This window comes from Canis aureus, chromosome 28 (assembly GCF_053574225.1).
Source record: "Canis aureus isolate CA01 chromosome 28, VMU_Caureus_v.1.0, whole genome shotgun sequence".
Taxonomy (NCBI): domain Eukaryota; kingdom Metazoa; phylum Chordata; class Mammalia; order Carnivora; family Canidae; genus Canis; species Canis aureus.
Genome location: NC_135638.1, coordinates 45,349,919 through 45,421,606, shown reverse-complemented (window position 1 = coordinate 45,421,606; position 71,688 = coordinate 45,349,919).

Genomic DNA, 71,688 nt, shown 5'->3' with positions numbered 1-71,688 from the left:
GAGAGCTGAGGACAGGGCAGAACCCTCCCGCATGCTGCCTGACTGTAGGAGTAGCTGCTAACATCCTTATGTTAGTGGCTGGGAGAGGTTGCGGGAAAAGCATGTGTGAGCACTGTGCCTGAACTCCCGTGTATCTGAGTTGAATACAGCGATTTCCAACGGCTTTCCTCAACCAGAGTGTACCTAGGTTCCAAATCCCATGTACGAGCGGGTAGCAGACATCTGCGTCCCATGCATACACACTTCTGAGAGTTGAGCTTATGGCCTGTACCTCCACATCCAGCTTGCTGGTACCCTTGGCTTCTAAAAGGCCTAGGCTCGCTGTTTGACGGAAGTGCTGGGAGAGGTAATTGGAATCTCCCCGCACACAAGACGAGTGCCTCCAAGCTCAATTCACGATTTCCCAGTAATTCTTGTGGTAGACAGGTGCTACATACTAAGTTCCATATGTGAGAAGGTAGCTGAACGCCTTGTCCAAAAGCATCTTACTTCTGAGAGTTGAGCCCACCCTCAGTCCCTCACAGTTCCACACTGCCTGCAGAGTGAGTTTCACACGTCTTCACCAGAGACGATTGCCAGAGGCTTCTGAGTACAAGTTAACACTGCAGACCTGGAGGGTATCTCCAGGTGCAGTAGAGTGGTAATCTTGGAACCTCCTGACTCAGAGTACTGCTACCTTCTCACTGCCATAGGAATGCAGCTAGTTGACAGCTGGCTTCAAGACATGCTTCCCTGTGAGAGCTGAGGACAGGGCAGAACCCTCCCGCATCCTGCCTGACTGTAGGAGTAGCTGCTAACATCCTAATGTTAGTGGCTGGGAGAGGTTGCGGGAAAAGCATGTGTGAGCACTGGGCCTGAACTCCCGTGTATCTGAGTTGAATACAGCGATTTCCAATGGCCTTCTTCAATCACAGTGTAGCTAGGTTCCAACTCCCATGTCCGAGTGGGTAGCAGACATCTGCCTCCCATGCATACACACTTCTGAGAGTTGAGCTTATGGCCTGTACCTCCACATCCAGCCTGCTGGTACCCTTGGCTTCTAAAAGGCCTAGGCTCGCTGTTTGACGGAAGTGCTGGGAGAGGTAATTGGAATCACCCGGCACACAAGACTAGTGCCTCCAAGCTCAGTTCAGCGATTTCCTAGTAATTCCTGTGGTAGACTGGTGCTACATACTAAGTTCCATACGTGAGAGGGTAGCTGAACGCCTTGTCCAAAACCATCTTACTTCTGAGAGTTGAGCTCCGCCTCAGTCCCTCACAGTTCCACACTGCCTGCAGAGTGAGTTTCGGAGGTCTTCAGCAGAGACGTTTGCCAGAGGCTTCTGAGACGCAGGGTAACAATGCAGACCTGGAGGGTATCCCCAGGTGCCGTCGACTGGTAATCTTGGAACCTCCTGACTCAGAATACTGCTACCTTCTCACTGCCATAGAAATGCAGCTAGTTGACAGCTGGCTTCAAGACATGCTTCCCTGTGAGAGCTGAGGACAGGGCAGAACCCTCCCGCATGCTGCCTGACTTTAGGAGTAGCTGCTAACATCCTTATGTTAGTGGCTGCGAGAGGTTGCGGGAAAAGCATGTGTGAGCACTGGGCCTGAACTCCCGTGTATCTGAGTTGAATACAGCGATTTCCAACGGCTTTCCTCAACCAGAGTGTAGCTAGGGTCCAAATCCCATGTACGAGGGGGTAGCAGACATCTGCCTCCCATGCATACACACTTCTGAGAGTTGAGCTTATGGCCTGTACCTCCACATCCAGCCTGCTGGTACCCTTGGCTTCTAAAAGGCCTAGGATCGCTGTTTGACGGAAGTGCTGGGAGAGGTAATTGGAATCACCCGGCACAAAAGACTAGTGCCTCCAAGCTCAGTTCAGCGATTTCCTAGTAATTCCTGTGGTAGACTGGTGCTACATACTAAGTTCCATACGTGAGAGGGTAGCTGAACGCCTTGTCCAAAACCATCTTACTTCTGAGAGTTGAGCTCAGCCTCAGTCCCTCACAGTTCCACACTGCCTGCAGAGTGAGTTTCGCAGGTCTTCAGCAGAGACGTTTGCCAGAGGCTTCTGAGACGCAGGGTAACAATGCAGACCTGGAGGGTATCCCCAGGTGCAGTCGACTGGTAATCTTGGAACCTCCTGACTCAGAATACTGCTACCTTCTCACTGCCATAGGAATGCAGCCAGTTGACAGCTGGCTTCAAGACATGCTTCCCTGTGAGAGCTGAGGACAGGGCAGAACCCTCCCGCATGCTGCCTGACTGTAGGAGTAGCTGCTAACATCCTTATGTTAGTGGCTGGGAGAGGTTTCGGGAAAAGCATGTGTGAGCACTGGGCCTGAACTCCCGTGTACCTGAGTTAAATACAGCGATTTCCAACGGCTTTCCTCAACCAGAGTGTAGCTAGGTTCCAAATCCCATGTCCGAGTGGGTAGCAGACATCTGCCTCCATGCATACACACTTCTGAGAGTTGAGCTTATGGCCTGTACCTCCACATCCAGCCTGCTGTTACCCTTGGCTTCTAAAAGGCCTAGGCTCGCTGTTAGGCGCAAGTGCTGGGAGAGGTATTGGAATCACCCGGCACACAAGACTAGTTCCTCCAAGCTCAGTTCAGCGATTTCCTAGTAATTCCTGTGGTAGACTGGTGCTACATACTACGTTCCATACGTGAGAATGTAGCTGAACGCCTTGTCCAAAAGCATCTTACTTCTGAGAGTTGAGCCCACCCTCAGTCCCTCACACTTCCACACTGCCTGCAGAGTGAGTTTCACAGGTCTTCACCAGAGACGATTGCCAGAGGTTTCTGAGTACAAGTTAACAATGCAGACCTGGAGGGTATCTCCAGGTGCAGTAGAGTGGTAATCTTGGAACCTCCTGACTCAGAGTACTGCTACCTTCTCACTGCCATAGGAATGCAGGTAGTTGACAGCTGGCTTCAAGACATGCTTCCCTGTGAGAGCTGAGGACAGGGCAGAACCCTCCCGAATCCTGCCTGACTGTAGGAGTATCTGCTAACATCCTAATGTTAGTGGCTGGGAGAGGTTGCGGGAAAAGCATGTGTGAGCACTGGGCCTGAACTCCCGTGTATCTGAGTTGAATAGAGCGATTTCCAATGGCCTTCTTCAATCACAGTGTAGCTAGGTTCCAACTCCCATGTCCGAGTGGGTAGCAGACATCTGCCTCCCATGCATACACACTTCTGAGAGTTTAGCTTATGGCCTTTACGTCCACATCCAGCCTGCTGGTACCCTTGGCTTCTAAAAGGCCTAGGCTCGCTGTTTGTCGGAAGTGCTGGGAGAGGTAATTGGAATCACCCGGCACACAAGACTAGTGCCTCCAAGCTCAGTTCAGCGATTTCGTAGTAATTCCTGTGGTAGACTGGTGCTACATACTAAGTTCCATACGTGAGAGGGTAGCTGAACGCCTTGTCCAATACCATCTTACTTCTGAGAGTTGAGCTCAGGCTCAGTCCCTCACAGTTCCACACGGCCTGCAGAGTGAGTTTCGCAGTTCTTCAGCAGAGACGTTTGCCAGAGGCTTCTGAGACGCAGGGTAACAATGCAGACCTGGAGGGTATCCCCAGGTGCAGTCGACTGGTAATCTTGGATCCTCCTGACTCAGAATACTGCTACCTTCTCACTGCCATAGGAATGCAGCTAGTTGACAGCTGGCTTCAAGACATGCTTCCCTGTGAGAGCTGAGGACAGGGCAGAACCCTCCCGCATGCTGCCTGACTGTAGGAGTAGCTGCTAACATCCTTATGTTAGTGGCTGGGAGAGGTTGCGGGAAAAGCATGTGTGAGCACTGGGCCTGAACTCCCGTGTATCTGAGTTGAATACAGCGATTTCCAACGGCTTTCCTCAACCAGAGTGTAGCTAGGTTCCAAATCCCATGTACGAGCGGGTAGCAGACATCTGCCTCCCATGCATACACACTTCTGAGAGTTGAGCTTATGGCCTGTACCTCCACAGCCAGCCTGCTGGTACCCTTGGCTTCTAAAAGGCCTAGGCTCGCTGTTTGACGGAAGTGCTGGGAGAGGTAATTGGAATCTCCCGGCACACAAGACGAGTGCCTCCAAGCTCAATTCACGATTTCCCAGTAATTCTTGTGGTAGACATGTGCTACATACTAAGTTCCATATGTGAGAAGGTAGCTGAACGCCTTGTCCAAAACCATCTTACTTCTGAGAGTTGAGCACACCCTCAGTCCCTCACACTTCCACACTGCCTGCAGAGTGAGTTTCACACGTCTTCACCAGAGACGATTGCCAGAGGCTTCTGAGTACAAGTTAACAATGCAGACCTGGAGGGTACTCCAGGTGCAGTAGAGTGGTAATCTTGGAACCTCCTGACTCAGAGTACTGCTACCTTCTCACTGCCATAGGAATGCAGCTAGTTGACAGCTGGCTTCAAGACATGCTTCCCTGTGAGAGCTGAGGACAGGGCAGAACCCTCCCGCATCCTGCCTGACTGTAGGAGTAGCTGCTAACATCCTAATGTTAGTGGCTGGGAGATGTTGCGGGAAAAGCATGTGTGAGCACTGGGCCTGAACTCCCGTGTATCTGAGTTGAATACAGCGATTTCCAATGGCCTTCTTCAATCACAGTGTAGCTAGGTTCCAACTCCCATGTCCGAGTGGGTAGCAGACATCTGCCTCCCATGCATACACACTTCTGAGAGTTGAGCTTATGGCCTGTACCTCCACATCCAGCCTGCTGGTACCCTTGGCTTCTAAAAGGCCTAGGCTCGCTGTTTGACGGAAGTGCTGGGAGAGGTAATTGGAATCACGCGGCACACAAGACGAGTGCCTTCAAGCTCAGTTCAGCGATTTCCTAGTAATTCCTGTGGTAGACTGGTGCTACATACTAAGTTCCATACGTGAGAGGATAGGTGAACGCCTTGTCCAAAACCATCTTACTTCTGAGAGTTGAGCTCAGCCTCAGTCCCTCACAGTTCGACACTGCCTGCAGAGTGAATTTCGCAGGTTTTCAGCAGAGACGTTTGCCAGAGGCTTCTGAGACGCAGGGTAACAATGCAGACCTGGAGGGTATCCCCAGGTGCAGTCGACTGGTAATCTTGGAACCTCCTGACTCAGAATACTGCTACCTTCTCACTGCCATAGGAATGCAGCTAGTTGACTGCAAGCTGGCTTCAAGACATGCTTCCCTGAGAGAGCTGAGGACAGGGCAGAACCCTCCCGCATGCTGCCTGACTGTAGGAATAGCTGCTAACATCCTTATGTTAGTGGCTGGGAGAGGTTGCGGGAAAAGCATGTGTGAGCACTGGGCCTGAACTCCCGTGTATCTGAGTTGAATACAGCGATTTCCAACGGCTTTCCTCAACCAGAGTGTAGCTAGGTTCCAAATCCCATGTACGAGCGGGTAGCAGACATCTGCCTCCCATGCATACACACTTCTGAGAGTTGAGCTTATGGCCTGTACCTCCACAGCCAGCCTGCTGGTACCCTTGGCTTCTAAAAGGCCTAGGCTCGCTGTTTGACGGAAGTGCTGGGAGAGGTAATTGGAATCTCCCGGCACACAAGACGAGTGCCTCCAAGCTCAATTCACGATTTCCCAGTAATTCTTGTGGTAGACAGGTGCTACATACTAAGTTCCATATGTGAGAAGGTAGCTGAACACCTTGTCCAAAAGCACCTTACTTCTGAGAGTTGAGCACACCCTCAGTCCCTCACACTTCCACACTGCCTGCAGAGTGAGTTTCACACGTCTTCACCAGGACGATTGCCAGAGGCTTCTGAGTACAAGTTAACAATGCAGACCTGGAGGGTATCTCCAGGTGCAGTAGAGTGGTAATCTTGGAACCTCCTGACTCAGAGTACCGCGACCTTCTCACTGCCATAGGAATGCAGCTAGTTGACAGCTGGCTTCAAGACATGCTTCCCTGTGAGAGCTGAGGACAGGGCAGAACCCTCCCGCATGCTGCCTGACTGTAGGAGTAGCTGCTAACATCCTTATGTTAGTGGCTGGGAGAGGTTGCGGGAAAAGCATGTGTGAGCACTGGGCCTGAACTCCCGTGTATCTGAGTTGAATACAGCGATTTCCAACGGCTTTCCTCAACCAGAGTGTAGCTAGGTTCCAAATCCCATGTACGAGCGGGTAGCAGACATCTGCCTCCCATGCATACACACTTCTGAGAGTTGAGCTTATGGCCTGTACCTCCACAGCCAGCCTGCTGGTACCCTTGGCTTCTAAAAGGCCTAGGCTCGCTGTTTGACGCAAGTGCTGGGAGAGGTAATTGGAATCTCCCGGCACACAAGACGAGTGCCTCCAAGCTCAATTCACGATTTCCCAGTAATTCTTGTGGTAGACAGGTGCTACATACTAAGTTCCATATGTGAGAAGGTAGCTGAACGCCTTGTCCAAAAGCATCTTACTTCTGAGAGTTGAGCACACCCTCAGTCCCTCACACTTCCACACTGCCTGCAGAGTGAGTTTCACACGTCTTCACCAGAGACGATTGCCAGAGGCTTCTGAGTACAAGTTAACAATGCAGACCTGGAGGGTACTCCAGGTGCAGTAGAGTGGTAATCTTGGAACCTCCTGACTCAGAGTACTGCTACCTTCTCACTGCCATAGGAATGCAGCTAGTTGACAGCTGGCTTCAAGACATGCTTCCCTGTGAGAGCTGAGGACAGGGCAGAACCCTCCCGCATCCTGCCTGACTGTAGGAGTAGCTGCTAACATCCTAAAGTTAGTGGCTGGGAGAGGTTGCGGGAAAAGCATGTGTGAGCACTGGGCCTGAACTCCCGTGTATCTGAGTTGAATACAGCGATTTCCAATGGCCTTCTTCAATCACAGTGTAGCTAGGTTCCAACTCCCATGTCCGAGTGGGTAGCAGACATCTGCCTCCCATGCATACACACTTCTGAGAGTTGAGCTTATGGCCTGTACCTCCACATCCAGCCTGCTGGTACCCTTGGCTTCTAAAAGGCCTAGGCTCGCTGTTTGACAGAAGTGCTGGGAGAGGTAATTGGAATCACCCGGCACACAAGACGAGTGCCCTCAAGCTCAGTTCAGCGATTTCCCAGTAATTCTTGTGGTAGACAGGTGCTACATACTAAGTTCCATATGTGAGAGGGTAGGTGAACGCCTTGTCCAAAAGCACCTTACTTCTGAGAGTTGAGCACACCCTCAGTCCCTCACACTTCCACACTGCCTGCAGAGTGAGTTTCACACGTCTTCACCAGGACGATTGCCAGAGGCTTCTGAGTACAAGTTAACAATGCAGACCTGGAGGGTACTCCAGGTGCAGTAGAGTGGTAATCTTGGAACCTCCTGACTCAGAGTACCGCTACCTTCTCACTGCCATAGGAATGCAGCTAGTTGACAGCTGGCTTCAAGACATGCTTCCCTGTGAGAGCTGAGGACAGGGCAGAACCCTCCCGCATCCTGCCTGACTGTAGGAGTAGCTGCTAACATCCTAAAGTTAGTGGCTGGGAGAGGTTGCGGGAAAAGCATGTGTGAGCACTGGGCCTGAACTCCCGTGTATCTGAGTTGAATACAGCGATTTCCAATGGCCTTCTTCAATCACAGTGTAGCTAGGTTCCAACTCCCATGTCCGAGTGGGTAGCAGACATCTGCCTCCCATGCATACACACTTCTGAGAGTTGAGCTTATGGCCTGTACCTCCACAGCCAGCCTGCTGGTACCCTTGGCTTCTAAAAGGCCTAGGCTCGCTGTTTGACGGAAGTGCTGGGAGAGGTAATTGGAATCACCCGGCACACAAGACGAGTGCCTTCAAGCTCAGTTCAGCGATTTCCTAGTAATTCCTGTGGTAGACTGGTGCTACATACTAAGTTCCATACGTGAGAGGGTAGGTGAACGCCTTGTCCAAAACCATCTTACTTCTGAGAGTTGAGCTCAGCCTCAGTCCCTCACAGTTCCACACTGCCTGCAGAGTGAATTTCGCAGGTCTTCAGCAGAGACGTTTGCCAGAGGCTTCTGAGACGCAGGGTAACAATGCAGACCTGGAGGGTATCCCTAGGTGCAGTCGACTGGTAATCTTGGAACCTCCTGACTCAGAGTACTGCTACCTTCTCACTGCCATAGGAATGCAGCTAGTTGACAGCTAGCTGGCTTCAAGACATGCTTCCCTGAGAGAGCTGAGGACAGGGCAGAACCCTCCCGCATGCTGCCTGACTGTAGGAGTAGCTGCTAACATCCTTATGTTAGTGGCTGGGAGAGGTTGCGGGAAAAGCATGTGTGAGCACTGGGCCTGAACTCCCGTGTATCTGAGTTGAATACAGCGATTTCCAACGGCTTTCCTCAACCAGAGTGTAGCTAGGTTCCAAATCCCATGTACGAGCGGGTAGCAGACATCTGCCTCCCATGCATACACACTTCTGAGAGTTGAGCTTATGGCCTGTACCTCCACAGCCAGCCTGCTGGTACCCTTGGCTTCTAAAAGGCCTAGGCTCGCTGTTTGACGGAAGTGCTGGGAGAGGTAATTGGAATCTCCCGGCACACAAGACAAGTCCCTCCAAGCTCAATTCACGATTTCCCAGTAATTCTTGTGGTAGACAGGTGATACATACTAAGTTCCATATGTGAGAAGGTAGCTGAACGCCTTGTCCAAAAGCACCTTACTTCTGAGAGTTGAGCACACCCTCAGTCCCTCACACTTCCACACTGCCTGCAGAGTGAGTTTCACACGTCTTCACCAGGACGATTGCCAGAGGCTTCTGAGTACAAGTTAACAATGCAGACCTGGAGGGTATCTCCAGGTGCAGTAGAGTGGTAATCTTGGAACCTCCTGACTCAGAGTACCGCTACCTTCTCACTGCCATAGGAATGCAGCTAGTTGACAGCTGGCTTCAAGACATGCTTCCCTGTGAGAGCTGAGGACAGGGCAGAACCCTCCCGCATCCTGCCTGACTGTAGGAGTAGCTGCTAACATCCTAATGTTAGTGGCTGGGAGAGGTTGCGGGAAAAGCATGTGTGAGCACTGGGCCTGAACTCCCGTGTATCTGAGTTGAATACAGCGATTTCCAATGGCCTTCTTCAATCACAGTGTAGCTAGGTTCCAACTCCCATGTCCGACTGGGTAGCAGACATCTGCCTCCCATGCATACACACTTCTGAGAGTTGAGCTTATGGCCTGTACCTCCACATCCAGCCTGCTGGTACCCTTGGCTTCTAAAAGGCCTAGGATCGCTGTTTGACGGAAGTGCTGGGAGAGGTAATTGGAATCACCCGGCACACAAGACTAGTGCCTCCAAGCTCAGTTCAGCGATTTCCTAGTAATTCCTGTGGTAGACTGGTGCTACATACTAAGTTCCATACGTGAGAGGGTAGCTGAACGCCTTGTCCAAAACCATCTTACTTCTGAGAGTTGAGCTCCGCCTCAGTCCCTCACAGTTCCACACTGCCTGCAGAGTGAGTTTCGGAGGTCTTCAGCAGAGACGTTTGCCAGAGGCTTCTGAGACGCAGGGTAACAATGCAGACCTGGAGGGTATCCCCAGGTGCAGTCGACTGGTAATCTTGGAACCTCCTGACTCAGAATACTGCTACCTTCTCACTGCCATAGGAATGCAGCTAGTTGACAGCTGGCTTCAAGACATGCTTCCCTGTGAGAGCTGAGGACAGGGCAGAAACCTCCCGCATGCTGCCTGACTGTAGGAGTAGCTGCTAACATCCTTATGTTAGTGGCTGGGAGAGGTTGCGGGAAAAGCATGTGTGAGCACTGGGCCTGAACTCCGGTGTATCTGAGTTGAATACAGCGATTTCCAACGGCTTTCCTCAACCAGAGTGTAGCTAGGTCCCAAATCCCATGTTGGAGCGGGTAGCAGACATCTGCCTCCCATGCATACACACTTCTGAGAGTTGAGCTTATGGCCTGTACCTCCACAGCCAGCCTGCTGGTACCCTTGGCTTCTAAAAGGCCTAGGCTCGCTGTTTGACGGAAGTGCTGGGAGAGGTAATTGGAATCTCCCGGCACACAAGACGAGTGCCTCCAAGCTCAATTCACGATTTCCCAAAAATTCTTGTGGTAGACAGGTGCTACATACTAAGTTCCATATGTGAGAAGGTAGCTGAACGCCTTGTCCAAAAGCATCTTACTTCTGAGAGTTGAGCACACCCTCAGTCCCTCACACTTCCACACTGCCTGCAGAGTGAGTTTCACACGTCTTCACCAGAGACGATTGCCAGAGGCTTCTGAGTACAAGTTAACAATGCAGACCTGGAGGGGACTCCAGGTGCAGTAGAGTGGTAATCTTGGAACCTCCGGACTCAGAGTACTGCTACCTTCTCACTGCCATAGGAATGCAGCTAGTTGACAGCTGGCTTCAAGACATGCTTCCCTGTGAGAGCTGAGGACAGGGCAGAACCCTCCCGCATGCTGCCTGACTGTAGGAGTAGCTGCTAACATCCTTATGTTAGTGGCTGCGAGAGGTTGCGGGAAAAGCATGTGTGAGCACTGGGCCTGAACTCCCGTGTATCTGAGTTGAATACAGCGATTTCCAACGGCTTTCCTCAACCAGAGTGTAGCTAGGTTCCAAATCCCATGTACGAGCGGGTAGCAGACATCTGCCTCCCATGCATACACACTTCTGAGAGTTGAGCTTATGGCCTGTACCTCCACAGCCAGCCTGCTGGTACCCTTGGCTTCTAAAAGGCCTAGGTTCGCTGTTTGACGGAAGTGCTGGGAGAGGTAATTGGAATCACCCGGCACACAAGACTAGTGCCTCCAAGCTCAGTTCAGCGATTTCCTAGTAATTCCTGTGGTAGACTGGTGCTACATACTAAGTTCCATACGTGAGAGGGTAGCTGAACCCCTTGTCCAAAACCATCTTACTTCTGAGAGTTGAGCTCAGCCTCAGTCCCTCACAGTTCCACACTGCCTGCAGAGTGAGTTTCGCAGGTCTTCAGCAGAGACGTTTGCCAGAGGCTTCTGAGACGCAGGGTAACAATGCAGACCTGGAGGGTATCCCCAGGTGCAGTCGACTGGTAATCTTGGAACCTCCTGACTCAGAATACTGCTACCTTCTCACTGCCATAGGAATGCAGCTAGTTGACAGCTGGCTTCAAGACATGCTTCCCTGTGAGAGCTGAGGACAGGGCAGAACCCTCCCGCATGCTGCCTGACTGTAGGAGTAGCTGCTAACATCCTTATGTTAGTGGCTGCGAGAGGTTGCGGGAAAAGCATGTGTGAGCACTGGGCCTGAACTCCCGTGTACCTGAGTTGAATACAGCGATTTCCAACGGCTTTCCTCAACCAGAGTGTAGCTAGTTTCCAAATCCCATGTACGAGCGGGTAGCAGACATCTGCCTCCCATGCATACACACTTCTGAGAGTTGAGCTTATGGCCTGTACCTCCACAGCCAGCCTGCTGGTACCCTTGGCTTCTAAAAGGCCTAGGCTCGCTGTTTGGCGGAAGTGCTGGGAGAGGTTATTGGAATCACCCGGCACACAAACTAGTGCCTCCAAGCTCAGTTCAGCGATTTCCTAGTAATTCCTGTGGTAGACTGGTGCTACATACTAAGTTCCATACGTGAGAGGGTAGCTGAACGCCTTGTCCAAAACCATCTTACTTCTGAGAGTTGAGCTAGCCTCAGTCCCTCACAGTTCCACACTGCCTGCAGAGTGAGTTTCGCAGGTCTTCAGCAGAGACGTTTGCCAGAGGCTTCTGAGACGCAGGGTAACAATGCAGACCTGGAGGGTATCCCCAGGTGCAGTCGACTGGTAATCTTGGAACCTCCTGACTCAGAATACTGCTACCTTCTCACTGCCAAAGGAATGAAGCTAGTTGACAGCTGGCTTCAAGACATGCTTCCCTGTGAGAGCTGAGGACAGGGCAGAACCCTCCCGCATCCTGCCTGACTGTAGGAGTAGCTGCTAACATCCTAATGTTAGTGGCTGGGAGAGGTTGCGGGAAAAGCATGTGTGAGCACTGGGCCTGAACTCCGGTGTATCTGAGTTGAATACAGCGATTTCCAACGGCTTTCCTCAACCAGAGTGTAGCTAGGATTCAAATCCCATGTACCAGCGGGTAGCAGACATCTGCGTCCCATGCATACACACTTCTGAGAGTTGAGCTTATGGCCTGTACCTCCACAGCCAGCCTGCTGGTACCCTTGGCTTCTAAAAGGCCTAGGCTCGCTGTTTGACGGAAGTGCTGCGAGAGGTAATTGGAATCTCCCAGCACACAAGACGAGTGCCTCCAAGCTCAATTCACGATTTCCCAGTAATTCTTGTGGGAGACATGTGCTACATACTAAGTTACATATGTGAGAAGGTAGCTGAACGCCTTGTCCAAAAGCATCTTACTTCTGAGAGTTGAGCACACCCTCAGTCCCTCACACTTCCACACTGCCTGCAGAGTGAGTTTCACACGTCTTCACCAGAGACGATTGCCAGAGGCTTCTGAGTACAAGTTAACAATGCAGACCTGGAGGGTATCTCCAGGTGCAGTAGAGTGGGAATCTTGGAACCTCCTGACTCAGAGTAATGCTACCTTCTCACTGCCATAGGAATGCAGCTAGTTGACAGCTGGCTTCAAGACATGCTTCCCTGTGAGAGCTGAGGACAGGGCAGAACCCTCCCGCATCCTGCCTGACTGTAGGAGTAGCTGCTAACATCCTAATGTTAGTGGCTGGGAGAGGTTGCGGGAAAAGCATGTGTGAGCACTGGGCCTGAACTCCCGTGTATCTGAGTTGAATACAGCGATTTCCAACGGCTTTCCTCAACCAGAGTGTAGCTAGGTTCCAAATCCCATGTACGAGCGGGTAGCAGACATCTGCCTCCCATGCATACACACTTCTGAGTGTTGAGCTTATGGCCTGTACCTCCACATCCAGCCTGCTGGTACCCTTGGCTTCTAAAAGGCCTAGGCTCGCTGTTTGACGGAAGTGCTGGGAGAGGTAATTGGAATCACCCGGCACACAAGACTAGTGCCTCCAAGCTCAGTTCAGCGATTTCCTAGTAATTCCTGTGGTAGACTGGTGCTACATACTAAGTTCCATACGTGAGAGGGTAGCTGAACGCCTTGTCCAAAACCATCTTACTTCTGAGAGTTGAGCTCCGCCTCAGTCCCTCACAGTTCCACACTGCCTGCAGAGTGAGTTTCGGAGGTCTTCAGCAGAGACGTTTGCCAGAGGCTTCTGAGACGCAGGGTAACAATGCACACCTGCAGGGTATCCCCAGGTGCCGTCGACTGGTAATCTTGGAACCTCCTGACTCAGAATACTGCTACCTTCTCACTGCCATAGGAATGCAGCTAGTTGACAGCTGGCTTCAAGACATGCTTCCCTGTGAGAGCTGAGGACAGGGCAGAACCCTCCCGCATGCTGCCTGACTGTAGGAGTAGCTGCTAACATCCTTATGTTAGTGGCTGCGAGAGGTTGCGGGAAAAGCATGTGTGAGCACTGGGCCTGAACTCCCGTGTATCTGAGTTGAATACAGCGATTTCCAACGGCTTTCCTCAACCAGAGTGTAGCTAGGGTCCAAATCCCATGTACGAGGGGGTAGCAGACATCTGCCTCCCATGCATACACACTTCTGAGAGTTGAGCTTATGGCCTGTACCTCCACATCCAGCCTGCTGGTACCCTTGGCTTCTAAAAGGCCTAGGCTCGCTGTTTGACGGAAGTGCTGGGAGAGGTAATTGGAATCACCCGGCACACAAGACTAGTGCCTCCAAGCTCAGTTCAGCGATTTCCTAGTAATTCCTGTGGTAGACTGGTGCTACATACTAAGTTCCATACGTGAGAGGGTAGCTGAACGCCTTGTCCAAAACCATCTTACTTCTGAGAGTTGAGCTCAGCCTCAGTCCCTCACAGTTCCACACTGCCTGCAGAGTGAGTTTCGCAGGTCTTCAGCAGAGACGTTTGCCAGAGGCTTCTGAGACGCAGGGTAACAATGCAGACCTGGAGGGTATCCCCAGGTGCAGTCGACTGGTAATCTTGGAACCTCCTGACTCAGAATACTGCTACCTTCTCACTGCCATAGGAATGCAGCCAGTTGACAGCTGGCTTCAAGACATGCTTCCCTGTGAGAGCTGAGGACAGGGCAGAACCCTCCCGCATGCTGCCTGACTGTAGGAGTAGCTGCTAACATCCTTATGTTAGTGGCTGGGAGAGGTTGCGGGAAAAGCATGTGTGAGCACTGGGCCTGAACTCCCGTGTACCTGAGTTAAATACAGCGATTTCCAACGGCTTTCCTCAACCAGAGTGTAGCTAGGTTCCAAATCCCATGTACGAGCGGGTAGCAGACATCTGCCTCCATGCATACACACTTCTGAGAGTTGAGCTTATGGCCTGTACCTCCACATCCAGCCTGCTGGTACCCTTGGCTTCTAAAAGGCCTAGGCTCGCTGTTAGGCGAAAGTGCTGGGAGAGGTATTGGAATCACCCGGCACACAAGACTAGTTCCTCCAAGCTCAGTTCAGCGATTTCCTAGTAATTCCTGTGGTAGACTGGTGCTACATACTAAGTTCCATACGTGAGAATGTAGCTGAACGCCTTGTCCAAAAGCATCTTACTTCTGAGAGTTGAGCCCACCCTCAGTCCTCACACTTCCACACTGCCTGCAGAGTGAGTTTCACAGGTCTTCACCAGAGACGATTGCCAGAGGCTTCTGAGTACAAGTTAACAATGCAGACCTGGAGGGTATCTCCAGGTGCAGTAGAGTGGTAATCTTGGAACCTCCTGACTCAGAGTACTGCTACCTTCTCACTGCCATAGGAATGCAGGTAGTTGACAGCTGGCTTCAAGACATGCTTCCCTGTGAGAGCTGAGGACAGGGCAGAACCCTCCCGAATCCTGCCTGACTGTAGGAGTAGCTGCTAACATCCTAATGTTAGTGGCTGGGAGAGGTTGCGGGAAAAGCATGTGTGAGCACTGGGCCTGAACTCCCGTGTATCTGAGTTGAATAGAGCGATTTCCAATGGCCTTCTTCAATCACAGTGTAGCTAGGTTCCAACTCCCATGTCCGAGTGGGTAGCAGACATCTGCCTCCCATGCATACACACTTCTGAGAGTTTAGCTTATGGCCTTTACGTCCACATCCAGCCTGCTGGTACCCTTGGCTTCTAAAAGGCCTAGGCTCGCTGTTTGGCGGAAGTGCTGGGAGAGGTAATTGGAATCACCCGGCACACAAGACTAGTGCCTCCAAGCTCAGTTCAGCGATTTCGTAGTAATTCCTGTGGTAGACTGGTGCTACATACTAAGTTCCATACGTGAGAGGGTAGCTGAACGCCTTGTCCAATACCATCTTACTTCTGAGAGTTGAGCTCAGGCTCAGTCCCTCACAGTTCCACACGGCCTGCAGAGTGAGTTTCGCAGTTCTTCAGCAGAGACGTTTGCCAGAGGCTTCTGAGACGCAGGGTAACAATGCAGACCTGGAGGGTATCCCCAGGTGCAGTCGACTGGTAATCTTGGATCCTCCTGACTCAGAATACTGCTACCTTCTCACTGCCATAGGAATGCAGCTAGTTGACAGCTGGCTTCAAGACATGCTTCCCTGTGAGAGCTGAGGACAGGGCAGAACCCTCCCGCATGCTGCCTGACTGTAGGAGTAGCCTCTAACATCCTTATGTTAGTGGCTGGGAGACGTTGCGGGAAAAGCATGTGTGAGCACTGGGCCTGAACTCCCGTGTATCTGAGTTGAATACAGCGATTTCCAACGGCTTTCCTCAACCAGAGTGTAGCTAGGTTCCAAATCCCATGTACGAGCGGGTAGCAGACATCTGCCTCCCATGCATACACACTTCTGAGAGTTGAGCTTATGGCCTGTACCTCCACAGCCAGCCTGCTGGTACCCTTGGCTTCTAAAAGGCCTAGGCTCGCTGTTTGACGCAAGTGCTGGGAGAGGTAATTGGAATCTCCCGGCACACAAGACGAGTGCCTCCAAGCTCAATTCACGATTTCCCAGTAATTCTTGTGGTAGACAGGTGCTACATACTAAGTTCCACATGTGAGAAGGTAGCTGAACGCCTTGTCCAAAACCATCTTACTTCTGAGAGTTGAGCACACCCTCAGTCCCTCACACTTCCACACTGCCTGCAGAGTGAGTTTCACACGTCTTCACCAGGACGATTGCCAGAGGCTTCTGAGTACAAGTTAACAATGCAGACCTGGAGGGTATCTCCAGGTGCAGTAGAGTGGTAATCTTGGAACCTCCTGACTCAGAGTACCGCTACCTTCTCACTGCCATAGGAATGCAGCTAGTTGACAGCTGGCTTCAAGACATGCTTCCCTGTGAGAGCTGAGGACAGGGCAGAACCCTCCCGCATCCTGCCTGACTGTAGGAGTAGCTGCTAACATCCTAATGTTAGTGGCTGGGAGAGGTTGCGGGAAAAGCATGTGTGAGCACTGGGCCTGAACTCCCGTGTATCTGAGTTGAATACAGCGATTTCCAATGGCCTTCTTCAATCACAGTGTAGCTAGGTTCCAACTCCCATGTCCGACTGGGTAGCAGACATCTGCCTCCCATGCATACACACTTCTGAGAGTTGAGCTTATGGCCTGTACCTCCACATCCAGCCTGCTGGTACCCTTGGCTTCTAAAAGGCCTAGGATCGCTGTTTGACGGAAGTGCTGGGAGAGGTAATTGGAATCACCCGGCACACAAGACTAGTGCCTCCAAGCTCAGTTCAGCGATTTCCTAGTAATTCCTGTGGTAGACTGGTGCTACATACTAAGTTCCATACGTGAGAGGGTAGCTGAACGCCTTGTCCAAAACCATCTTACTTCTGAGAGTTGAGCTCCGCCTCAGTCCCTCACAGTTCCACACTGCCTGCAGAGTGAGTTTCGGAGGTCTTCAGCAGAGACGTTTGCCAGAGGCTTCTGAGACGCAGGGTAACAATGCAGACCTGGAGGGTATCCCCAGGTGCAGTCGACTGGTAATCTTGGAACCTCCTGACTCAGAATACTGCTACCTTCTCACTGCCATAGGAATGCAGCTAGTTGACAGCTGGCTTCAAGACATGCTTCCCTGTGAGAGCTGAGGACAGGGCAGAACCCTCCCGCATGCTGCCTGACTGTAGGAGTAGCTGCTAACATCCTTATGTTAGTGGCTGGGAGAGGTTGCGGGAAAAGCATGTGTGAGCACTGGGCCTGAACTCCGGTGTATCTGAGTTGAATACAGCGATTTCCAACGGCTTTCCTCAACCAGAGTGTAGCTAGGTTCCAAATCCCATGTTGGAGCGGGTAGCAGACATCTGCCTCCCATGCATACACACTTCTGAGAGTTGAGCTTATGGCCTGTACCTCCACAGCCAGCCTGCTGGTACCCTTGGCTTCTAAAAGGCCTAGGCTCGCTGTTTGACGGAAGTGCTGGGAGAGGTAATTGGAATCTCCCGGCACACAAGACGAGTGCCTCCAAGCTCAATTCACGATTTCCCAGTAATTCTTGTGGTAGACAGGTGCTACATACTAAGTTCCATATGTGAGAAGGTAGCTGAACGCCTTGTCCAAAAGCATCTTACTTCTGAGAGTTGAGCACACCCTCAGTCCCTCACACTTCCACACTGCCTGCAGAGTGAGTTTCACACGTCTTCACCAGGACGATTGCCAGAGGCTTCTGAGTACAAGTTAACAATGCAGACCTGGAGGGTATCTCCAGCTGCAGTAGAGTGGTAATCTTGGAACCTCCTGACTCAGAGTACTGCTACCTTCTCACTGCCATAGGAATGCAGCTAGTTGACAGCTGGCTTCAAGACATGCTTCCATGTGAGAGCTGAGGACAGGGCAGAACCCTCCCGCATGCTGCCTGACTGTAGGAGTAGCTGCTCACATCCTTATGTTAGTGGCTGGGAGAGGTTGCGGGAAAAGCATGTGTGAGCACTGGGCCTGAACTCCCGTGTATCTGAGTTGAATACAGCGATTTCCAACGGCTTTCCTCAACCAGAGTGTAGCTAGGTTCCAAATCCCATGTACGAGCGGGTAGCAGATATCTGCCTCCCATGCATACACACTTGTGAGAGTTGAGCTTATGGCCTGTACCTCCACATCCAGCCTGCTGGTACCCTTGGCTTCTAAAAGGCCTAGGCTCGCTGTTTGACGGAAGTGCTGGGAGAGGTAATTGGAATCACCCTGCACAAAAGACGAGTGCCTTCAAGCTCAGTTCAGCGATTTCCTAGTAATTCCTGTGGTAGACTGGTGCTACATACTAAGTTCCATACGTGAGAGGGTAGGTGAACGCCTTGTCCAAAACCATCTTACTTCTGAGAGTTGAGCTCAGCCTCAGTCCGTCACAGTTCCACACTGCCTGCAGAGTGAATTTCGCAGGTCTTCAGCAGAGACGTTTGCCAGAGGCTTCTGAGACGCAGGGTAACAATGCAGACCTGGAGGGTATCCCTAGGTGCAGTCGACTGGTAATCTTGGAACCTCCTGACTCAGAATACTGCTACCTTCTCACTGCCATAGGAATGCAGCTAGTTGACAGCTAGCTGGCTTCAAGACATGCTTCCCTGAGAGAGCTGAGGACAGGGCAGAACCCTCCCGCATGCTGCCTGACTGTAGGAGTAGCTGCTAACATCCTTATGTTAGTGGCTGGGAGAGGTTGCGGGAAAAGCATGTGTGAGCACTGGGCCTGAACTCCCGTGTATCTGAGTTGAATACAGCGATTTCCAACGGCTTTCCTCAACCAGAGTGTAGCTAGGTTCCAAATCCCATGTACGAGCGGGTAGCAGACATCTGCCTCCCATGCATACACACTTCTGAGAGTTGAGCTTATGGCCTGTACCTCCACAGCCAGCCTGCTGGTACCCTTGGCTTCTAAAAGGCCTAGGCTCGCTGTTTGACGGAAGTGCTGGGAGAGGTAATTGGAATCTCCCGGCACACAAGACAAGTGCCTCCAAGCTCAATTCACGATTTCCCAGTAATTCTTGTGGTAGACAGGTGCTACATACTAAGTTCCATATGTGAGAAGGTAGCTGAACGCCTTGTCCAAAAGCACCTTACTTCTGAGAGTTGAGCACACCCACAGTCCCTCACACTTCCACACTGCCTGCAGAGTGAGTTTCACACGTCTTCACAAGGACGATTGCCAGAGGCTTCTGAGTACAAGTTAACAATGCAGACCTGGAGGGTATCTCCAGGTGCAGTAGAGTGGTAATCTTGGAACCTCCTGACTCAGAGTACCGCTACCTTCTCACTGCCATTGGAATGCAGCTAGTTGACAGCTGGCTTCAAGACATGCTTCCCTGTGAGAGCTGAGGACAGGGCAGAACCCTCCCGCATCCTGCCTGACTGTAAGAGTAGCTGCTAACATCCTAATGTTAGTGGCTGGGAGAGGTTGCGGGAAAAGCATGTGTGAGCACTGGGCCTGAACTCCCGTGTATCTGAGTTGAATACAGCGATTTCCAATGGCCTTCTTCAATCACAGTGTAGCTAGGTTCCAACTCCCATGTCCGACTGGGTAGCAGACATCTGCCTCCCATGCATACACACTTCTGAGAGTTGAGCTTATGGCCTGTACCTCCACATCCAGCCTGCTGGTACCCTTGGCTTCTAAAAGGCCTAGGATCGCTGTTTGACGGAAGTGCTGGGGAGGTAATTGGAATCACCCGGCACACAAGACTAGTGCCTCCAAGCTCAGTTCAGCGATTTCCTAGTAATTCCTGTGGTAGACTGGTGCTACATACTAAGTTCCATACGTGAGAGGGTAGCTGAACGCCTTGTCCAAAACCATCTTACTTCTGAGAGTTGAGCTCTGCCTCAGTCCCTCACAGTTCCACACTGCCTGCAGAGTGAGTTTCGGAGGTCTTCAGCAGAGACCTTTGCCAGAGGCTTCTGAGACGCAGGGTAACAATGCAGACCTGGAGGGTATCCGCAGGTGCAGTCGACTGGTAATCTTGGAACCTCCTGACTCAGAATACTGCTACCTTCTCACTGCCATAGGAATGAAGCTAGTTGACAGCTGGCTTCAAGACATGCTTCCCTGTGAGAGCTGAGGACAGGGCAGAACCCTCCCGCATGCTGCCTGACTGTAGGAGTAGCTGCTAACATCCTTATGTTAGTGGCTGGGAGAGGTTGCGGGAAAAGCATGTGTGAGCACTGGGCCTGAACTCCCGTGTATCTGAGTTGAATACAGCGATTTCCAACGGCTTTCCTCAACCAGAGTGTAGCTAGGTTCCAAATCCCATGTAGGAGCGGGTAGCAGACATCTGCCTCCCATGCATACACACTTCTGAGAGTTGAGCTTATGGCCTGTACCTCCACAGCCAGCCTGCTGGTACCCTTGGCTTCTAAAAGGCCTAGGTTCGCTGTTTGACGGAAGTGCTGGGAGAGGTAATTGGAATCACCCGGCACACAAGACTAGTGCCTCCAAGCTCAGTTCAGCGATTTCCTAGTAATTCCTGTGGTAGACTGGTGCTACATACTAAGTTCCATACGTGAGAGGGTAGCTGAACGCCTTGTCCAAAACCATCTTACTTCTGAGAGTTGAGCTCAGCCTCAGTCCCTCACAGTTCCACACTGCCTGCAGAGTGAGTTTCGCAGGTCTTCAGCAGAGACGTTTGCCAGAGGTTTCTGAGACGCAGGGTAACAATGCAGACCTGGAGGGTATCCCCAGGTGCAGTCGACTGGTAATCTTGGAACCTCCTGACTCAGAATACTGCTACCTTCTCACTGCCATAGGAATGCAGCTAGTTGACAGATGGCTTCAAGACATGCTTCCCTGTGAGAGCTGAGGACAGGGCAGAACCCTCCCGCATGCTGCCTGACTGTAGGAGTAGCTGCTAACATCCTTATGTTAGTGGCTGGGAGAGGTTGCGGGAAAAGCATGTGTGAGCACTGGGCCTGAACTCCCGTGTACCTGAGTTGAATACAGCGATTTCCAACGGCTTTCCTCAACCAGAGTGTAGCTAGTTTCCAAATCCCATGTACGAGCGGGTAGCAGACATCTGCCTCCCATGCATACACACTTCTGAGAGTTGAGCTTATGGCCTGTACCTCCACAGCCAGCCTGCTGGTACCCTTGGCTTCTAAAAGGCCTAGGCTCGCTGTTTGGCGGAAGTGCTGGGAGAGGTAATTGGAATCACCCGGCACACAAACTAGTGCCTCCAAGCTCAGTTCAGCGATTTCCTAGTAATTCCTGTGGTAGACTGGTGCTACATACTAAGTTCCATACGTGAGAGGGTAGCTGAACGCCTTCTCCAAAACCATCTTACTTCGGAGAGTTGAGCTCAGCCTCAGTCCCTCACAGTTCCACACTGCCTGCAGAGTGAGTTTCGCAGGTCTTCAGCAGAGACGTTTGCCAGAGGCTTCTGAGACGCAGGGTAACAATGCAGACCTGGAGGGTATCCCCAGGTGCAGTCGACTGGTAATCTTGGAACCTCCTGACTCAGAATACTGCTACCTTCTCACTGCCAAAGGAATGAAGCTAGTTGACAGCTGGCTTCAAGACATGCTTCCCTGTGAGAGCTGAGGAAAGGGCAGAACCCTCCCGCATCCTGCCTGACTGTAGGAGTAGCTGCTAACATCCTAATGTTAGTGGCTGGGAGAGGTTGCGGGAAAAGCATGTGTGAGCACTGGGCCTGAACTCCCGTGTACCTGAGTTGAATACAGCGATTTCCAACGGCTTTCCTCAACGAGAGTGTAGCTAGTTTCCAAATCCCATGTACGAGCGGGTAGCAGACATCTGCCTCCCATGCATACACACTTCTGAGAGTTGAGCTTATGGCCTGTACCTCCACAGCCAGCCTGCTGGTACCCTTGGCTTCTAAAAGGCCTAGGCTCGCTGTTTGACGGAAGTGCTGCGAGAGGTAATTGGAATCTCCCAGCACACAAGACGAGTGCCTCCAAGCTCAATTCACGATTTCCCAGTAATTCTTGTGGGAGACATGTGCTACATACTAAGTTACATATGTGAGAAGGTAGCTGAACGCCTTGTCCAAAAGCATCTTACTTCTGAGAGTTGAGCACACCCTCAGTCCCTCACACTTCCACACTGCCTGCAGAGTGAGTTTCACACGTCTTCACCAGAGACGATTGCCAGAGGCTTCTGAGTACAAGTTAACAATGCAGACCTGGAGGGTATCTCCAGGTGCAGTAGAGTGGGAATCTTGGAACCTCCTGACTCAGAGTAATGCTACCTTCTCACTGCCATAGGAATGCAGCTAGTTGACAGCTGGCTTCAAGACATGCTTCCCTGTGAGAGCTGAGGACAGGGCAGAACCCTCCCGCATCCTGCCTGACTGTAGGAGTAGCTGCTAACATCCTAATGTTAGTGGCTGGGAGAGGTTGCGGGAAAAGCATGTGTGAGCACTGGGCCTGAACTCCCATGTATCTGAGTTGAATACAGCGATTTCCAATGGCCTTCTTCAATCACAGTGTAGCTAGGTTCCAACTCCCATGTCCGAGTGGGTAGCAGACATCTGCCTCCCATGCATACACACTTCTGAGAGTTGAGCTTATGGCCTGTATCTCCACAGCCAGCCTGCTGGTACCCTTGGCTTCTAAAAGACCTAGGCTCGCTGTTTGGTGGAAGTGCTGGGAGAGGTAATTGGAATCACCCGGCACACAAGACTAGTGCCTCCAAGCTCAGTTCAGCGATTTCCTAGTAATTCCTGTGGTAGACTGGTGCTACATACTAAGTTCCATACGTGAGAGGGTAGCTGAACGCCTTGTCCAAAACCATCTTACTTCTGAGAGTTGAGATCAGCCTCAGTCCCTCACAGTTCGACACTGCCTGCAGAGTGAGTTTCGCTGGTCTTCAGCAGAGATGTTTGCCAGAGGTTTCTGAGACGCAGGGTAACAATGCAGACCTGGAGGGTATCCCCAGGTGCAGTCGACTGGTAATCTTGGAACCTCCTGACTCAGAATACTGCTACCTTCTCACTGCCATAGGAATGAAGCTAGTTGACAGCTGGCTTCAAGACATGCTTCCCTGTGAGAGCTGAGGACAGGGCAGAACCCTCCCGCATGCTGCCTGACTGTAGGAGTAGCTGCTAACATCCTTATGTTAGTGGCTGGGAGAGGTTGCGGGAAAAGCATGTGTGAGCACTGGGCCTGAACTCCCGTGTATCTGAGTTGAATACAGCGATTTCCAACGGCTTTCCTCAACCAGAGTGTAGCTAGGTTCCAAATCCCATGTACGAGCGGGTAGCAGACATCTGCCTCCCATGCATACACACTTCTGAGAGTTGAGCTTATGGCCTGTACCTCCACAGCCAGCCTGCTGGTACACTTGGCTTCTAAAAGGCCTAGGCTCGCTGTTTGACGGAAGTCTGGGAGAAGTAATTGGAATCTCCTGGCACACAAGACGAGTGCCTCCAAGCTCAGTTCAGCGATTTCCTAGTAATTCCTGTGGTAGACTGGTGCTACATACTAAGATCCATACGTGAGAGGGTAGCTGAACGCCTTGTCCAAAACCATCTTACTTCTGAGAGTTGAGCTCAGCCTCAGTCCCTCACAGTTCCACACTGCCTGCAGAGTGAGTTTCGCAGGTCTTCAGCAGATACGTTTGCCAGAGGCTTCTGAGACGCAGGGTAACAATGCAGACCTGGAACGTATCCCCAGGTGCAGTCGACTGGTAATCTTGGAACCTCCTGACTCAGAATACTGCTACCTTCTCACTGCCATAGGAATGCAGCTAGTTGACAGATGGCTTCAAGACATGCTTCCCTGTGAGAGCTGAGGACAGGGCAGAACCCTCCCGCATGCTGCCTGACTGTAGGAGTAGCTGCTAACATCCTAATGTTAGTGGCTGGGAGAGGTTGCGGGAAAAGCATGTGTGAGCACTGGGCCTGAACTCCCGTGTACCTGAGTTGAATACAGCGATTTCCAACGGCTTTCCTCAACAAGAGTGTAGCTAGGTTCCAAATCCCATGTACGAGCGGGTAGCAGACATCTGCCTCCCATGCATACACACTTCTGAGAGTTGAGCTTATGGCCTGTACCTCCACAGCCAGCCTGCTGGTACCCTTGGCTTCTAAAAGGCCTAGGCTCGCTGTTTGACGGAAGTGCTGGGAGAGGTAATTGGAATCACCCGACACACAAGACTAGTGCCTCCAAGCTCAGTTCAGCGATTTCCTAGTAATTCCTGTGGTAGACTGGTGCTACATACTAAGTTCCATACGTGAGAGGGTAGCTGAACGCCTTGTCCAAAACCATCTTACTTCTGAGAGTTGAGCTCAGCCTCAGTCCCTCACAGTTCCACACTGCCTGCAGAGTGAGTTTCGCAGTTCTTCAGCAGCGACGTTTGCCAGAGGCTTCTGAGACGCAGGGTAACAATGCAGACCTGGAGGGTATCCCCAGGTGCAGTCGACTGGTAATCTTGGAACCTCCTGACCTAGAATACTGCTACCTTCTCACTGCCATAGGAATGCAGCTAGTTGACAGCTAGCTGGCTTCAAGACATGCTTCCCTGAGAGAGCTGAGGACAGGGCAGAACCGTCCCGCATGCTGCCTGACTGTAGGAGTAGCTGCTAACATCCTAATGTTAGTGGCTGGGAGATGTTGCGGGAAAAGCATGTGTGAGCACTGGGCCTGAACTCCCGTGTATCTGAGTTGAATACAGCGTCTCCAACGGCTATCCTCAACCAGAGTGTAGCTAGGTTCCAAATCCCATGTACGAGCGGGTAGCAGACATCTGCCTCCCATGCATACACACTTCTGAGAGTTGAGCTTATGGCCTGTACCTCCACATCCAGCCTGCTGGTACCCTTGGCTTCTAAAAGGCCTAGGCTCGCTGTTTGACGGAAGTGCTGGGAGAGGTAATTGGAATCTCCCGGCACACAAGACGAGTGCCTCCAAGCTCAATTCACGATTTCCCAGTAATTCTTGTGGGAGACATGTGCTACATACTAAGTTACATATGTGAGAAGGTAGCTGAACGCCTTGTCCAAAAGCATCTTACTTCTGAGAGTTGAGCACACCCTCAGTCCCTCACACTTCCACACTGCCTGCAGAGTGAGTTTCACACGTCTTCACCAGAGACGATTGCCAGAGGCTTCTGAGTACAAGTTAACAATGCAGAACTGGAGGGTATCTCCAGGTGCAGTAGAGTGGTAATCTTGGAACCTCCTGACTCAGAGTAATGCTACCTTCTCACTGCCATAGGAATGCAGCTAGTTGACAGCTGGCTTCAAGACATGCTTCCCTGTGAGAGCTGAGGACAGGGCAGAACCCTCCCGCATCCTGCCTGAGTGTAGGAGTAGCTGCTAACATCCTAATGTTAGTGGCTGGGAGAGGTTGCGGGAAAAGCATGTGTGAGCACTGGGCCTGAACTCCCGTGTATCTGAGTTGAATACAGCGATTTCCAATGGCCTTCTTCAATCACAGTGTAGCTAGGTTCCAACTCCCATGTCCGAGTGGGTAGCAGACATCTGCCTCCCATGCATACACACTTCTGAGAGTTGAGCTTATGGCCTGTATCTCCACAGCCAGCCTGCTGGTACCCTTGGCTTCTAAAAGGCCTAGGCTCGCTGTTTGGTGGAAGTCTGGGAGAGGTAATTGGAATCTCCCGGCACACAAGACGAGTGCCTCCAAGCTCAGTTCAGCGATTTCCTAGTAATTCCTGTGGTAGACTGGTGCTACATACTAAGTTCCATACGTGAGAGGGTAGCTGAACGCCTTGTCCAAAACCATCTTACTTCTGAGAGTTGAGCTCAGCCTCAGTCCCTCACAGTTCCACACTGCCTGCAGAGTGAGTTTCGCAGTTCTTCAGCAGAGACGTTTGCCAGAGGCTTCTGAGACGCAGGTAACAATGCAGACCTGGAGGGTATCCCCAGGTGCAGTCGACTGGTAATCTTGGAACCTCCTGACTCAGAATACTGCTACCTTCTCACTGCCATAGGAATGCAGCTAGTTGACAGCTAGCTGGCTTCAAGACATGCTTCCCTGAGAGAGCTGAGGACAGGGCAGAACCGTCCCGCATGCTGCCTGACTGTAGGAGTAGCTGCTAACATCCTAATGTTAGTGGCTGGGAGATGTTGCGGGAAAAGCATGTGTGAGCACTGGGCCTGAACTCCCGTGTATCTGAGTTGAATACAGCGTCTCCAACGGCTATCCTCAACCAGAGTGTAGCTAGGTTCCAAATCCCATGTACGAGCGGGTAGCAGACATCTGCCTCCCATGCATACACACTTCTGAGAGTTGAGCTTATGGCCTGTACCTCCACATCCAGCCTGCTGGTACCCTTGGCTTCTAAAAGGCCTAGGCTCGCTGTTTGACGGAAGTGCTGCGAGAGGTAATTGGAATCTCCCGGCACACAAGACGAGTGCCTCCAAGCTCAATTCACGATTTCCCAGTAATTCTTGTGGGAGACATGTGCTACATACTAAGTTACATATGTGAGAAGGTAGCTGAACGCCTTGTCCAAAACCATCTTACTTCTGAGAGTTGAGCTCAGCCTCAGTCCCTCACAGTTCCACACTGCCTGCAGAGTGAGTTTCGCAGGTCTTCAGCAGATACGTTTGCCAGAGGCTTCTGAGACGCAGGGTAACAATGCGACCTGGAGGGTATCCCCAGGTGCAGTCGACTGGTAATCTTGGAACCTCCTGACTCAGAATACTGCTACCTTCTCACTGCCATAGGAATGCAGCTAGTTGACAGCTGGCTTCAAGACATGCTTCCCTGTGAGAGCTGAGGACAGGGCAGAACCCTCCCGCATGCTGCCTGACTGTAGGAGTAGCTGCTAACATCCTTATGTTAGTGGCTGGGAGAGGTTGCGGGAAAAGCATGTGTGAGCACTGGGCCTGAACTCCCGTGTATCTGATTTGAATACAGCGATTTCCAACGGCTTTCCTCAACCAGAGTGTAGCTAGTTTCCAAATCCCATGTACGAGCGGGTAGCAGACATCTGCCTCCCATGCATACACACTTCTGAGAGTTGAGCTTATGGCCTGTACCTCCACAGCCAGCCTGCTGGTATACTTGGCTTCTAAAAGGCCTAGGCTCGCTGTTTGACGGAAGTGCTCGGAGAGTTAATTCGAATCTCCCGGCACACAAGACGAGTGCCTCCAAGCTCAATTCACGATTTCCCAGTAATTCTTGTGGGAGACATGTGCTATATACTAAGTTACATATGTGAGAAGGTAGCTGAACGCCCTGTCCAAAAGCATCTTACTTCTGAGAGTTGAGCACACCCTCAGTCCCTCACACTTCCACACTGCCTGCAGAGTGAGTTTCACACGTCTTCACCAGAGACGATTGCCAGAGGCTTCTGAGTACAAGTTAACAATGCAGACCTGGAGGGTATCTCCAGGTGCAGTAGAGTGGTAATCTTGGAACCTCCTGACTCAGAGTACTGCTACCTTCTCACTGCCATAGGAATGCAGCTAGTTGACAGCTGGCTTCAAGACATGCTTCCCTGTGAGAGCTGAGGACAGGGCAGAACCCTCCCGCATCCTGCCTGACTGTAGGAGTAGCTGCTAACATCCTAATGTTAGTGGCTGGGAGAGGTTGCGGGAAAAGCATGTGTGAGCACTGGGCCTGAACTCCCGTGTATCTGAATTGAATACAGCGATTTCCAATGGCCTTCTTCAATCACAGTGTAGCTAGGTTCCAACTCCCATGTCCGAGTGGGTAGCAGACATCTGCCTCCCATGCATACACACTTGTGAGAGTTGAGCTTATGGCCTGTATCTCCACAGCCAGCCTGCTGGTACCCTTGGCTTCTAAAAGGCCTAGGCTCGCTGTTTGACGGAAGTGCTGGGAGAGGTAACTGGAATCACCCGGCACACAAGACTAGTGCCTCCAAGCTCAGTTCAGCGATTTCCTAGTAATTCCTGTGGTAGACTGGTGCTACATACTAAGTTCCATACGTGAGAGGGTAGCTGAACGCCTTGTCCAAAACCATCTTACTTCTGAGAGTTGAGCTCAGCCTCAGTCCCTCACAGTTCCACACTGCCTGCAGAGTGAGTTTCGCAGGTCTTCAGCAGAGACGTTTGCCAGAGGTTTCTGAGACGCAGGGTAACAATGCAGACCTGGAGGGTATCCCCAGGTGCAGTCGACTGGTAATCTTGGAACCTCCTGACTCAGAATACTGCTACCTTCTCACTGCCTAGGAATGCAGCTAGTTGACAGCTGGCTTCAAGACATGCTTCCCTGTGAGAGCTGAGGACAGGGCAGAACCCTCCCGCATGCTGCCTGACTGTAGGAGTAGCTGCTAACATCCTTATGTTAGTGGCTGGGAGAGGTTGCGGGAAAAGCATGTGTGAGCACTGGGCCTGAACTCCCGTGTATCTGATTTGAATACAGCGATTTCCAACGGCTTTCCTCAACCAGAGTGTAGCTAGTTTCCAAATCCCATGTACGAGCGGGTAGCAGACATCTGCCTCCCATGCATACACACTTCTGAGAGTTGAGCTTATGGCCTGTACCCCCACAGCCAGCCTGCTGGTATACTTGGCTTCTAAAAGGCCTAGGCTCGCTGTTTGACGGAAGTGCTCGGAGAGGTAATTGGAATCTCCCGGCACACAAGACGAGTGCCTCCAAGCTCAATTCACGATTTCCCAGTAATTCTTGTGGGAGACATGTGCTATATACTAAGTTACATATGTGAGAAGGTAGCTGAACGCCCTGTCCAAAAGCATCTTACTTCTGAGAGTTGAGCACACCCTCAGTCCCTCACACTTCCACACTGCCTGCAGAGTGAGTTTCACACGTCTTCACCAGAGACGATTGCCAGAGGCTTCTGAGTACAAGTTAACAATGCAGACCTGGAGGGTATCTCCAGGTGCAGTAGAGTGGTAATCTTGGAACCTCCTGACTCAGAGTACTGCTACCTTCTCACTGCCATAGGAATGCAGCTAGTTGACAGCTGGCTTCAAGACATGCTTCCCTGTGAGAGCTGAGGACAGGGCAGAACCCTCCCGCATCCTGCCTGACTGTAGGAGTAGCTGCTAACATCCTAATGTTAGTGGCTGGGAGAGGTTGCGGGAAAAGCATGTGTGAGCACTGGGCCTGAACTCCCGTGTATCTGAGTTGAATACAGCGATTTCCAACGGCTTTCCTCAACCAGAGTGTAGCTAGGTTCCAAATCCCATGTACGAGCGGGTAGCAGACATCTGCCTCCCATGCATACACACTTCTGAGAGTTGAGCTTATGGCCTGTACCTCCACAGCCAGCCTGCTGGTACACTTGGCTTCTAAAAGGCCTAGGCTCGCTGTTTGACGGAAGTCTGGGAGAGGTAATTGGAATCTCCCGGCACACAAGACGAGTGCCTCCAAGCTCAGTTCAGCGATTTCCTAGTAATTCCTGTGGTAGACTGGTGCTACATACTAAGTTCCATACGTGAGAGGGTAGCTGAACGCCTTGTCCAAAACCATCTTACTTCTGAGAGTTGAGCTCAGCCTCAGTCCCTCACAGTTCCACACTGCCTGCAGAGTGAGTTTCGCAGGTCTTCAGCAGAGACGTTTGCCAGAGGCTTCTGAGACGCAGGGTAACAATGCAGACCTGGAGGGTATCCCCAGGTGCAGTCGACTGGTAATCTTGGAACCTCCTGACTCAGAATACTGCTACCTTCTCACTGCCATAGGAATGCAGCTAGTTGACAGCTGGCTTCAAGACATGCTTCCCTGTGAGAGCTGAGGACAGGGCAGAACCCTCCCGCATCCTGCCTGACTGTAGGTGTAGCTGTTAACATCCTAATGTTAGTGGCTGGGAGAGGTTGCGGGAAAAGCATGTGTGAGCACTGGGCCTGAACTGCCGTGTATCTGAGTTGAATACAGCGATTTCCAATGGCCTTCTTCAATCACAGTGTAGCTAGGTTCCAACTCCCATATTCGAGTGGGTAGCAGACATCTGCCTCCCATGCATACACACTTCTGAGAGTTGAGCTTATGGCCTGTACCTCCACAGCCAGCCTGCTGGTACCCTTGGCTTCTAAAAGGCCTAGGCTCGCTGTTTGACGGAAGTGCTGGAGAGGTAATTGGAATCACCCGGCACACAAGACTGGTGCCTCCAAGCTCAGTTCAGCGATTTCCTAGTAATTCCTGTGGTAGACTGGTGCTACATACTAAGTTCCATACGTGAGAGGGTAGCTGAACGCCTTGTCCAAAACCATCTTACTTCTGAGAGTTGAGCTCAGCCTCAGTCCCTCACAGTTCCACACTGCCTGGAGAGTGAGTTTCGCAGGTCTTCAGCAGAGACGTTTGCCAGAGGCTTCTGAGACGCAGGGTAACAATGCAGACCTGGAGGGTATCCCCAGGTGCAGTCGACTGGTAATCTTGGAACCTCCTGACTCAGAATACTGCTACCTTCTCACTGCCATAGGAATGCAGGTAGTTGACAGCTGGCTTCAAGACATGCTTCCCTGTGAGAGCTGAGGACAGGGCAGAACCCTCCCGCATGCTGCCTGACTGTAGGAGTAGCTGCTAACATCCTTATGTTAGTGGCTGGGAGAGGTTGCGGGAAAAGCATGTGTGAGCACTGGGCCTGAACTCCCGTGTATCTGATTTGAATACAGCGATTTCCAACGGCTTTCCTCAACCAGAGTGTAGCTAGGTTCCAAATCCCATGTACGAGCGGGTAGCAGACATCTGCCTCTCATGCATACACACTTCTGAGAGTTGAGCTTATGGCCTGTACCTCCACAGCCAGCCTGCTGGTACCCTTGGCTTCTAAAAGGCCTAGGCTCGCTGTTTGACGGAAGTGCTGGGAGAGGTAATTGAATCTCCCGGCACACAAGACAAGTGCCTCCAAGCTCAATTCACGATTTCCCAGTAATTCTTGTGGGAGACATGTGCTACATACTAAGTTCCATATGTGAGAAGGTAGCTGAACGCCTTGTCCAAAAGCATCTTACTTCTGATAGTTGAGCACACCCTCAGTCCCTCACACTTCCACACTGCCTGCAGAGTGAGTTTCACACGTCTTCACCAGAGACGATTGCCAGAGGCTTCTGAGTACAAGTTAACAATGCAGACCTGGATGGTATCTCCAGGTGCAGTAGAGTGGTAATCTTGGAACCTCCTGACTCAGAGTACTGCTACCTTCTCACTGCCATAGGAATGCAGCTAGTTGACTGCTGGCTTCTAGACATGCTTCCCTGTGAGAGCTGAGGACAGGGCAGAACCCTCCCGCATCCTGCCTGACTGTAGGAGTAGCTGCTAACATCCTAATGTTAGTGGCTGGGAGAGGTTGCGGGAAAAGCATGTGTGAGCACTGGGCCTGAACTCCCGTGTATCTGAGTTGAATACAGCGATTTCCAATGTCCTTCTTCAATCACAGTGTAGCTAGGTTCCAACTCCCATGTCCGAGTGGGTAGCAGACATCTGCCTCCCATGCATACACACTTATGAGAGTTGAGCTTATGGCCTGTATCTCCACAGCCAGCCTGCTGGTACCCTTGGCTTCTAAAAGGCCTAGGCTCGCTGTTTGACGGAAGTGCTGGGAGAGGTAATTGGAATCACCCGGCACACAAGACTAGTGCCTCCAAGCTCAGTTCAGCGATTTCCTAGTAATTCCTGTGGTAGACTGGTGCTACATACTAAGTTCCATACGTGAGAGGGTAGCTGAACGCCTTGTCCAAAACTATCTTACTTCTGAGAGTTGAGCTCAGCCTCAGTCCCTCACAGTTCCACACTGCGTGCAGAGTGAGTTTCGCAGGTCTTCAGCAGAGACGTTTGCCAGAGGCTTCTGAGACGCAGGGTAACAATGCAGACCTGGAGGGTATCCCCAGGTGCAGTCGACTGGTAATCTTGGAACCTCCTGACTCAGAATACTGCTACCTTCTCACTGCCAAAGGAATGAAGCTAGTTGACAGCTGGCTTCAAGACATGCTTCCCTGTGAGAGCTGAGGACAGGGCAGAACCCTCCCGCATCCTGCCTGACTGTAGGAGTAGCTGCTAACATCCTAATGTTAGTGGCTGGGAGAGGTTGCGGGAAAAGCATGTGTGAGCACTGGGCCTGAACTCCCGTGTATCTGAGTTGAATACAGCGATTTCCAATGGCCTTCTTCAATCACAGTGTAGCTAGGTTCCAACTCCCATATCCGAGTGGGTACCAGACATCTGCCTCCCATGCATACACACTTCTGAGATTTGAGCTTATGGCCTGTACCTCCACAGCCAGCCTGCTGGTACCCTTGGCTTCTAAAAGGCCTAGGCTCGCTGTTTGGCGGAAGTGCTGGGAGAGGTAATTGGAATCACCCGGCACACAAGACTAGTGCCTCCAAGCTCAGTTCAGCGATTTCCTAGTAATTCCTGTGGTAGACTGGTGCTACATACTAAGTTCCATACGTGAGAGGGTAGCTGAACGCCTTGTCCAAAACCATCTTACTTCTGAGAGTTGAGCTCAGCCTCAGTCCCTCACAGTTCCACACTGCCTGCAGAGTGAGTTTCGCAGGTCTTCAGCAGAGACGTTTGCCAGCGGCTTCTGAGACGCAGGGTAACAATGCAGACCTGGAGGGTATCCCCAGGTGCAGTCGACTGGTAATCTTGGAACCTCCTGACTCAGAATACTGCTACCTTCTCACTGCCATAGGAATGCAGCTAGTTGACAGCTGGCTTCAAGACATGCTTCCCTGTGAGAGCTGAGGAGAGGGCAGAACCCTCCCGCATGCTGCCTGACTGTAGGAGTAGCTGCTAACATCCTTATGTTAGTGGCTGGGAGAGGTTGCGGGAAAAGCATGTGTGAGCACTGGGCCTGAACTCCCGTGTATCTGAGTTGAATACAGCGATTTCCAACGGCTTTCCTCAACCAGAGTGTAGCTAGGTTCCAAATCCCATGTACGAGCGGGTAGCAGACATCTGCGTCCCATGCATACACACTTCTGAGAGTTGAGCTTATGGCCTGTACCTCCACATCCAGCCTGCTGGTACCCTTGGCTTCTAAAAGGCCTAGGCTCGCTGTTTGACGGAAGTGCTGGGAGAGGTAATTGGAATCACCCGGCACACAAGACGAGTGCCTCCAAGCTCAGTTCAGCGATTTCCTAGTAATTCCTGTGGTAGACAGGTGCTACATACTAAGTTCCATATGTGAGAAGGTAGCTGAACGCCTTGTCCAAAAGCATCTTACTTCTGAGAGTTGAGCACACCCTCAGTCCCTCACACTTCCACACTGCCTGCAGAGTGAGTTTCACACGTCTTCACCAGAGACGATTGCCAGAGGCTTCTGAGTACAAGTTAACAATGCAGACCTGGAGGGTATCTCCAGGTGCAGTAGAGTGGTAATCTTGGAACCTCCTGACTCAGAGTACTGCTACCTTCTCACTGCCATAGGAATGCAGCTAGTTGACAGCTGGCTTCAAGACATGCTTCCTGTGAGAGCTGAGGACAGGGCAGAACCCTCCCGCATCCTGCCTGACTGTAGGAGTAGCTGCTAACATCCTAATGTTAGTGGCTGGGAGAGGTTGCGGGAAAAGCATGTGTGAGCACTGGGCCTGAACTCCCGTGTATCTGAGTTGAATACAGCGATTTCCAACGGCTTTCCTCAACCAGAGTGTAGCTAGGTTCCAAATCCCATGTACGAGCGGGTAGCAGACATCTGCCTCTCATGCATACACACTTCTGAGAGTTGAGCTTATGGCCTGTACCTCCACAGCCAGCCTGCTGGTACCCTTGGCTTCTAAAAGGCCTAGGCTCGCTGTTTGACGGAAGTGCTGGGAGAGGTAATTGAATCTCCCGGCACACAAGACAAGTGCCTCCAAGCTCAATTCACGATTTCCCAGTAATTCTTGTGGGAGACATGTGCTACATACTAAGTTCCATACGTGAGAAGGTAGCTGAACGCCTTGTCCAAAAGCATCTTACTTCTGATAGTTGAGCACACCCTCAGTCCCTCACACTTCCACACTGCCTGCAGAGTGAGTTTCACACGTCTTCACCAGAGACGATTGCCAGAGGCTTCTGAGTACAAGTTAACAATGCAGACCTGGATGGTATCTCCAGGTGCAGTAGAGTGGTAATCTTGGAACCTCCTGACTCAGAGTACTGCTACCTTCTCACTGCCATAGGAATGCAGCTAGTTGACTGCTGGCTTCTAGACATGCTTCCCTGTGAGAGCTGAGGACAGGGCAGAACCCTCCCGCATCCTGCCTGACTGTAGGAGTAGCTGCTAACATCCTAATGTTAGTGGCTGGGAGAGGTTGCGGGAAAAGCATGTGTGAGCACTGGGCCTGAACTCCCGTGTATCTGAGTTGAATACAGCGATTTCCAATGGCCTTCTTCAATCACAGTGTAGCTAGGTTCCAACTTCCATATCCGAGTGGGTAGCAGACATCTGCCTCCCATGCATACACACTTCTGAGATTTGAGCTTATGGCCTGTACCTCCTCAGCCAGCCTGCTGGTACCCTTGGCTTCTAAAAGGCCTAGGCTCGCTGTTTGGCGGAAGTGCTGGGAGAGGTAATTGGAATCACCCGGCACACAAGACTAGTGCCTCCAAGCTCAGTTCAGCGATTTCCTAGTAATTCCTGTGGTAGACTGGTGCTACATACTAAGTTCCATACGTGAGAGGGTAGCTGAACGCCTTGTCCAAAACCATGTTACTTCTGAGAGTTGAGCTCAGCCTCAGTCCCTCACAGTTCCACACTGCCTGCAGAGTGAGTTTCGCAGGTCTTCAGCAGAGACGTTTGCCAGCGGCTTCTGAGACGCAGGGTAACAATGCAGACCTGGAGGGTATCCCCAGGTGCAGTCGACTGGTAATCTTGGAACCTCCTGACTCAGAATACTGCTACCTTCTCACTGCCATAGGAATGCAGCTAGTTGACAGCTGGCTTCAAGACATGCTTCCCTGTGAGAGCTGAGGACAGGGCAGAACCCTCCCGCATGCTGCCTGACTGTAGGAGTAGCTGCTAACATCCTTATGTTAGTGGCTGGGAGAGGTTGCGGGAAAAGCATGTGTGAGCACTGGGCCTGAACTCCCGTGTATCTGAGTTGAATACAGCGATTTCCAACGGCTTTCCTCAACCAGAGTGTAGCTAGGTTCCAAATCCCATGTACGAGCGGGTAGCAGACATCTGCCTCTCATGCATACACACTTCTGAGAGTTGAGCTTATGGCCTGTACCTCCACAGCCAGCCTGCTGGTACCCTTGGCTTCTAAAAGGCCTAGGCTCGCTGTTTGACGGAAGTGCTGGGAGAGGTAATTGAATCTCCCGGCACACAAGACAAGTGCCTCCAAGCTCAATTCACGATTTCCCAGTAATTCTTGTGGGAGACATGTGCTACATACTAAGTTCCATACGTGAGAAGGTAGCTGAACGCCTTGTCCAAAAGCATCTTACTTCTGATAGTTGAGCACACCCTCAGTCCCTCACACTTCCACACTGCCTGCAGAGTGAGTTTCACACGTCTTCACCAGAGACGATTGCCAGAGGCTTCTGAGTACAAGTTAACAATGCAGACCTGGATGGTATCTCCAGGTGCAGTAGAGTGGTAATCTTGGAACCTCCTGACTCAGAGTACTGCTACCTTCTCACTGCCATAGGAATGCAGCTAGTTGACTGCTGGCTTCTAGACATGCTTCCCTGTGAGAGCTGAGGACAGGGCAGAACCCTCCCGCATCCTGCCTGACTGTAGGAGTAGCTGCTAACATCCTAATGTTAGTGGCTGGGAGAGGTTGCGGGAAAAGCATGTGTGAGCACTGGGCCTGAACTCCCGTGTATCTGAGTTGAATACAGCGATTTCCAATGGCCTTCTTCAATCACAGTGTAGCTAGGTTCCAACTTCCATATCCGAGTGGGTAGCAGACATCTGCCTCCCATGCATACACACTTCTGAGATTTGAGCTTATGGCCTGTACCTCCTCAGCCAGCCTGCTGGTACCCTTGGCTTCTAAAAGGCCTAGGCTCGCTGTTTGGCGGAAGTGCTGGGAGAGGTAATTGGAATCACCCGGCACACAAGACTAGTGCCTCCAAGCTCAGTTCAGCGATTTCCTAGTAATTCCTGTGGTAGACTGGTGCTACATACTAAGTTCCATACGTGAGAGGGTAGCTGAACGCCTTGTCCAAAACCATGTTACTTCTGAGAGTTGAGCTCAGCCTCAGTCCCTCACAGTTCCACACTGCCTGCAGAGTGAGTTTCGCAGGTCTTCAGCAGAGACGTTTGCCAGCGGCTTCTGAGACGCAGGGTAACAATGCAGACCTGGAGGGTATCCCCAGGTGCAGTCGACTGGTAATCTTGGAACCTCCTGACTCAGAATACTGCTACCTTCTCACTGCCATAGGAATGCAGCTAGTTGACAGCTGGCTTCAAGACATGCTTCCCTGTGAGAGCTGAGGACAGGGCAGAACCCTCCCGCATGCTGCCTGACTGTAGGAGTAGCTGCTAACATCCTTATGTTAGTGGCTGGGAGAGGTTGCGGGAAAAGCATGTGTGAGCACTGGGCCTGAACTCCCGTGTATCTGAGTTGAATACAGCGATTTCCAACGGCTTTCCTCAACCAGAGTGTAGCTAGGTTCCAAATCCCATGTACGAGCGGGTAGCAGACATCTGCGTCCCATGAATACACACTTCTGAGAGTTGAGCTTATGGCCTGTACCTCCACAGCCAGCCTGCTGGTACCCTTGGCTTCTAAAAGGCCTAGGCTCGCTGTTTGACGGAAGTGCTGGGAGAGGTAATTGGAATCTCCCAGCACACAAGACGAGTGCCTCCAAGCTCAATTCACGATTTCCCAGTAATTCTTGTGGTAGACAGGTGCTACATACTAAGTTCCATATGTGAGAAGGTAGCTGAACGCCTTGTCCAAAAGCATCTTACTTCTGAGAGTTGAGCCCACCCTCAGTCCCTCACACTTCCACACTGCCTACAGAATGAGTTTCACACGTCTTCACCAGGACGATTGCCAGAGGCTTCTGAGTACAGGTTAACAATGCAGACCTGGAGGGTATCTCCAGGTGCAGTAGAGTGGTAATCTTGGAACCTCCTGACTCAGAGTACTGCTACCTTCTCACTGCCATAAGAATGCAGCTAGTTGACAGCTGGCTTCAAGACATGCTTCCCTGTGAGAGCTGAGGACAGGGCAGAACCCTCCCGCATCCTGCCTGACTGTAGGAGTAGCTGCTAACATCCTAATGTTAGTGGCTGGGAGAGGTTGCGGGAAAAGCATGTGTGAGCACTGGGCCTGAACTCCCGTGTATCTGAGTTGAATACAGCGATTTCCAATGGCCTTCTTCAATCACAGTGTAGCTAGGTTCCAACTCCCATGTCCGAGTGGGTAGCAGACATCTGCCTCCCATGCATACACACTTCTGAGAGTTGAGCTTATGGCCTGTACCTCCACATCCAGCCTGCTGGTACCCTTGGCTTCTAAAAGGCCTAGGCTCGCTGTTTGACGGAAGTGCTGTGAGAGGTAATTGGAATCACCCGGCACACAAGACGAGTGCCTCCAAGCTCAGTTCAGCGATTTCCTAGTAATTCCTGTGGTAGACAGGTGCTACATACTAAGTTCCATATGTGAGAAGGTAGCTGAACGCCTTGTCCAAAAGCATCTTACTTCTGAGAGTTGAGCACACCCTCAGTCCCTCACACTTCCACACTGCCTGCAGAGTGAGTTTCACACGTCTTCACCAGAGACGATTGCCAGAGGCTTCTGAGTACAAGTTAACAATGCAGACCTGGAGGGTATCTCCAGGTGCAGTAGAGTGGTAATCTTGGAACCTCCTGACTCAGAGTACTGCTACCTTCTCACTGCCATAGGAATGCAGCTAGTTGACAGCTGGCTTCAAGACATGCTTCCCTGTGAGAGCTGAGGACAGGGCAGAACCCTCCCGCATCCTGCCTGACTGTAGGAGTAGCTGCTAACATCCTAATGTTAGTGGCTGGGAGAGGTTGCGGGAAAAGCATGTGTGAGCACTGGGCCTGAACTCCCGTGTATCTGAGTTGAATACAGCGATTTCCAATGGCCTTCTTCAATCACAGTGTAGCTATGTTCCAACTCCTATATTCGAGTGGGTAGCAGACATCTGCCTCCCATGCATACACACTTCTGAGAGTTGAGCTTATGGCCTGTACCTCCACAGCCAGCCTGCTGGTACCCTTGGCTTCTAAAAGGCCTAGGCTCGCTGTTTGACGGAAGTGCTGGGAGAGGTAATTGGAATCACCCGGCACACAAGACTAGTGCCTCCAAGCTCAGTTCAGCGATTTCCTAGTAATTCCTGTGGTAGACTGGTGCTACATACTAAGTTCCATACGTGAGAGGGTAGCTGAACGCCTTGTCCAAAACCATCTTACTTCGGAGAGTTGAGCTCAGCCTCAGTCCCTCACAGTTCCACACTGCCTGCAGAGTGAGTTTCGCAGGTCTTCAGCAGAGACGTTTGCCTGAGGCTACTGAGACGCAGGGTAACAATGCAGACCTGGAGGGTATCCCCAGGTGCAGTCGACTGGTAATCTTGGAACCTCCTGACTCAGAATACTGCTACCTTCTCACTGCCATAGGAATGCAGCTAGTTGACAGCTGGCTTCAAGACATGCTTCCCTGTGAGAGCTGAGGACAGGGCAGAACCCTCCCGCATGCTGCCTGACTGTAGGAGTAGCTGCTAACATCCTTATGTTAGTGGCTGGGAGAGGTTGCGGGAAAAGCATGTGTGAGCACTGGGCCTGAACTCCCGTGTATCTGATTTGAATACAGCGATTTCCAACGGCTTTCCTCAACCAGAGTGTAGCTAGGTTCCAAATCCCATGTACGAGCGGGTAGCAGACATCTGCCTCTCATGCATACACACTTCTGAGAGTTGAGCTTATGGCCTGTACCTCCACAGCCAGCCTGCTGGTACCCTTGGCTTCTAAAAGGCCTAGGCTCGCTGTTTGACGGAAGTGCTGGGAGAGGTAATTGAATCTCCCGGCACACAAGACAAGTGCCTCCAAGCTCAATTCACGATTTCCCAGTAATTCTTGTGGGAGACATGTGCTACATACTAAGTTCCATACGTGAGAAGGTAGCTGAACGCCTTGTCCAAAAGCATCTTACTTCTGAGAGTTGAGCACACCCTCAGTCCCTCACACTTCCACACTGCCTGCAGAGTGAGTTTCACACGTCTTCACCAGAGACGATTGCCAGAGGCTTCTGAGTACAAGTTAACAATGCAGACCTGGATGGTATCTCCAGGTGCAGTAGAGTGGTAATCTTGGAACCTCCTGACTCAGAGTACTGCTACCTTCTCACTGCCATAGGAATGCAGCTAGTTGACTGCTGGCTTCTAGACATGCTTCCCTGTGAGAGCTGAGGACAGGGCAGAACCCTCCCGCATCCTGCCTGACTGTAGGAGTAGCTGCTAACATCCTAATGTTAGTGGCTGGGAGAGGTTGCGGGAAAAGCATGTGTGAGCACTGGGCCTGAACTCCCGTGTATCTGAGTTGAATACAGCGATTTCCAATGTCCTTCTTCAATCACAGTGTAGCTAGGTTCCAACTCCCATGTCCGAGTGGGTAGCAGACATCTGCCTCCCATGCATACACACTTATGAGAGTTGAGCTTATGGCCTGTATCTCCACAGCCAGCCTGCTGGTACCCTTGGCTTCTAAAAGGCCTAGGCTCGCTGTTTGACGGAAGTGCTGGGAGAGGTAATTGGAATCACCCGGCACACAAGACTAGTGCCTCCAAGCTCAGTTCAGCGATTTCCTAGTAATTCCTGTGGTAGACTGGTGCTACATACTAAGTTCCATACGTGAGAGGGTAGCTGAACGCCTTGTCCAAAACTATCTTACTTCTGAGAGTTGAGCTCAGCCTCAGTCCCTCACAGTTCCACACTGCGTGCAGAGTGAGTTTCGCAGGTCTTCAGCAGAGACGTTTGCCAGAGGCTTCTGAGACGCAGGGTAACAATGCAGACCTGGAGGGTATCCCCAGGTGCAGTCGACTGGTAATCTTGGAACCTCCTGACTCAGAATACTGCTACCTTCTCACTGCCAAAGGAATGAAGCTAGTTGACAGCTGGCTTCAAGACATGCTTCCCTGTGAGAGCTGAGGACAGGGCAGAACCCTCCCGCATCCTGCCTGACTGTAGGAGTAGCTGCTAACATCCTAATGTTAGTGGCTGGGAGAGGTTGCGGGAAAAGCATGTGTGAGCACTGGGCCTGAACTCCCGTGTATCTGAGTTGAATACAGCGATTTCCAATGGCCTTCTTCAATCACAGTGTAGCTAGGTTCCAACTCCCATATCCGAGTGGGTAGCAGACATCTGCCTCCCATGCATACACACTTCTGAGATTTGAGCTTATGGCCTGTACCTCCACAGCCAGCCTGCTGGTACCCTTGGCTTCTAAAAGGCCTAGGCTCGCTGTTTGGCGGAAGTGCTGGGAGAGGTAATTGGAATCACCCGGCACACAAGACTAGTGCCTCCAAGCTCAGTTCAGCGATTTCCTAGTAATTCCTGTGGTAGACTGGTGCTACATACTAAGTTCCATACGTGAGAGGGTAGCTGAACGCCTTGTCCAAAACCATCTTACTTCTGAGAGTTGAGCTCAGCCTCAGTCCCTCACAGTTCCACACTGCCTGCAGAGTGATTTTCGCAGGTCTTCAGCAGAGACGTTTGCCAGCGGCTTCTGAGACGCAGGGTAACAATGCAGACCTGGAGGGTATCCCCAGGTGCAGTCGACTGGTAATCTTGGAACCTCCTGACTCAGAATACTGCTACCTTCTCACTGCCATAGGAATGCAGCTAGTTGACAGCTGGCTTCAAGACATGCTTCCCTGTGAGAGCTGAGGACAGAGCAGAACCCTCCCGCATGCTGCCTGACTGTAGGAGTAGCTGCTAACATCCTTATGTTAGTGGCTGGGAGAGGTTGCGGGAAAAGCATGTGTGAGCACTGGGCCTGAACTCCCGTGTATCTGAGTTGAATACAGCGATTTCCAACGGCTTTCCTCAACCAGAGTGTAGCTAGGTTCCAAATCCCATGTACGAGCGGGTAGCAGACATCTGCGTCCCATGCATACACACTTCTGAGAGTTGAGCTTATGGCCTGTACCTCCACAGCCAGCCTGCTGGTACCCTTGGCTTCTAAAAGGCCTAGGCTCGCTGTTTGGCGGAAGTGCTGGGAGAGGTAATTGGAATCACCCGGCACACAAGACTAGTGCCTCCAAACTCAGTTCAGCGATTTCCTAGTAATCCTGTGGTAGACTGGTGCTACATACTAAGTTCCATACGTGAGAGGGTAGCTGAACGCCTTGTCCAAAACCATCTTACTTCTGAGAGTTGAGCTCAGCCTTAGTCCCTCACAGTTCCACACTGCCTGCAGAGTGAGTTTCGCAGGTCTTCAGCAGAGACGTTTGCCAGAGGCTTCTGAGACGCAGGGTAACAATGCAGACCTGGAGGGTATCCCCAGGTGCAGTCGACTCGTAATCTTGGAACCTCCTGACTCAGAATACTGCTACCTTCTCACTGCCATAGGAATGCAGCTATTTGACAGCTGGCTTCAAGACATGCTTCCCTGTGAGAGCTGAGGACAGAGCAGAACCCTCCCGCATGCTGCCTGACTGTAGGAGTAGCTGCTAACATCCTTATGTTAGTGGCTGGGAGAGGTTGCGGGAAAAGCATGTGTGAGCACTGGGCCTGAACTCCCGTGTATCTGAGTTGAATACAGCGATTTCCAACGGCTTTCCTCAACCAGAGTGTAGCTAGGTTCCAAATCCCATGTACGAGCGGGTAGCAGACATCTGCCTCCCATGCATACACACTTCTGAGAGTTGAGCTTATGGCCTGTACCTCCACAGCCAGCCTGCTGGTACCCTTGGCTTCTAAAAGGCCTAGGATCGCTGTTTGACGGAAGTGCTGGGAGAGGTAATTGGAATCACCCGGCACACAAGACTAGTGATTCCAAGCTCAGTTCAGCGATTTCCTAGTAATTCCTGTGGTAGACTGGTGCTACATACTAAGTTCCATACGTGAGAGGGTAGCTGAACGCCTTGTCCAAAACCATCTTATTTCTGAGAGTTGAGCTCAGCCTCAGTCCCTCACAGTTCGACACTGCCTGCAGAGTGAGTTTCGCAGGCCTTCAGCAGAGACGTTTGCCAGAGGCTTCTGAGACGCAGGGTAACAATGCAGACCTGGAGGGTATCCCCAGGTGCAGTCGACTGGTAATCTTGGAACCTCCTGACTCAGAATACTGCTACCTTCTCACTGCCATAGGAATGCAGCTAGTTGACAGCTGGCTTCAAGACATGCTTCCCTGTGAGAGCTGAGGACAGGGCAGAACCCTCCCGCATGCTGCCTGACTGTAGGAGTAGCTGTTAACATCCTTATGTTAGTGGCTGGGAGAGGTTGCGGGAAAAGCATGTGTGAGCACTGGGCCTGAATTCCCGTTTATCTGAGTTGAATACAGCGATTTCCAACGGCTTTCCTCAACCAGAGTGTAGCTAGGTTCCAAATCCCATGTACGAGCGGGTAGCAGACATCTGCCTCCCATGCATACACACTTCTGAGAGTTGAGCTTATGTCCTGTACCTCCACAGCCAGCCTGCTGGTACCCTTGGCTTCTAAAAGGCCTAGGCTCGCTGTTTGACGGAAGTGCTGGGAGAGGTAATTGGAATCTCCCGGCACACAAGACGAGTGCCTCCAAGCTCAATTCACGATTTCCCAGTAATTCTTGTGGTAGACATGTGCTACATACTAAGTTCCATATGTGAGAAGGTAGCTGAACGCCTTGTCCAAAAGCATCTTACTTCTGAGAGTTGAGCACACCCTCAGTCCCTCACACTTCCACACTGCCTGCAGAGTGAGTTTCACACGTCTTCACCAGAGACGATTGCCAGAGGCTTCTGAGTACAAGTTAACAATGCACACCTGGAGGGTATCTCCAGGTGCAGTAGAGTGGTAATCTTGGAACCTCCTGACTCAGAGTACTGCTACCTTCTCACTGCCATAGGAATGCAGCTAGTTGACAGCTGGCTTCAAGACATGCTTCCCTGTGAGAGCTGAGGACAGGGCAGAACGCTCCCGCATGCTGCCTGACTGTAGGAGTAGCTGCTAACATCCTAATGTTAGTGGCTGGGAGAGGTTGCGGGAAAAGCATGTGTGAGCACTGGGCCTGAACTCCCGTGTATCTGAGTTGAATACAGCGATTTCCAATGGCCTTCTTCAATCACAGTGTAGCTAGGTTCCAACTCCCATGTCCGAGTGGGTAGCAGACATCTGCCTCCCATGCATACAGACTTCTGAGAGTTGAGCTTATGGCCTGTACCTCCACAGCCAGCCTGCTGGTACCCTTGGCTTCTAAAAGGCCTAGGCTCGCTGTTTGACGGAAGTGCTCGGAGAGGTAATTGGAATCACCCGGCACACAAGACTAGTGCCTCCAAGCTCAGTTCAGCGATTTCCTAGTAATTCCTGTGGTAGACTGGTGCTACATACTAAGTTCCATACGTGAGAGGGTAGCTGAACGCCTTGTCCAAAACCATCTTACTTCTGAGAGTTGAGCTCAGCCTCAGTCCCTCACAGTTCGACACTGCCTGCAGAGTGAGTTTCGCAGGCCTTCAGCAGAGACGTTTGCCAGAGGCTTCTGAGACGCAGGGTAACAATGCAGACCTGGAGGGTATCCCAGGTGCAGTCGACTGGTAATCTTGGAACCTCCTGACTCAGAATACTGCTACCTTCTCACTGCCATAGGAATGCAGCTAGTTGACAGCTGGCTTCAAGACATGCTTCCCTGTGAGAGCTGAGGACAGGGCAGAACCCTCCCGCATGCTGCCTGACTGTAGGAGTAGCTGCTAACATCCTTATGTTAGTGGCTGGGAGAGGATGCGGGAAAAGCATGTGTGAGCACTGGGCCTGAACTCCCGTGTATCTGAGTTGAATACAGCGATTTCCAACGGCTTTCCTCAACCAGAGTGTAGCTAGGTTCCAAATCCCATGTACGAGCGGGTAGCAGACATCTGCCTCCCATGCATACACACTTCTGAGAGTTGAGCTTATGGCCTGTACCTCCACAGCCAGCCTGCTGGTACCCTTGGCTTCTAAAAGGCCTAGGCTCGCTGTTTGACGGAAGTGCTGGGAGAGGTAATTGGAATCTCCCGGCACACAAGACGAGTGCCTCCTAGCTCAATTCACGATTTCCCAGTAATTCTTGTGGTAGACAGGTGCTACATACTAAGTTCCATATGTGAGAAGGTAGCTGAACGCCTTGTCCAAAAGCATCTTACGTCTGAGAGTTGAGCACACCCTCTGTCCCTCACACTTCCACACCTCCTGCAGAGTGAGTTTCACACGTCTTCAACAGGACGATTGAAGAGGCTTCTGAGTACAAGTTAACAATGCACACCTGGAGGGTATCTCCAAGTGCAGTAGAGTGGTAATCTTGGAACCTCCTGACTCAGAGTACTGCTACCTTCTCACTGCCATAGGAATGCAGCTAGTTGACTGCTGGCTTCTAGACATGCTTCCCTGTGAGAGCTGAGGACAGGGCAGAACCCTCCCGCATCCTGCCTGACTGTAGGAGTAGCTGCTAACATCCTAATGTTAGTGGCTGGGAGAGGTTGCGGGAAAAGCATGTGTGAGCACTGGGCCTGAACTCCCGTGTATCTGAGTTGAATACAGCGATTTCCAATGGCCTTCTTCAATCACAGTGTAGCTAGGTTCCAACTCCCATGTCCGAGTGGGTAGCAGACATCTGCCTCCCATGCATACACACTTCTGAGAGTTGAGCTTATGGCCTGTATCTCCACAGCCAGCCTGCTGGTACCCTTGGCTTCTAAAAGGCCTAGGCTCGCTGTTTGACGGAAGTGCTGGGAGAGGTAATTGGAATCACCCGGCACACAAGACTAGTGCCTCCAAGCTCAGTTCAGCGATTTCCTAGTAATTCCTGTGGTAGACTGGTGCTACATACTAAGTTCCATACGTGAGAGGGTAGCTGAACGCCTTGTCCAAAACCATCTTACTTCGGAGAGTTGAGCTCAGCCTCAGTCCCTCACAGTTCCACACTGCCTGCAGAGTGAGTTTCGCAGGTCTTCAGCAGAGACGTTTGCCAGAGGCTTCTGAGACGCAGGGTAACAATGCAGACCTGGAGGGTATCCCCAGGTGCAGTCGACTGGTAATCTTGGAACCTCCTGACTCAGAATACTGCTACCTTCTCACTGCCATAGGAATGCAGCTAGTTGACAGCTGGCTTCAAGACATGCTTCCCTGTGAGAGCTGAGGACAGGGCAGAACCCTCCCGCATGCTGCCTGACTGTAGGAGTAGCTGCTAACATCCTTATGTTAGTGGCTGGGAGAGGTTGCGGGAAAAGCATGTGTGAGCACTGGGCCTGAACTCCCGTGTATCTGAGTTGAATACAGCGATTTCCAACAGCTTTCCTCAACCAGAGTGTAGCTAGGTTCCAAATCCCATGTACGAGTGGGTAGCAGACATCTGCCTCCCATGCATACACACTTCTGAGAGTTGAGCTTATGGCCTGTACCTCCACAGCCAGCCTGCTGGTACACTTGGCTTCTAAAAGGCCTAGGCTCGCTGTTTGACGGAAGTCTGGGAGAGGTAATTGGAATCTCCCGGCACACAAGACGAGTGCCTCCAAGCTCAGTTCAGCGATTTCCTAGTAATTCCTGTGGTAGACTGGTGCTACATACTAAGTTCCATACGTGAGAGGGTAGCTGAACGCCTTGTCCAAAACCATCTTACTTCTGAGAGTTGAGCTCAGCCTCAGTCCCTCACAGTTCCACACTGCCTGCAGAGTGAGTTTCGCAGGTCTTCAGCAGATAAGTTTGCCAGAGTCTTCTGAGACGCAGGGTAACAATGCAGACCTGGAGCGTATCCCCAGGTGCAGTCGACTGGTAATCTTGGAACCTCCTGACTCAGAATACTGCTACCTTCTCACTGCCATAGGAATGCAGCTAGTTGACAGCTGGCTTCAAGACATGCTTCCCTGTGAGAGCTGAGGACAGTGCAGAACCCTCCCGCATGCTGCCTGACTGTAGGAGTAGCTGCTAACATCCTTATGTTAGTGGCTGGGAGAGGTTGCGGGAAAAGCATGTGTGAGCACTGGGCCTGAACTCCCGTGTATCTGATTTGAATACAGCGATTTCCAACGGCTTTCCTCAACCAGAATGTAGCTAGATTCCAAATCCCATGTACGAGCGGGTAGCAGACATCTGCCTCCCATGCATACACACTTCTGAGAGTTGAGCTTATGGCCTCTACCTCCACAGCCAGCCTGCTGGTACCCTTGGCTTCTAAAAGGCCTAGGCTCGCTGTTTGACGGAAGTGCTGGGAGAGGTAATTGGAATCTCCCGGCACACAAGACGAGTGCCTCCAAGCTCAATTCACGCTTTCCCAGTAATTCTTGTGTGAGACATGTGCTACATACTAAGTTACATATGTGAGAAGGTAGCTGAACGCCTTGTCCAAAAGCATCTTACTTCTGAGAGTTGAGCACACCCTCAGTCCCTCACACTTCCACACTGCCTGCAGAGTGAGTTTCACACGTCTTCACCAGAGACGATTGCCAGAGGCTTCTGAGTACAAGTTAACAATGCAGACCTGGAGGGTATCTCCAGGTGCAGTAGAGTGGTAATCTTGGAACCTCCTGACTCAGAGTACTGCTACATTCTCACTGCCATAGGAATGCAGCTAGTTGACTGCTGGCTTCTAGACATGCTTCCCTGTGAGAGCTGAGGACAGGGCAGAACCCGCCCGCATCCTGCCTGACTGTAGGAGTAGCTGCTAACATCCTAATGTTAGTGGCTGGGAGAGGTTGCGGGAAAAGCATGTGTGAGCACTGGGCCTGAACTCCCGTGTATCTGAGTTGAATACAGCGATTTCCAATGTCCTTCTTCAATCACAGTGTAGCTAGGTTCCAACTCCCATGTCCGAGTGGGTAGCAGACATCTGCCTCCCATGCATACACACTTCTGAGAGTTGAGCTTATGGCCTGTATCTCCACAGCCAGCCTGCTGGTACCCTTGGCTTCTAAAAGGCCTAGGCTCGCTGTTTGACGGAAGTGCTGGGAGAGGTAATTGGAATCACCCGGCACACAAGACTAGTGCCTCCAAGGTCAGTTCAGCGATTTCCTAGTAATTCCTGTGGTAGACTGGTGCTACATACTAAGTTCCATACGTGAGAGGGTAGCTGAACGCCTTGTCCAAAACCATCTTACTTCTGAGAGTTGAGCTCAGCCTCAGTCCCTCACAGTTCCACACTGCCTGCAGAGTGAGTTTCGCAGGTCTTCAGCAGAGACGTTTGCCAGAGGTTTCTGAGACGCAGGGTAACAATGCAGACCTGGAGGTTATCCCCAGGTGCAGTCGACTGGTAATCTTGGAACCTCCTGACTCAGAATACTGCTACCTTCTCACTGCCATAGGAATGAAGCTAGTTGACAGCTGGCTTCAAGACATGATTCCCTGTGAGAGCTGAGGACAGGGCAGAACCCTCCCGCATGCTGCCTGACTGTAGGAGTAGCTGCTAACATCCTTATGTTAGTGGCTGGGAGGGGTTGCGGGAAAAGCATGTGTGAGCACGGGGCCTGAACTCCCGTTTATCTGAGTTGAATACAGCGATTTCCAACGGCTTTCCTCAACCAGAGTGTAGCTAGGTTCCAAATCCCATGTACGAGCGGGTAGCAGATATCTGCCTCCCATGCATACACACTTCTGAGAGTTGAGCTTATGGCCTGTACCTCCACATCCAGCCTGCTGGTACCCTTGGCTTCTAAAAGGCCTAGGCTCGCTGTTTGACGGAAGTGCTGGGAGAGGTAATTGGAATCACCCGGCACACAAGACGAGTGCCTCCAAGCTCAGTTCAGCGATTTCCTAGTAATTCCTGTGGTAGACAGGTGCTACATACTAAGTTCCATATGTGAGAAGGTAGCTGAACGCCTTGTCCAAAAGCATCTTACTTCTGAGAGTTGAGCACACCCTCAGTCCCTCACACTTCCACACTGCCTGCAGAGTGAGTTTCACACGTCTTCACCAGAGACGATTGCCAGAGGCTTCTGAGTACAAGTTAACAATGCAGACCTGGAGGGTATCTCCAGGTGCAGTAGAGTGGTAATCTTGGAACCTCCTGACTCAGAGTACTGCTACCTTCTCACTGCCATAGGAATGCAGCTAGTTGACAGCTGGCTTCAAGACATGCTTCCCTGTGAGAGCTGAGGACAGGGCAGAACCCTCCCGCATCCTGCCTGACTGTAGGAGTAGCTGCTAACATCCTAATGTTAGTGGCTGGGAGAGGTTGCGGGAAAAGCATGTGTGAGCACTGGGCCTGAACTCCCGTGTATCTGAGTTGAATACAGCGATTTCCAATGGCCTTCTTCAATCACAGTGTAGCTAGGTTCCAACTCCCATATTCGAGTGGGTAGCAGACATCTGCCTCCCATGCATACACACTTCTGAGAGTTGAGCTTATGGCCTGTACCTCCACAGCCAGCCTGCTGGTACCCTTGGCTTCTAAAAGGCCTAGGCTCGCTGTTTGACGGAAGTGCTGGGAGAGGTAATTGGAATCACCCGGCACACAAGACTAGTGCCTCCAAGCTCAGTTCAGCGATTTCCTCGTAATTCCTGTGGTAGACTGGTGCTACATACTAAGTTCCATACGTGAGAGGGTAGCTGAACGCCTTGTCCAAAACCATCTTACTTCGGAGAGTTGAGCTCAGCCTCAGTCCCTCACAGTTCCACACTGCCTGCAGAGTGAGTTTCGCAGGTCTTCAGCAGAGACGTTTGCCAGAGGCTACTGAGACGCAGGGTAACAATGCAGACCTGGAGGGTATCCCCAGGTGCAGTCGACTGGTAATCATGGAACCTCCTGACTCAGAATACTGCTACCTTCTCACTGCCATAGGAATGCAGCTAGTTGACAGCTGGCTTCAAGACATGCTTCCCTGTGAGAGCTGAGGACAGGGCAGAACCCTCCCGCATGCTGCCTGACTGTAGGAGTAGCTGCTAACATCCTTATGTTAGTGGCTGGGAGAGGTTGCGGGAAAAGCATGTGTGAGCACTGGGCCTGAACTCCCGTGTATCTGATTTGAATACAGCGATTTCCAACGGCTTTCCTCAACCAGAGTGTAGCTAGGTTCCAAATCCCATGTACGAGCGGGTAGCAGACATCTGCCTCTCATGCATACACACTTCTGAGAGTTGAGCTTATGGCCTGTACCTCCACAGCCAGCCTGCTGGTACCCTTGGCTTCTAAAAGGCCTAGGCTCGCTGTTTGACGGAAGTGCTGGGAGAGGTAATTGAATCTCCCGGCACACAAGACAAGTGCCTCCAAGCTCAATTCACGATTTCCCAGTAATTCTTGTGGGAGACATGTGCTACATACTAAGTTCCATACGTGAGAAGGTAGCTGAACGCCTTGTCCAAAAGCATCTTACTTCTGATAGTTGAGCACACCCTCAGTCCCTCACACTTCCACACTGCCTGCAGAGTGAGTTTCACACGTCTTCACCAGAGACGATTGCCAGAGGCTTCTGAGTACAAGTTAACAATGCAGACCTGGATGGTATCTCCAGGTGCAGTAGAGTGGTAATCTTGGAACCTCCTGACTCAGAGTACTGCTACCTTCTCACTGCCATAGGAATGCAGCTAGTTGACTGCTGGCTTCTAGACATGCTTCCCTGTGAGAGCTGAGGACAGGGCAGAACCCTCCCGCATCCTGCCTGACTGTAGGAGTAGCTGCTAACATCCTAATGTTAGTGGCTGGGAGAGGTTGCGGGAAAAGCATGTGTGAGCACTGGGCCTGAACTCCCGTGTATCTGAGTTGAATACAGCGATTTCCAATGTCCTTCTTCAATCACAGTGTAGCTAGGTTCCAACTCCCATGTCCGAGTGGGTAGCAGACATCTGCCTCCCATGCATACACACTTATGAGAGTTGAGCTTATGGCCTGTATCTCCACAGCCAGCCTGCTGGTACCCTTGGCTTCTAAAAGGCCTAGGCTCGCTGTTTGACGGAAGTGCTGGGAGAGGTAATTGGAATCACCCGGCACACAAGACTAGTGCCTCCAAGCTCAGTTCAGCGATTTCCTAGTAATTCCTGTGGTAGACTGGTGCTACATACTAAGTTCCATACGTGAGAGGGTAGCTGAACGCCTTGTCCAAAACTATCTTACTTCTGAGAGTTGAGCTCAGCCTCAGTCCCTCACAGTTCCACACTGCGTGCAGAGTGAGTTTCGCAGGTCTTCAGCAGAGACGTTTGCCAGAGGCTTCTGAGACGCAGGGTAACAATGCAGACCTGGAGGGTATCCCCAGGTGCAGTCGACTGGTAATCTTGGAACCTCCTGACTCAGAATACTGCTACCTTCTCACTGCCAAAGGAATGAAGCTAGTTGACAGCTGGCTTCAAGACATGCTTCCCTGTGAGAGCTGAGGACAGGGCAGAACCCTCCCGCATCCTGCCTGACTGTAGGAGTAGCTGCTAACATCCTAATGTTAGTGGCTGGGAGAGGTTGCGGGAAAAGCATGTGTGAGCACTGGGCCTGAACTCCCGTGTATCTGAGTTGAATACAGCGATTTCCAATGGCCTTCTTCAATCACAGTGTAGCTAGGTTCCAACTCCCATATCCGAGTGGGTACCAGACATCTGCCTCCCATGCATACACACTTCTGAGATTTGAGCTTATGGCCTGTACCTCCACAGCCAGCCTGCTGGTACCCTTGGCTTCTAAAAGGCCTAGGCTCGCTGTTTGGCGGAAGTGCTGGGAGAGGTAATTGGAATCACCCGGCACACAAGACTAGTGCCTCCAAGCTCAGTTCAGCGATTTCCTAGTAATTCCTGTGGTAGACTGGTGCTACATACTAAGTTCCATACGTGAGAGGGTAGCTGAACGCCTTGTCCAAAACCATCTTACTTCTGAGAGTTGAGCTCAGCCTCAGTCCCTCACAGTTCCACACTGCCTGCAGAGTGAGTTTCGCAGGTCTTCAGCAGAGACGTTTGCCAGCGGCTTCTGAGACGCAGGGTAACAATGCAGACCTGGAGGGTATCCCCAGGTGCAGTCGACTGGTAATCTTGGAACCTCCTGACTCAGAATACTGCTACCTTCTCACTGCCATAGGAATGCAGCTAGTTGACAGCTGGCTTCAAGACATGCTTCCCTGTGAGAGCTGAGGAGAGGGCAGAACCCTCCCGCATGCTGCCTGACTGTAGGAGTAGCTGCTAACATCCTTATGTTAGTGGCTGGGAGAGGTTGCGGGAAAAGCATGTGTGAGCACTGGGCCTGAACTCCCGTGTATCTGAGTTGAATACAGCGATTTCCAACGGCTTTCCTCAACCAGAGTGTAGCTAGGTTCCAAATCCCATGTACGAGCGGGTAGCAGACATCTGCGTCCCATGCATACACACTTCTGAGAGTTGAGCTTATGGCCTGTACCTCCACATCCAGCCTGCTGGTACCCTTGGCTTCTAAAAGGCCTAGGCTCGCTGTTTGACGGAAGTGCTGGGAGAGGTAATTGGAATCACCCGGCACACAAGACGAGTGCCTCCAAGCTCAGTTCAGCGATTTCCTAGTAATTCCTGTGGTAGACAGGTGCTACATACTAAGTTCCATATGTGAGAAGGTAGCTGAACGCCTTGTCCAAAAGCATCTTACTTCTGAGAGTTGAGCACACCCTCAGTCCCTCACACTTCCACACTGCCTGCAGAGTGAGTTTCACACGTCTTCACCAGAGACGATTGCCAGAGGCTTCTGAGTACAAGTTAACAATGCAGACCTGGAGGGTATCTCCAGGTGCAGTAGAGTGGTAATCTTGGAACCTCCTGACTCAGAGTACTGCTACCTTCTCACTGCCATAGGAATGCAGCTAGTTGACAGCTGGCTTCAAGACATGCTTCCCTGTGAGAGCTGAGGACAGGGCAGAACCCTCCCGCATCCTGCCTGACTGTAGGAGTAGCTGCTAACATCCTAATGTTAGTGGCTGGGAGAGGTTGCGGGAAAAGCATGTGTGAGCACTGGGCCTGAACTCCCGTGTATCTGAGTTGAATACAGCGATTTCCAATGGCCTTCTTCAATCACAGTGTAGCTAGGTTCCAACTCCCATATTCGAGTGGGTAGCAGACATCTGCCTCCCATGCATACACACTTCTGAGAGTTGAGCTTATGGCCTGTACCTCCACAGCCAGCCTGCTGGTACCCTTGGCTTCTAAAAGGCCTAGGCTCGCTGTTTGACGGAAGTGCTGGGAGAGGTAATTGGAATCACCCGGCACACAAGACTAGTGCCTCCAAGCTCAGTTCAGCGATTTCCTAGTAATTCCTGTGGTAGACTGGTGCTACATACTAAGTTCCATACGTGAGAGGGTAGCTGAACGCCTTGTCCAAAACCATCTTACTTCGGAGAGTTGAGCTCAGCCTCAGTCCCTCACAGTTCCACACTGCCTGCAGAGTGAGTTTCGCAGGTCTTCAGCAGAGACGTTTGCCAGAGGCTACTGAGACGCAGTGTAACAATGCAGACCTGGAGGGTATCCCCAGGTGCAGTCGACTGGTAATCATGGAACCTCCTGACTCAGAATACTGCTACCTTCTCACTGCCATAGGAATGCAGCTAGTTGACAGCTGGCTTCAAGACATGCTTCCCTGTGAGAGCTGAGGACAGGGCAGAACCCTCCCGCATGCTGCCTGACTGTAGGAGTAGCTGCTAACATCCTTATGTTAGTGGCTGGGAGAGGTTGCGGGAAAAGCATGTGTGAGCACTGGGCCTGAACTCCCGTGTATCTGATTTGAATACAGCGATTTCCAACGGCTTTCCTCAACCAGAGTGTAGCTAGGTTCCAAATCCCATGTACGAGCGGGTAGCAGACATCTGCCTCTCATGCATACACACTTCTGAGAGTTGAGCTTATGGCCTGTACCTCCACAGCCAGCCTGCTGGTACCCTTGGCTTCTAAAAGGCCTAGGCTCGCTGTTTGACGGAAGTGCTGGGAGAGGTAATTGAATCTCCCGGCACACAAGACAAGTGCCTCCAAGCTCAATTCACGATTTCCCAGTAATTCTTGTGGGAGACATGTGCTACATACTAAGTTCCATACGTGAGAAGGTAGCTGAACGCCTTGTCCAAAAGCATCTTACTTCTGATAGTTGAGCACACCCTCAGTCCCTCACACTTCCACACTGCCTGCAGAGTGAGTTTCACACGTCTTCACCAGAGACGATTGCCAGAGGCTTCTGAGTACAAGTTAACAATGCAGACCTGGATGGTATCTCCAGGTGCAGTAGAGTGGTAATCTTGGAACCTCCTGACTCAGAGTACTGCTACCTTCTCACTGCCATAGGAATGCAGCTAGTTGACTGCTGGCTTCTAGACATGCTTCCCTGTGAGAGCTGAGGACAGGGCAGAACCCTCCCGCATCCTGCCTGACTGTAGGAGTAGCTGCTAACATCCTAATGTTAGTGGCTGGGAGAGGTTGCGGGAAAAGCATGTGTGAGCACTGGGCCTGAACTCCCGTGTATCTGAGTTGAATACAGCGATTTCCAATGTCCTTCTTCAATCACAGTGTAGCTAGGTTCCAACTCCCATGTCCGAGTGGGTAGCAGACATCTGCCTCCCATGCATACACACTTATGAGAGTTGAGCTTATGGCCTGTATCTCCACAGCCAGCCTGCTGGTACCCTTGGCTTCTAAAAGGCCTAGGCTCGCTGTTTGACGGAAGTGCTGGGAGAGGTAATTGGAATCACCCGGCACACAAGACTAGTGCCTCCAAGCTCAGTTCAGCGATTTCCTAGTAATTCCTGTGGTAGACTGGTGCTACATACTAAGTTCCATACGTGAGAGGGTAGCTGAACGCCTTGTCCAAAACTATCTTACTTCTGAGAGTTGAGCTCAGCCTCAGTCCCTCACAGTTCCACACTGCGTGCAGAGTGAGTTTCGCAGGTCTTCAGCAGAGACGTTTGCCAGAGGCTTCTGAGACGCAGGGTAACAATGCAGACCTGGAGGGTATCCCCAGGTGCAGTCGACTGGTAATCTTGGAACCTCCTGACTCAGAATACTGCTACCTTCTCACTGCCAAAGGAATGAAGCTAGTTGACAGCTGGCTTCAAGACATGCTTCCCTGTGAGAGCTGAGGACAGGGCAGAACCCTCCCGCATCCTGCCTGACTGTAGGAGTAGCTGCTAACATCCTAATGTTAGTGGCTGGGAGAGGTTGCGGGAAAAGCATGTGTGAGCACTGGGCCTGAACTCCCGTGTATCTGAGTTGAATACAGCGATTTCCAATGGCCTTCTTCAATCACAGTGTAGCTAGGTTCCAACTCCCATATCCGAGTGGGTACCAGACATCTGCCTCCCATGCATACACACTTCTGAGATTTGAGCTTATGGCCTGTACCTCCACAGCCAGCCTGCTGGTACCCTTGGCTTCTAAAAGGCCTAGGCTCGCTGTTTGGCGGAAGTGCTGGGAGAGGTAATTGGAATCACCCGGCACACAAGACTAGTGCCTCCAAGCTCAGTTCAGCGATTTCCTAGTAATTCCTGTGGTAGACTGGTGCTACATACTAAGTTCCATACGTGAGAGGGTAGCTGAACGCCTTGTCCAAAACCATCTTACTTCTGAGAGTTGAGCTCAGCCTCAGTCCCTCACAGTTCCACACTGCCTGCAGAGTGAGTTTCGCAGGTCTTCAGCAGAGACGTTTGCCAGCGGCTTCTGAGACGCAGGGTAACAATGCAGACCTGGAGGGTATCCCCAGGTGCAGTCGACTGGTAATCTTGGAACCTCCTGACTCAGAATACTGCTACCTTCTCACTGCCATAGGAATGCAGCTAGTTGACAGCTGGCTTCAAGACATGCTTCCCTGTGAGAGCTGAGGACAGGGCAGAACCCTCCCGCATGCTGCCTGACTGTAGGAGTAGCTGCTAACATCCTTATGTTAGTGGCTGGGAGAGGTTGCGGGAAAAGCATGTGTGAGCACTGGGCCTGAACTCCCGTGTATCTGAGTTGAATACAGCGATTTCCAACGGCTTTCCTCAACCAGAGTGTAGCTAGGTTCCAAATCCCATGTACGAGCGGGTAGCAGACATCTGCGTCCCATGCATACACACTTCTGAGAGTTGAGCTTATGGCCTGTACCTCCACATCCAGCCTGCTGGTACCCTTGGCTTCTAAAAGGCCTAGGCTCGCTGTTTGACGGAAGTGCTGGGAGAGGTAATTGGAATCACCCGGCACACAAGACGAGTGCCTCCAAGCTCAGTTCAGCGATTTCCTAGTAATTCCTGTGGTAGACAGGTGCTACATACTAAGTTCCATATGTGAGAAGGTAGCTGAACGCCTTGTCCAAAAGCATTTTACTTCTGAGAGTTGAGCACACCCTCAGTCCCTCACACTTCCACACTGCCTGCAGAGTGAGTTTCACACGTCTTCACCAGAGAAGATTGCCAGAGGCTTCTGAGTACAAGTTAACAATGCAGACCTGGAGGGTATCTCCAGGTGCAGTAGAGTGGTAATCTTGGAACCTCCTGACTCAGAGTACTGCTACCTTCTCACTGCCATAGGAATGCAGCTAGTTGACAGCTGGCTTCAAGACATGCTTCCCTGTGAGAGCTGAGGACAGGGCAGAACCCTCCCGCATCCTGCCTGACTGTAGGAGTAGCTGCTAACATCCTAATGTTAGTGGCTGGGAGAGGTTGCGGGAAAAGCATGTGTGAGCACTGGGCCTGAACTCCCGTGTATCTGAGTTGAATACAGCGATTTCCAATGGCCTTCTTCAATCACAGTGTAGCTAGTTTCCAACTCCCATATTCGAGTGGGTAGCAGACATCTGCCTCCCATGCATACACAATTCTGAGAGTTGAGCTTATGGCCTGTACCTCCACAGCCAGCCTGCTGGTACCCTTGGCTTCTAAAAGGCCTAGGCTCGCTGTTTGACGGAAGTGCTGGGAGAGGTAATTGGAATCACCCGGCACACAAGACTAGTGCCTCCAAGCTCAGTTCAGCGATTTCCTAGTAATTCCTGTGGTAGACTGGTGCTACATACTAAGTTCCATACGTGAGAGGGTAGCTGAACGCCTTGTCCAAAACCATCTTACTTCTGAGAGTTGAGCTCAGCCTCAGTCCCTCACAGTTCCACACTGCCTGCAGAGTGAGTTTCGCAGGTCTTCAGCAGAGACGTTTGCCAGCGGCTTCTGAGACGCAGGGTAACAATGCAGACCTGGAGGGTATCCCCAGGTGCAGTCGACTGGTAATCTTGGAACCTCCTGACTCAGAATACTGCTACCTTCTCACTGCCATAGGAATGCAGCTAGTTGACAGCTGGCTTCAAGACATGCTTCCCTGTGAGAGCTGAGGACAGGGCAGAACCCTCCCGCATGCTGCCTGACTGTAGGAGTAGCTGCTAACATCCTTATGTTAGTGGCTGGGAGAGGTTGCGGGAAAAGCATGTGTGAGCACTGGGCCTGAACTCCCGTGTATCTGAGTTGAATACAGCGATTTCCAACGGCTTTCCTCAACCAGAGTGTAGCTAGGTTCCAAATCCCATGTACGAGCGGGTAGCAGACATCTGCGTCCCATGCATACACACTTCTGAGAGTTGAGCTTATGGCCTGTACCTCCACAGCCAGCCTGCTGGTACCCTTGGCTTCTAAAAGGCCTAGGCTCGCTGTTTGACGGAAGTGTTGGGAGAGGTAATTGGAATCTCCCAGCACACAAGACGAGTGCCTCCAAGCTCAATTCACGATTTCCCAGTAATTCTTGTGGTAGACAGGTGCTACATACTAAGTTCCATATGTGAGAAGGTAGCTGAACGCCTTGTCCAAAAGCATCTTACTTCTGAGAGTTGAGCCCACCCTCAGTCCCTCACACTTCCACACTGCCTGCAGAATGAGTTTCACACGTCTTCACCAGGACGATTGCCAGAGGCTTCTGAGTACAGGTTAACAATGCAGACCTGGAGGGTATCTCCAGGTGCAGTAGAGTGGTAATCTTGGAACCTCCTGACTCAGAGTACTGCTACCTTCTCACTGCCATAAGAATGCAGCTAGTTGACAGCTGGCTTCAAGACATGCTTCCCTGTGAGAGCTGAGGACAGGGCAGAACCCTCCCGCATCCTGCCTGACTGTAGGAGTAGCTGCTAACATCCTAATGTTAGTGGCTGGGAGAGGTTGCGGGAAAAGCATGTGTGAGCACTGGGCCTGAACTCCCGTGTATCTGAGTTGAATACAGCGATTTCCAATGGCCTTCTTCAATCAGAGTGTAGCTAGGTTCCAACTCCCATGTCCGAGTGGGTAGCAGACATCTGCCTCCCATGCATACACACTTCTGAGAGTTGAGCTTATGGCCTGTACCTCCACATCCAGCCTGCTGGTACCCTTGGCTTCTAAAAGGCCTAGGCTCGCTGTTTGACGGAAGTGCTGGGAGAGGTAATTGGAATCACCCGACACACAAGACGAGTGCCTCCAAGCTCAGTTCAGCGATTTCCTAGTAATTCCTGTGGTAGACAGGGGCTACATACTAAGTTCCATATGTGAGAAGGTAGCTGAACGCCTTGTCCAAAAGCATCTTACTTCTGAGAGTTGAGCACACCCTCAGTCCCTCACACTTCCACACTGCCTGCAGAGTGAGTTTCACACGTCTTCACCAGAGACGATTGCCAGAGGCTTCTGAGTACAAGTTAACAATGCAGACCTGGAGGGTATCTCCAGGTGCAGTAGAGTGGTAATCTTGGAACCTCCTGACTCAGAGTACTGCTACCTTCTCACTGCCATAGGAATGCAGCTAGTTGACAGCTGGCTTCAAGACATGCTTCCCTGTGAGAGCTGAGGACAGGGCAGAACCCTCCCGCATCCTGCCTGACTGTAGGAGTAGCTGCTAACATCCTAATGTTAGTGGCTGGGAGAGGTTGCGGGAAAAGCATGTGTGAGCACTGGGCCTGAACTCCCGTGTATCTGAGTTGAATACAGCGATTTCCAATGGCCTTCTTCAATCACAGTGTAGCTATGTTCCAACTCCTATATTCGAGTGGGTAGCAGACATCTGCCTCCCATGCATACCCACTTCTGAGAGTTGAGCTTATGGCCTGTACCTCCACAGCCAGCCTGCTGGTACCCTTGGCTTCTAAAAGGCCTAGGCTCGCTGTTTCACGGAAGTGCTGGGAGAGGTAATTGGAATCACCCGGCACACAAGACTAGTGCCTCCAAGCTCAGTTCAGCGATTTCCTCGTAATTCCTGTGGTAGACTGGAGCTACATACTAAGTTCCATACGTGAGAGGGTAGCTGAACGCCTTGTCCAAAACCATCTTACTTCGGAGAGTTGAGCTCAGCCTCAGTCCCTCACAGTTCCACACTGCCTGCAGAGTGAGTTTCGCAGGTCTTCAGCAGAGACGTTTGCCTGAGGCTACTGAGACGCAGGGTAACAATGCAGACCTGGAGGGTATCCCCAGGTGAGGTCGACTGGTAATCTTGGAACCTCCTGACTCAGAATACTGCTACCTTCTCACTGCCATAGGAATGCAGCTAGTTGACAGCTGGCTTCAAGACATGCTTCCCTGTGAGAGCTGAGGACAGGGCAGAACCCTCCCGCATGCTGCCTGACTGTAGGAGTAGCTGCTAACATCCTTATGTTAGTGGCTGGGAGAGGTTGCGGGAAAAGCATGTGTGAGCACTGGGCCTGAACTCCCGTGTATCTGATTTGAATACAGCGATTTCCAACGGCTTTCCTCAACCAGAGTGTAGCTAGGTTCCAAATCCCATGTACGAGCGGGTAGCAGACATCTGCCTCTCATGCATACACACTTCTGAGAGTTGAGCTTATGGCCTGTACCTCCACAGCCAGCCTGCTGGTACCCTTGGCTTCTAAAAGGCCTAGGCTCGCTGTTTGACGGAAGTGCTGGGAGAGGTAATTGAATCTCCCGACACACAAGACAAGTGCCTCCAAGCTCAATTCACGATTTCCCAGTAATTCTTGTGGGAGACATGTGCTACATACTAAGTTCCATACGTGAGAAGGTAGCTGAACGCCTTGTCCAAAAGCATCTTACTTCTGAGAGTTGAGCACACCCTCAGTCCCTCACACTTCCACACTGCCTGCAGAGTGAGTTTCACACGTCTTCACCAGAGACGATTGCCAGAGGCTTCTGAGTACAAGTTAACAATGCAGACCTGGATGGTATCTCCAGGTGCAGTAGAGTGGTAATCTTGGAACCTCCTGACTCAGAGTACTGCTACCTTCTCACTGCCATAGGAATGCAGCTAGTTGACTGCTGGCTTCTAGACATGCTTCCCTGTGAGAGCTGAGGACAGGGCAGAACCCTCCCGCATGCTGCCTGACTGTAGGAGTAGCTGCTAACATCCTAATGTTAGTGGCTGGGAGAGGTTGCGGGAAAAGCATGTGTGAGCACTGGGCCTGAACTCCCGTGTATCTGAGTTGAATACAGCGATTTCCAATGGCCTTCTTCAATCACAGTGTAGCTAGGTTCCAACTCCCATGTCCGAGTGGGTAGCAGACATCTGCCTCCCATGCATACACACTTATGAGAGTTGAGCTTATGGCCTGTATCTCCACAGCCAGCCTGCTGGTACCCTTGGCTTCTAAAAGGCCTAGGCTCGCTGTTTGACGGAAGTGCTGGAGAGGTAATTGGAATCACCCGGCACACAAGACTAGTGCCTCCAAGCTCAGTTCAGCGATTTCCTAGTAATTCCTGTGGTAGACTGGTGCTACATACTAAGTTCCATACGTGAGAGGGTAGCTGAACGCCTTGTCCAAAACTATCTTACTTCTGAGAGTTGAGCTCAGCCTCAGTCCCTCACAGTTCCACACTGCGTGCAGAGTGAGGTTCGCAGGTCTTCAGCAGAGACGTTTGCCAGAGGCTTCTGAGACGCAGGGTAACAATGCAGACCTGGAGGGTATCCCCAGGTGCAGTCGACTGGTAATCTTGGAACCTCCTGACTCAGAATACTGCTACCTTCTCACTGCCAAAGGAATGAAGCTAGTTGACAGCTGGCTTCAAGACATGCTTCCCTGTGAGAGCTGAGGACAGGGCAGAACCCTCCCGCATCCTGCCTGACTGTAGGAGTAGCTGCTAACATCCTAATGTTAGTGGCTGGGAGAGGTTGCGGGAAAAGCATGTGTGAGCACTGGGCCTGAACTCCCGTGTATCTGAGTTGAATACAGCGATTTCCAATGGCCTTCTTCAATCACAGTGTAGCTAGGTTCCAACTCCCATATCCGAGTGGGTAGCAGACATCTGCCTCCCATGCATACACACTTCTGAGATTTGAGCTTATGGCCTGTACCTCCACAGCCAGCCTGCTGGTACCCTTGGCTTCTAAAAGGCCTAGGCTCGCTGTTTGGCGGAAGTGCTGGGAGAGGTAATTGGAATCACCCGGCACACAAGACTAGTGCCTCCAAGCTCAGTTCAGCGATTTCCTAGTAATTCCTGTGGTAGACTGGTGCTACATACTAAGTTCCATACGTGAGAGGGTAGCTGAACGCCTTGTCCAAAACCATCTTACTTCTGAGAGTTGAGCTCAGCCTCAGTCCCTCACAGTTCCACACTGAATGCAGAGTGAGTTTCGCAGGTCTTCAGCAGAGACGTTTGCCAGCGGCTTCTGAGACGCAGGGTAACAATGCAGACCTGGAGGGTATCCCCAGGTGCAGTCGACTGGTAATCTTGGAACCTCCTGACTCAGAATACTGCTACCTTCTCACTGCCATAGGAATGCAGCTAGTTGACAGCTGGCTTCAAGACATGCTTCCCTGTGAGAGCTGAGGACAGAGCAGAACCCTCCCGCATGCTGCCTGACTGTAGGAGTAGCTGCTAACATCCTTATGTTAGTGGCTGGGAGAGGTTGCGGGAAAAGCATGTGTGAGCACTGGGCCTGAACTCCCGTGTATCTGAGTTGAATACAGCGATTTCCAACGGCTTTCCTCAACCAGAGTGTAGCTAGGTTCCAAATCCCATGTACGAGCGGGTAGCAGACATCTGCGTCCCATGCATACACACTTCTGAGAGTTGAGCTTATGGCCTGTACCTCCACAGCCAGCCTGCTGGTACCCTTGGCTTCTAAAAGGCCTAGGCTCGCTGTTTGGCGCAAGTGCTGGGAGAGGTAATTGGAATCACCCGGCACACAAGACTAGTGCCTCCAAACTCAGTTCAGCGATTTCCTAGTAATCCTGTGGTAGACTGGTGCTACATACTAAGTTCCATACGTGAGAGGGTAGCTGAACGCCTTGTCCAAAACCATCTTACTTCTGAGAGTTGAGCTCAGTCTTAGTCCCTCACAGTTCCACACTGCCTGCAGAGTGAGTTTCGCAGGTCTTCAGCAGAGACGTTTGCCAGAGGCTTCTGAGACGCAGGGTAACAATGCAGACCTGGAGGGTATCCCCAGGTGCAGTCGACTCGTAATCTTGGAACCTCCTGACTCAGAATACTGCTACCTTCTCACTGCCATAGGAATGCAGCTATTTGACAGCTGGCTTCAAGACATGCTTCCCTGTGAGAGCTGAGGACAGGGCAGAACCCTCCCGCATGCTGCCTGACTGTAGGAGTAGCTGCTAACATCCTTATGTTAGTGGCTGGGAGAGGTTGCGGGAAAAGCATGTGTGAGCACTGGGCCTGAACTCCCGTGTATCTGAGTTGAATACAGCGATTTCCAACGGCTTTCCTCAACCAGAGTGTAGCTAGGTTCCAAATCCCATGTACGAGCGGGTAGCAGACATCTGCCTCCCATGCATACACACTTCTGAGAGTTGAGCTTATGGCCTGTACCTCCACAGCCAGCCTGCTGGTACCCTTGGCTTCTAAAAGGCCTAGGCTCGCTGTTTGACGGAAGTGCTGGGAGAGGTAATTGGAATCACCCGGCACACAAGACTAGTGCCTCCAAGCTCAGTTCAGCGATTTCCTAGTAATTCCTGTGGTAGACTGGTGCTACATACTAAGTTCCATACGTGAGAGGGTAGCTGAACGCCTTGTCCAAAACCATCTTACTTCTGAGAGTTGAGCTCAGCCTCAGTCCCTCACAGTTCGACACTGCCTGCAGAGTGAGTTTCGCAGGTCTTCAGCAGAGACGTTTGCCAGAGGCTACTGAGACGCAGGGTAACAATGCAGACCTGGAGGGTATCCCCAGGTGCAGTCGACTGGTAATCTTGGAACCTCCTGACTCAGACAACTGCTACCTTCTCACTGCCTTAGGAATGCAGCTAGTTGAGAGCTGGCTTCAAGACATGCTTCCCTGTGAGAGCTGAGGACAGGGCAGAACCCTCCCGCATGCTGCCTGACTGTAGGAGTAGCTGCTAACATCCTTATGTTAGTGGCTGGGAGAGGTTGCGGGAAAAGCATGCGTGAGCACTGGGCCTGAACTCCCGTGTATCTTAGTTGAATACAGCGATTTCCAACGGCTTTCCTCAACCAGAGAGTAGCTAGGTTCCAAATCCTATGTACGAGCGGGTAGCAGACATCTGCCTCCCATGCATACACACTTCTGAGAGTTGAGCTTATGGCCTGTACCTCCACAGCCAGCCTGCTGGTACCCTTGGCTTCTAAAAGGCCTAGGCTCGCTGTTTGACGGAAGTGCTGGGAGAGGTAATTGGAATCTCCCGGCACACAAGACGAGTGCCTCCAAGCTCAATTCACGATTTCCCAGTAATTCTTGTGGTAGACATGTGCTACATACTAAGTTCCATATGTGAGAAGGTAGCTGAACGCCTTGTCCAAAAGCATCTTACTTCTGAGAGTTGAGCACACCCTCAGTCCCTCACACTTCCACACTGCCTGCAGAGTGAGTTTCACACGTCTTCACCAGAGACGATTGCCAGAGGCTTCTGAGTACAAGTTAACAATGCACACCTGGAGGGTATCTCCAAGTGCAGTAGAGTGGTAATCTTGGAAACTCCTGACTCAGAGTACTGCTACCTTCTCACTGCCATAGGAATGCAGCTAGTTGACAGCTGGCTTCAAGACATGCTTCCCTGTGAGAGCTGAGGACAGGGCAGAACCCTCCCGCATGCTGCCTGACTGTAGGAGTAGCTGCTAACATCCTAATGTTAGTGGCTGGGAGAGGTTGCGGGAAAAGCATGTGTGAGCACTGGGCCTGAACTCCCGTGTATCTGAGTTGAATACAGCGATTTCCAATGGCCTTCTTCAATCACAGTGTAGCTAGATTCCAACACCCATGTCCGAGTGGGTAGCAGACATCTGCCTCCCATGCATACACACTTCTGAGAGTTGAGCTTATGGCCTGTACCTCCACATCCAGCCTGCTGGTACCCTTGGCTTCTAAAAGGCCTAGGCTCGCTGTTTGACGGAAGTGCTGGGAGAGGTAATTGGAATCACCCGGCACACAAGACTAGTGCCTCCAAGCTCAGTTCAGCGATTTCCTAGTAATTCCTGTGGGAGACTGGTGCTACATACTAAGTTCCATACGTGAGAGGGTAGCTGAACGCCTTGTCCAAAACCAGCTTACTTCGGAGAGTTGAGCTCAGCCTCAGTCCCTCACAGTTCCACACTGCCTGCAGAGTGAGTTTCGCAGGTCTTCAAAAGAGACGTTTGCCATAGGCTACTGAGACGCAGGGTAACAATGCAGACCTGGAGGGTATCCCCAGGTGCAGTCGACTGGTAATCTTGGAACCTCCTGACTCAGAATACTGCTACCTTCTCACTGCCATAGGAATGCAGCTAGTTGACAGCTGGCTTCAAGACATGCTTCCCTGTGAGAGCTGAGGAGAGGGCAGAACCCTCCCGCATGCTGCCTGACTGTAGGAGTAGCTGCTAACATCCTTATGTTAGTGGCTGGGAGAGGTTGCGGGAAAAGCATGTGTGAGCACTGGGCCTGAACTCCCTTGTATCTGAGTTGAATACAGCGATTTCCAACGGCTTTCCTCAACCAGAGTGTAGCTAGGTTCCAAATCCCATGTACGAGCGGGTAGCAGACATCTGCCTCCCATGCATACACACTTCTGAGAGTTGAGCTTATGGCCTGTACCTCCACAGCCAGCCTGCTGGTACCCTTGGCTTCTAAAAGGCCTAGGCTCGCTGTTTGACGGAAGTGCTGGGAGAGGTAATTGGAATCACCCGGCACACAAGACTAGTGCCTCCAAGCTCAGTTCAGCGATTTCCTAGTAATTCCTGTGGTAGACTGGTGCTACATACTAAGTTCCATACGTGAGAGGGTAGCTGAACGCCTTGTCCAAAACCATCTTACTTCTGAGAGTTGAGCTCAGCCTCAGTCCCTCACAGTTCGACACTGCCTGCAGAGTGAGTTTCGCAGGTCTTCAGCAGAGACGTTTGCCAGAGGCTTCTGAGACGCAGGGTAACAATGCAGACCTGGAGGGTATCCCCAGGTGCAGTCGACTGGTAATCTTGGAACCTCCTGACTCAGAATACTGCTACCTTCTCACTGCCATAGGAATGCAGCTAGTTGAGAGCTGGCTTCAAGACATGCTTCCCTGTGAGAGCTGAGGACAGGGCAGAACCCTCCCGCATGCTGCCTGACTGTAGGAGTAGCTGCTAACATCCTTATGTTAGTGGCTGGGAGAGGTTGCGGGAAAAGCATGTGTGAGCACTGGGCCTGAACTCCCGTGTATCTGAGTTGAATACAGCGATTTCCAACGGCTTTCCTCAACCAGAGAGTAGCTAGGTTCCAAATCCCATGTACGAGCGGGTAGCAGACATCTGCCTCCCATGCATACACACTTCTGAGAGTTGAGCTTATGGCCTGTACCTCCACAGCCAGCCTGCTGGTACCCTTGGCTTCTAAAATGCCTAGGCTCGCTGTTTGACGGAAGTGCTGGGAGAGGTAATTGGAATCTCCCGGCACACAAGACGAGTGCCTCCAAGCTCAATTCACGATTTCCCAGTAATTCTTGTGGTAGACATGTGCTACATACTAAGTTCCATATGTGAGAAGGTAGCTGAACGCCTTGTCCAAAAGCATCTTACTTCTGAGAGTTGAGCACACCCTCAGTCCCTCACACTTCCACACTGCCTGCAGAGTGAGTTTCACACGTCTTCACCAGAGACGATTGCCAGAGGCTTCTGAGTAGAAGTTAACAATGCAGACCTGGAGGGTATATCCAGGTGCAGTAGAGTGGTAATCTTGGAAACTCCTGACACAGAGTACTGCTACCTTCTCACTGCCATAGGAATGCAGCTAGTTGACAGCTGGCTTCAAGACATGCTTCCCTGTGAGAGCTGAGGACAGGGCAGAACCCTCCCGCATGCTGCCTGACTGTAGGAGTAGCTGCTAACATCCTAATGTTAGTGGCTGGGAGAGGTTGCGGGAAAAGCATGTGTGAGCACTGGGCCTGAACTCCCGTGTATCTGAGTTGAATACAGCGATTTCCAATGGCCTTCTTCAATCACAGTGTAGCTAGGTTCCAACTCCCATGTCCGAGTGGGTAGCAGACATCTGACTCCCATGCATACACACTTCTGAGAGTTGAGCTTATGGCCTGTACCTCCACAGCCAGCCTGCTGGTACCCTTGGCTTCTAAAAGGCCTAGGATCGCTGTTTGACGGAAGTGCTCGGAGAGGTAATTGGAATCACCCGGCAGAAAAGACTAGTGCCTCCAAGCTCAGTTCAGCGATTTCCTAGTAATTCCTGTGGTAGACTGGTGCAACATACTAAGTTCCATACGTGAGAGGGTAGCTGAACGCCTTGTCCAAAACCATCTTACTTCTGAGAGTTGAGCTCAGCCTCAGTCCCTCACAGTTCGACACTGCCTGCAGAGTGAGTTTCGCAGGCCTTCAGCAGAGACGTTTGCCAGAGGCTTCTGAGACGCAGGGTAACAATGCAGACCTGGAGGGTATCCCAGGTGCAGTCGACTGGTAATCTTGGAACCTCCTGACTCAGAATACTGCTACCTTCTCACTGCCTTAGGAATGCAGCTAGTTGACAGCTGGCTTCAAGACATGCTTCCCTGTGAGAGCTGAGGACAGGGCAGAACCCTCCCGCATGCTGCCTGACTGTAGGAGTAGCTGCTAACATCCTTATGTTAGTGGCTGTGAGAGGTTGCGGGAAAAGCATGTGTGAGCACTGGGCCTGAACTCCCGTGTATCTGAGTTGAATACAGCGATTTCCAACGGCTTTCCTCAACCAGAGTGTAGCTAGGTTCCAAATCCCATGTACGAGCGGGTAGCAGACATCTGCCTCCCATGCATACACACTTCTGAGAGTTGAGCTTATGGCCTGTACCTACACAGCTAGCCTGCTGGTACCCTTGGCTTCTAAAAGGCCTAGGCTCGCTGTTTGACGGAAGTGCTGGGAGAGGTAATTGGAATCACCCGGCACACAAGACTAGTGCCTCCAAGCTCAGTTCAGCGATTTCCTAGTAATTCCTGTGGTAGACTGGTGCTACATACTAAGTTCCATACGTGAGAGGGTAGCTGAACGCCTTGTCCAAAACCATCTTACTTCTGAGAGTTGAGCTCAGCCTCAGTCCCTCACAGTTCGACACTGCCTGCAGAGTGAGTTTCGCAGGTCTTCAGCAGAGACGTTAGCCAGAGGCTTCTGAGACGCAGGGTAACAATGCAGACCTGGAGGGTATCCCCAGGTGCAGTCGACTGGTAATCTTGGAACCTCCTGACTCAGAATACTGCTACCTTCTCACTGCCATAGGAATGCAGCTAGTTGACAGCTGGCTTCAAGACATGCTTCCCTGTGAGAGCTGAGGACAGGGCAGAACCCTCCCGCATGCTGCCTGACTGTAGGAGTAGCTGCTAACATCCTTATGTTAGTGGCTGGGAGAGGTTGCGGGAAAAGCATGTGTGAGCACTGGGCCTGAACTCCCGTGTATCTGAGTTGAATACAGCGATTTCCAACGGCTTTCCTCAACCAGAGAGTAGCTAGGTTCCAAATCCCATGTACGAGCGGGTAGCAGACATCTGCCTCCCATGCATACACACTTCTGAGAGTTGAGCTTATGGCCTGTACCTCCACAGCCAGCCTGCTGGTACCCTTGGCTTCTAAAAGGCCTAGGCTCGCTGTTTGACGGAAGTGCTGGGAGAGGTAATTGGAATCTCCCGGCACACAAGACGAGTGCCTCCAAGCTCAATTCACGATTTCCCAGTAATTCTTGTGGTAGACATGTGCTACATACTAAGTTCCATATGTGAGAAGGTAGCTGAACGCCTTGTCCAAAAGCATCTTACTTCTGAGAGTTGAGCACACCCTCAGTCCCTCACACTTCCACACTGCCTGCAGAGTGAGTTTCACACGTCTTCACCAGAGACGATTGCCAGAGGCTTCTGAGTACAAGTTAACAATGCACACCTGGAGGGTATCTCCAGGTGCAGTAGAGTGGTAATCTTGGAAACTCCTGACTCAGAGTACTGCTACCTTCTCACTGCTATAGGAATGCAGCTAGTTGACAGCTGGCTTCAAGACATGCTTCCCTGTGAGAGCTGAGGACAGGGCAGAACCCTCCCGCATGCTGCCTGACTGTAGGAGTAGCTGCTAACATCCTAATGTTAGTGGCTGGGAGAGGTTGCGGGAAAAGCATGTGTGAGCACGGGGCCTGAACTCCCGTGTATCTGAGTTGAATACAGCGATTTCCAACGGCTTTCCTCAACCAGAGAGTAGCTAGGTTCCAAATCCCATGTACGAGCGGGTAGCAGACATCTGCCTCCCATGCATACACACTTCTGAGAGTTGAGCTTATGGCCTGTACCTCCACATCCAGCCTGCTGGTACCCTTGACTTCTAAAAGGCCTAGGCTCGCTGTTTGACGGAAGTGCTGGGAGAGGTAATTGGAATCTCCCGGCACACAAGACGAGTGCCTCCAAGCTCAATTCACGATTTCCCAGTAATTCTTGTGGTAGACATGTGCTACATACTAAGTTCCATATGTGAGAAGGTAGCTGAACGCCTTGTCCAAAAGCATCTTACTTCTGAGAGTTGAGCACACCCTCAGTCCCTCACACTTCCACACTGCCTGCAGAGTGAGTTTCACACGTCTTCACCAGAGACGATTGCCAGAGGCTTCTGAGTACAAGTTAACAATGCACACCTGGAGGGTATCTCCAGGTGCAGTAGAGTGGTAATCTTGGAACCTCCTGACTCAGAGTACTGCTAGCTTCTCACTGCCATAGGAATGCAGCTAGTTGACAGCTGGCTTCAAGACATGCTTCCATGGAAGAGCTGAGGACAGGGCAGAACCCTCCCGCATCCTGCCTGACTGTAGGAGTAGCTGCTAACATCCTAATGTTAGTGGCTGGGAGAGGTTGCGGGAAAAGCATTTGTGAGCACTGGGCCTGAACTCCCGTGTACCTGAGTTGAATACAGCGATTTCCAACGGCTTTCCTCAACCAGAGTGTAGCTAGGTTCCAAATCCCATGTACGAGCCCGTAGCAGACATCTGCCTCCCATGCATACACACTTCTGAGAGTTGAGCTTATGGCCTGTACCTCCACATCCAGCCTGCTGGTACCCTTGGCTTCTAAAAGGCCTAGGCTCGCTGTTTGGCGGAAGTGCTGGGAGAGGTAATTGGAATCACCCGGCACACAAGACTAGTGCCTCCAAGCTCAGTTCAGCGATTTCCTAGTAATTCCTGTGGTGGACTGGTGCTACATACTATGTTCCATACGTGAGAGGGTAGCTGAACGCCTTGTCCAAAACCATCTTACTTCTGAGAGTTGAGCTCAGCCTCAGTCCCTCACAGTTCCACACTGCCTGCAGAGTGAGTTTCGCAGGTCTTCAGCAGAGATGTTTGCCAGAGGCTTCTGAGACGCAGGGTAACAATGCAGACCTGGAGGGTATCCCCAGGTGCAGTCGACTGGTAATCTTGGAACCTCCTGACTCAGAATACTGCTACCTTCTCACTGCCATAGGAATGCAGCTAGTTGACAGCTGGCTTCAAGACATGCTTCCCTGTGAGAGCTGAGGACAGGGCAGAACCCTCCCGCATGCTGCCTGACTGTAGGAGTAGCTGCTAACATCCTAATGTTAGTGGCTGGGAGAGGTTGCGGGAAAAGCATGTGTGAGCACTGGGCCTGAACTCCCGTGTATCTGAGTTGAATACAGCCATTTCCAACGACTTTCCTCAACCAGAGTGTAGCTAGGTTCCAAATCCCATGTACGAGCGGGTAGCAGACATCTGCCTCCCATGCATACACACTTCTGAGAGTTGAGCTTATGGCCTGTACCTCCACATCCAGCCTGCTGATACCCTTGGCTTCTAAAAGACCTAGGCTCGCTGTTTGACGGAAGTGCTGGGAGAGGTAATTGGAATCTCCCGGCACACAAGACGAGTGCCTCCAAGCTCAATTCACGATTTCCCAGTAATTCTTGTGGTAGACAGGTGCTACATACTAAGTTCCATATGTGAGAAGGTAGCTGAACGCCTTGTCCAAAAGCATCTTACTTCTGAGAGTTGAGCACACACTCTGTCCCTCACACTTCCACCCTGCCTGCAGAGTGAGTTTCACACGTCTTCAACAGGACGATTGCCAGAGGCTTCTGAGTACAAGTTAACAATGCAGACCTGGAGGGTATCTCCAGGTACAGTAGAGTGGTAATCTTGGAACCTCCTGACTCAGAGTACTGCTACCTTCTCACTGCCATAGGAATGCAGCTAGTTGACAGCTGGCTTCAAGACATGCTTCCCTGTGAGAGCTGAGGACAGGGCAGAACCCTCCCGCATCCTGCCTGACTGTAGGAGTAGCTGCTAACATCCTAATGTTAGTGGCTGGGAGAGGTTGCGGGAAAAGCATGTGTGAGCACTGGGCCTGAACTCCCGTGTGTCTGAGTTGAATACAGCGATTTCCAATGGCCTTCTTCAATCACAGTGTAGCTAGTTTCCAAATCCCATGTACGAGCGGGTAGCAGACATCTGCCTCCCATGCATACACACTTCTGAGAGTTGAGGTTATGGCCTGTACCTACACAGCCAGCCTGCTGGTACCCTTGGCTTCTAAAAGGCCTAGGCTCGCTGTTTGACGGAAGTGCTGGGAGAGGTAATTGGAATCACCCGGCACACAAGAGTAGTGCCTCCAAGCTCAGTTCAGCGATTTCCTAGTAATTCCTGTGGTAGACTGGTGCTACTTACTAAGTTCCATACGTGAGAGGGTAGCTGAACGCCTTGTCCAAAACCATCTTACTTCTGAGAGTTGAGCTCAGCCTCAGTCCCTCACAGTTCCACACTGCCTGCAGAGTGAGTTTCGCAGGTCTTCAGCAGAGACGTTTGCCAGAGGCTTCTGAGACGCAGGGTAACAATGCAGACCTGGAGGGTATCCCCAGGTGCAGTCGACTGGTAATCTTGGAACCTCCTGACTCAGAATACTGCTACCTTCTCACTGCCATAGGAATGCAGCTAGTTGACAGCTGGCTTCAAGACATGCTTCCCTGTGAGAGCTGAGGACAGGGCAGAACCCTCCCGCATGCTGCCTGACTGTAGGAGTAGCTGCTAACATCCTTATGTTAGTGGCTGGGAGAGGTTGCGGGAAAAGCATGTGTGAGCACTGGGCCTGAACTCCCGTGTATCTGAGTTGAATACAGCGATTTCCAACGGCTTTCCTCAACCAGAGTGTAGCTAGGTTCCAAATCCCATGTACGAGCGGGTAGCAGACATCTGCCTCCCATGCATACACACTTCTGAGAGTTGAGCTTATGGCCTGTACCTCCACAGCCAGCCTGCTGGTACCCTTGGCTTCTAACAGGCCTAGGCTCGCTGTTTGACGGAAGTGCTGGGAGAGGTAATTGGAATCTCCCGGCACACAAGACGAGTGCCTCCAAGCTCAATTCACGATTTCCCAGTAATTCTTGTGGTAGACAGGTGCTACATACTAAGTTCCATATGTGAGAAGGTAGCTGAACGCCTTGTCCAAAAGCATCTTACTTCTGAGAGTTGAGCACACCCTCTGTCCCTCACACTTCCACACTGCCTGCAGAGTGAGTTTCACACGTCTTCAACAGGAGGATTGCCAGAGGCTTCTGAGTACAAGTTAAGAATGCAGACCTGGAGGGTATCTCCAGGTGCAGTAGAGTGGTAATCTTGGAACCTCCTGACTCAGAGTACTGCTACCTTCTCACTGCCATAGGAATGCAGCTAGTTGACAGCTGGCTTCAAGACATGCTTCCCTGTGAGAGCTGAGGACAGGGCAGAACCCTCCAGCATGCTGCCTGACTGTAGGAGTAGCTGCTAACATCCTAATGTTAGTGGCTGGGAGAGGTTGCGGGAAAAGCATGTGTGAGCACTGGGCCTGAACTCCCGTGTATCTGAGTTGAATACAGCGATTTCCAACGGTTTCCCTAAACCAGAGTGTAGCTAGGTTCCAAATCCCATGTACGAGCGGGTAGCAGACATCTGCCTCCCATGCATACATACTTCTCAGAGCTGAGCTTATGGCCTGTACCTCCACAGCCAGCCTGCTGGTACCCTTGGCTTCTAAAAGGCCTAGGCTCGCTGTTTGACGGAAGTGCTGGGAGAGGTAATTGGAATCTCCCGGCACACAAGACGAGTGCCTCCAAGCTCAATTCACGATTTCCCAGTAATTCTTGTGGTAGACAGGTGCTACATACTAAGTTCCATATGTGAGAAGGTAGCTGAACGCCTTGTCCAAAAGCATCTTACTTCTGAGAGTTGAGCACACCCTCAGTCCCTCACACTTCCACACTGCCTGCAGAGTGAGTTTCACACGTCTTCACCAGGACGATTGCCAGAGGCTTCTGAGTACAAGTTAACAATGCAGACCTGGAGGGTATCTCCAGGTGCAGTTTAGTGGTAATCTTGAAACCTCCTGACTCAGAGTACTGCTACCTTCTCACTGCCATAGGAATGCAGCTAGTTGACAGCTGGCCTCAAGACATGCTTCCCTGTGAGGGCTGAGGACAGGGCAGAAGCCTCCCGCATGCTGCCTGACTGTAGGAGTAGCTGCTAACATCCTTATGTTAGTGGCTGGGAGAGGTTGCGGGAAAAGCATGTGTGAGCACTGGGCCTGAACTCCCGTGTATCTGAGTTGAATACAGCGATTTCCAACGGCTTTCCTCAACCAGAGTGTAGCTAGTTTCCAACTCCCATGTCCGA